This window comes from Culex pipiens, chromosome 1 (assembly GCF_016801865.2).
Source record: "Culex pipiens pallens isolate TS chromosome 1, TS_CPP_V2, whole genome shotgun sequence".
Taxonomy (NCBI): domain Eukaryota; kingdom Metazoa; phylum Arthropoda; class Insecta; order Diptera; family Culicidae; genus Culex; species Culex pipiens.
In genome coordinates this window covers 129,406,748-129,478,017 of record NC_068937.1, presented here as the reverse complement: position 1 = coordinate 129,478,017, position 71,270 = coordinate 129,406,748, and the positions used below count along the sequence as shown (strand labels likewise).

The window sequence follows — 71,270 nt, the reverse complement described above, 5'->3', positions numbered from 1 at the left end:
TGACGATTTCGTGGACGGCGTGAAATTCTGAAATTTTCTCAAATCGTTTTTTTAAATAACAATTAAAAAGCTTGAATATGTATGTTAAGTTGATATGAACCATTTGAAAAAATGTTCAGAGTTTTGATTTTTTTTAGAATCCAACTAAATTTAGTAATATTTTCATTCTCTGTATTAAAAATTTACCCGGTATTTCATTTGAAATTTCATTAGTTTTGAAAAAAAATAAAAGAAATAATTCTTTATTATTTATCTTTAGAATCACATTTTAAAAACATATAAATTTTTTTGGACTCGTTTAATTTTAACTATATGTGTTTATTTGGGTGGATGATTCTCGCGTAAGTTAAATAATATTACTTTCAGAACAAAAATTTCACTTAGAATAAAAATTTCGATTTTATTAAAAGTTATATTATTTTTACAAATTGATTTAAAATTTAGTTTTTGAAAAGTGAGCTAAAACATTTTGACTGGACAACATTGCTAAATCTTGCTTTGATATGAAATTCAACAAAATGTAAAATGATGTTACAGAAAACATTTTTGCTTTATGAGTCGAATATTATAAGAGCAGTTAAGCAAATGAGAATACGCGTGTCCTACATTTTGTTTCAAAATATATAAAGTAGAGCTGGGACTTTGAATGTATCCGGATATCCGGATATCCGTTCGGATATCCGCCACTCTCGGATATAACAGTTTTCAACGACTTTGTCAAATGTTTCGCTGTTTTTTCAGTCCTCAAATTATTTTTCCTTGAAAGGTCAACTCATCACTTTCATTTGCGTAAAAGATCGGTTAAAATGGCGTGGAGTAACGATTTTTTTGAAAATTTAGGTTTTTGCGGAATTTACGAAATTTGGAATTTTTCAGACTACCCTAGCACGGTGCAGGTCACCCTAATGGCCAAACAAAAAAAAATAAAGGTCTTATTATTTTGGCCAAGGAACCCCCAGAAAATTTTGAGCCCGTTTGGGGAACTTCTTTATCGGTTAATTCTTTTTTTTTTTAAATGGAATTGCTTTATGTTGAAATAAGACACTTTTTTACAAAAAAAAAGCAATCCACTTTAACGACCCCCGGGTCTTTTGTGGTCTTTGCTCATTTCTAGGCGTCCGAAAGTTATGTATGGTTAAGGCTACCAACTGTACGGATTTTTTCCTTACCGTACGGATTTTCGACCCTCTCCGCGGATTTTAACCCTTTCAGGCCTGAATTTTTCTGAGCTGTGTTAATCTACAATTTTGGTACCAGTAGTTCATTTTTTCCATGAGTAAACAGAAACAGGCAAAAAAAAGTTACATTTCATTATTGGACGTTCTGGGTCCTCCAAAGTGTCCTGGAATATAGATCTTGGAGTCTACCGCCGTAACAACACGATTCTACCAAGATTCCGATTATGGTTCATATTCAGTGATGTCCCTGGGACCCTTTGGCAACAATATGAGCTATGTGGATCACTTTTGGGATGTTCTGGGTCCTCCAAAGTGTCCTGGAATACAGATCTTGAAGTATACCTCCGTAACAACACGATTCTACCAAGTTTCCGATTATGGTTCATATTCAGTGATGTCCCTGGGACCCTTTGGCAACACTATGAGCTATGTGGATTACTTTTGGGATGTTCTGGGTCCTCCAAAGTGTCCTGGAATACAGATCTTGGAGTCTACCGCCGTAACAACACGATTCTACCAAGTTTCCGATTATGGTTCATATTCAGTGATGTCCCTGGGACCCTTTGGCAACACTATGAGCTATGTGGATCACTTTTGGGATGTTCTGGGTCCTCCAAAGTGTCCTAGAATACAGATCTTGGAGTCTACCGCCGTAACAACACGATTCTACCAAGTTTCCGATTATGGTTCATATTCAGTGATGTCCCTGGGACCCTTTGGCAACACTATGAGCTATGTGGATCACTTTTGGGATGTTCTGGGTCCTCCAAAGTGTCCTAGAATACAGATCTTGGAGTCTACCGCCGTAACAACACGATTCTACCAAGTTTCCGATTATGGTTCATATTCAGTGATGTCCCTGGGATTCATTGGAAACACTTTGAGCTATGTGGATCACTTTTGGGATGATCTGGGTCCTCCAAAGTGTCCTGGAATACAGTTCTTGGAGTCTAGTAATGCTAAAGGGTGCCAGCTCCTGGCGGGTTTCGCTTTGTAAGCGAAAGGATGGCTTGAATCCCATCTGGCGAGGCAAAAGGGGTAGGTGGCGGTCGAGGGAGGATTTTGACTGCAGCGTTAGTTGAATTTGTTCAAGTCATAAACCTCCCAAAACCCAACACATTCAATCTCTCAAACGATCTGTGGGCGGCTGAATCTGAGCATTGAAAAACTCTGTAGCAATACACGGAGAAATGCCTCAACTGCAACTTTCTACTCGCTAACATAGTCTCAGGCAAAATTCGAGCTGAAAATTGGGCTATATGATCGGTATCGAACTCTATATGGGTCAAAAATATACGAGGTTTCCCCTCAATCTCACTTATCTCCACGTCCGCGGATTGGTTTCTCGTGTTCGTCAAAGGGTCCCAGGGACATCACTGAATATGAACCATAATCGGAAACTTGGTAGAATCATGTTGTTACGGTGGGAAAATCCAAGATCTGTATTCCTGGACACTTTGGATGACCCAGAACATCCCAAAAGTGATCCACATAGCTCATAGTGTTGCCAAAAGGTTCCAGGGACATCACTGAATATGAACCATAATTGGAAACTTGGTAGAATCGTGTTGTTACGGCGGTAGACTCCAAGATCTGTATTCCAGGACACTTTGGAGGACCCAGAACATCCCAAAAGTGATCCACATAGCTCATAGTGTTTCCAGCGGGTCCCAGGGACATCACTGAATATGAACCATAATCGGAAACTTGGTAGAATCTTGTTGTTACGGCGATAGACTCCAAGATCTGTATTCCAGGACACTTTGGAGGACCCAGATCATCCCAAAAGTGATCCACACAGCTCAGAAGGTTGCCAAAAGGTTCCAGGGACATCACTGAATATGAACCATAACGGGAAACTTGGTAGAATCGTGTTGTTACGGCGGTAGACTCCAAGATCTGTATTCCAGGACACTTTGGAGGACCCAGAACATCCCAAAAGTGATCCACATAGCTCATAGTGTTGCCAAAGGATCCCAGGGACATCACTAAATATGAACCATAACCGGAAACTTGGTAGAATCGTGTTGTTACGGCGGTAGACTCCAAGATCTGTATTCCAGGACACTTTGGAGGACCCAGAACATCCCAAAAGTGATCCACATAGCTCATAGTGTTGCCAACGGGTCCCAGGGACATCACTGAATATGAACCATATTCGGAAATTTGGTAGAATCGTGTTGTTACGGCGGTAGACTCCAAGATCTGTATTCCAGGACACTTTGGAGGACCCAGAACATCCCAAAAGTAATCCACATAGCTCATAGTGTTGCCAAAGGGTCCCAGGGACATCACTGAATATGAACCATAATCGGAAACTTGGTAGAATCGTGTTGTTACGGCGGTAGACTCCAAGATCTGTATTCCAGGACACTTTGGAGGACCCAGATCATCCCAAAAGTGACCAACATAGCTCAGAGGGTTGCCAAAGGGTCCCAGGGACATCACTGAATATGCACCACAATCGGAAACTTGGTAGAATCGTGTTGTTACGGTGGTAGACTCCAAGATCTGTATTCCAGGACACTTTGGAGGACCTAGATCATCCCAAAAGAGATCCAAAGGGATCGAAGTGGTCCCAAATGGTCGTGAGGATGTGACTGGTAATGACTTAACTTTATTTGCCTTGAAAAACCATTGTAAACCTGAATTATCTTCAACATTTTCTGAAGTTTCCAAATTTCAGGTTTTCAGGATGTTCTAGGTCGTCAAAAAGGCCATTAACAACCACTCAAACATTTTTCCTAGGTAGAGAAACTCATAAATTACAACTTTGCTGAACAATGTTATATGTTTTGAGCACTGTGTGATTTTATACAACCGAATTTCGGTATGGGTCATATATGACCCATCAGGCCTGAAAGGGTTAAACAGGTCGGAATTTTTGTACGGAATTTTTCGCATAGTACGGATTTGTACGGAATTTTAACAACTTTTTAAAAAATCCATTGCTTTTTTGATTGGGTCAAAGCTTTTGCTAATTAGATATTTTTATTTAACTGTCAGTTTGGGGTTTTCCTCAGTTCAAACTTGATTGTCAATACACCCAAACCCCGATGGTTTGACACCAACTGTTGTCAAACGAACGGGGTCACTTTTTAGTTTGACACCCCTTTTACACACGGTTCACACACACTACCAAACGTTTGTTTTGATAGTGTGCGTGAGCGCCGTGTAAAAAGTGACAGTTCGTCACTTTTTAGTTTGACTTTGACCAACCAACGGGGTACAAACTAAAAAAGTGTCAAACGAAAAAGTGACCAACCACCGGGGGTTGAGCGTAATTGTTCTTTTCAAATTCCTTACTAAACATATTTATCAAATAAAAGATCAAAAGGCTTTCTAAATCTTGTGAAAACCTTGCGATGTGCTTGTATTTATAGGACCTTTCCAATAAAAACTCTAGAAAAAACTTGATATTTCGTAAACTTTTAAACGTTTAACAAAAATATGTCTAATTTCCAAATTCCAAAATTATCTAAATAATTCCTTGACATTTTTTGTTATACCATGGTGTCATGTCGGTAAAGTATACGGATTTTTGCTCAGAAAGAGTTGGTAGCCTTATGTATGGTGAGTAGGGTGCCCAGAATATGGGACTTTTTCTCAAAACCTCGCTCCACAAGCTGAATATTGTTCCTTGAGCTATTTTAGGACTCTAGGCCAAATATGAGCCAAATCGGTCATCATTTACCCATTGATACTCGCAGGTGAAGTTTGTATGGAAAAAATCGAAAAAATGTATGGAAAACCCAATTTTCTCACGGTTTGGTCTGCACGGCGGGCTACTTCTTTTCAAAGATTCCAAAAGTGAGATTCTCATTGGAAATTTAATGCTCTACAACTTTGTAGAACATACCAACGCTGTAAAACTCGATCCTGAAAAGTTATCAACGAGTTAAAAAAGTCATTTTTGTATGAAAATCATTTTTTTCTCCAGCTTTAGGCTCGGGTATCAATGGGTTAATCTCAACCAATTTCGCTCAAAATTTACACAGATGCTTAAAATAACCCAAAAAACCGTTTTCCGCTTGTGGAGCAGGGGGTCATTTTTTCATTGATGAGTCACCCAAAACCTTTTTTACGCAAATGGACCGACGTTTTACTTCCCCATCCGATAGATAGCCAGGAGGATAAGGCGGGAATCGAACCCGCGTCCCATAGCAACTTATGGATCGGCAGCCGAAGCCTCTAACTACCGCGCCACGAGGCTCTAGTCTATTTTACAAATAATTATCAGAATAATCAAACAGTTCACTAATGTAGCATAATACGTGATTTATGAAGCTATCAGAAGTAAAATAATCCATTTGATTCAAATCTCCCCTGCCCCCTCCCCTTTCTGAACTATTCTGTCCCTATTGATAATGCTCCAAACATCATCACTTGTACCAAAAAATGGGGAAAATAATGCTTCGGGGTCGTGCATAAACCACGTGGCCTTTTTTGGAGAAATTTTGACCCCCCCCTCCCCCTCATGGTTTTTCGTGGTTTCACGCCAAACCCCCCCCCCTACATGGCCACGTGGCTTTTTCCTCCCAGGTGAAAAATCTTTAAAAAAAACAAAATAAGTATAGATGTCTGCCTGTGTGGATCAATCGGACCGCGCACTGGACTCACAATCCAGAGGTCGCCGGTTCGAATCCCGGGGCGGACGCAAAAAATTCTAAGTGTAAATATAGGTATTCGGTGCCCTCTCCCCGTGCCCATACCTTCACACTTAGGAGACCCGGGAGGCGGAGTCTTGTCGCAAAAAGAACGATACACGCCTGTGGATCCGTTGACGAAACCGCAAGGTTTAAGAGGGCCACATTATAAGGTGTTACGTCGATTCCGTTCCGTATAGATTTCAAAAATGTTTATCCACAAATGATGTACCGTCAGTGGTGGTGACTTTTGGTCAAAAAACGATATTACTGTTGTTATTTTAATACAATAAAAACATTTCAAATTATTTCGAAATAAATTTTGTTGGGGAATGCTCCTGAATTTACCAACATTTTCCCAGAATATGGCTAGTATAATCACACCGTTCATAAATTCCAATCGTTTTAAAATTAACTCAAACTCACCCTTTAGAGAGGGTGACATTGGGTCAAACAGAAAACAACACCATTAAAACCAATTTAATAATATATAAAAAAACTGAAATTCACTTAAAAGTGTGAAAAAAGTATGATATCACAAAGTTTAAGGTAAATAATAACAGTGTAACAATTTATTGAAATGGTACAGAAAGTAAAAAATACTCTCAACAAAACAAGCAACTTAGTAAAACATATGTATTCAAAATTATGGAATTGCAGTGCAATTAATTGCATCCAGAATAAATGTGCTTTAAGAATTAAAGCTATTTTGATATATAAACAGCATTCATGATTTAATTTAAATGCGCTTTAAAATATTTTCTTAAAATCGAAATTAATTAAATAGAAAAGTTTTGTTTCAGGAAAAAAATAATTTCATTTTATTTTAAGGAAAATATCTAGTTATGAAAGCTCCTAGTTAATATTTATTTTATTCCAAACATTCAAGAAAATCCAAACTAAAGCAACTTTTCTTTTTAATTAAGCATGATTGATTCCAATGATTCAGTGTGTCCAAAAAAGTCGAGCTGTTTAATTTTTTCTCCATACAAGAATCAGAGACAGGGACAAACATTCAATATTACGACCTTTTGAAATGTTAGTATTATTTTTTTTGAAAATATTGATTTCGAAAAGATCGGAAAATTTCACGAAAGTTTTATTCATAAACATTGAAAATCGCACCATTAGTTGCTGAGATATCGACAGAAGAAAATTATGGGTTGTTTGAGTAGTAAACATCCATTTTTCTGTTTTAAAATCTTTGCATGGCAATATCTTAGCAACAAGGCAACAAAGAATTTTCTCAGCATTTCAAAAATATTTTTTTTAAATTAATAACTGCAACTAATTTTAAAAAAAGTTACCTAAAAATAGCTATAACTTGAAAACGGTGCACTTTATGAAAATTTTACTAATGTACTTTTAGATTGCAAATTCGATTTTACATCGAAAAATAAAATTGAAAAGTTGCGGTCAATACTTCGATTTTTTTTAATCAGTATTGATTCAAAAATTCATAACTCGAACAACGATTTTTTGCCCGTTCTGAAAATTTCTGAAATGTTGGCAAAATTTAAAAAAAATAAAAATAGTGTTTTTTGCAAATCATGTTTTAGTGACAAAAAGTGAAATTAAAAATCAGCAAAGTAAATTACCATTTACCATTTTTTTCAGTGTAGTCCTTATCCATACCTACAACTTTGCCGAAGACACCAAATCGATCAAAAATTTCTTAAAAAAGATACAGATTTTTTTAATTTTCATTGCTGCCAAATTTGTATGGAAAACTATATGGACAAACTAATGATGCAAAATGGCTTGGGCACCAAAAAAGGTTTCAGACGGATTAAAAAAAAATCAAAAAATTAAAATTTAAGAATAAAGACCGATTTTGTATAGAATTGCTCGAAAATCGATTTCGTGTCTTTGGAAAATTTGTAGACAACGCGCTAAAAATCATTCTTTTAGTCATGGACATCCAAATTGTTTAAGTCTTACTCTTACTTTAAATTGATTTTGCTATCGACTACGTGTTTTGATAAATTTAAAAAAGATTAAGCTAAAATTTATTTATTATTTTACATTTTTTTCAGTTGTTTAAATAGGCAATTATCTACGATTTAAGATTTTTGATCCAACTTTTGGTTGGAGATATTACCTCAAAATAAATACAAAAAAAAATAAGTTAATTTTTCAATCTTTTCAATATCTTTGAAATTATTAACACTGGGACGCCCAACGCATGTCCCACGGATGCCAAAGCCTCCCTAAAACGTTGGAACGGTAACTTCAACTCACAGGTTTTCGGGCTTGTCTCCGCGGATTTTCGGGCGATTTTTTTTATTAGAGCAAACAAAAGTTGGAACGACGTTTTTGATCGCATAAATTACAGATTTGATCATATCGAGTTCTGCAAAGTTCAAGGATCATCTAGACATCCTTATAATTCACTCAAAAAAATGGCCCGAGAACCAGCGAGTTGAAAGTACCGTTCCATCTTTTTTAATGAATTTTATTTATGTTGATCTTGACGGCATTGTATTGAAATTTATTTCACAAATTGATATTGGCATTTGAAAATTAAGTGACTCTTTAAAACTTAAATTATTTTAATGTGTCTATATATTTGAGTGGTTTTATCTCAAATATGAAGTTGAGGGTATAGTATATTTTCTCAGCTTAAAGAAAAACTAATATTTTAGGAAAGGGCACCTTTGGCCCCTATTTTTTTATCTTCAAATTAATTGAGAAACAAAAACAATGTTTGCTTGAAGCTCGTTTTTTTCTCTAAAAATCTAAAATGTTTGCCCATGTTTCTCTTTGGCTCAATAGATGGTCCCTATTAACATAAAAAAATACCTACAACTTTGACGATGGATAGTAAACGTGTATTTTATGAAATGTTATGTAATATAACAATCCGAATTGTGTAACCCATGAAAAAAGGAATATATTTTATATCAAAATATTCATCAAATTTTTTGGTGAATCTTAAAGTATGTATCGTTCGTTTTTTCGTTACTGGTTGTTTTTTAATGTTAGACGTTTCACTTGCAAATGAGGAAACTGAAATTTTGCGCGATAATCCTGAAATTGGGGTTTTTAGTTTCTTTGAACTTAAAAAAATATTGCATGAGAGAGGAGATACAAGATATCTTGAGTTTGTTTTAAGTTTCAAAAGGAAATCTTTCGATTAAGATTCTTCGATCACTTATAGGACCAGCTACGGTAATTAGCTAAGATCTGAGATTTTGATTTTTTTTTTCGCAGAGAATCATTTTTAGACACTTCATTTATAATACATATTTAGTTTTTTGCCTTGTTACGAAAATCTTATAAAATTGTCAGCAATATTTATTTTTTAAGTTGTTCCAAAATAGAACTATCGAAGACTACATCTACTTTCAATGCAAATTTGCAAGCACATTTTTAGCTACTTGATACCATCAACAAAAAAATGAAATTGTGTTTGCATTTTGGTTCGCATTTTTTAGGGTATATTAACTTTGGATACTGTCTCTTTATTTTTTAACAGCTTTTAAACTTTTGCAAAACGTAGTTACATGAGTATTAAAAAGTGTACATTCAATTACAGGCTCAAAGTATTGATATATACATAATTCAATATTGAATTGGAAAATATTATGACATTGAAATATAAGTAATAATTTTAAACACAATAATTGTATGGTTTTGAAGTGTAACAAAAATGTATGCATATAAGTAAATTCAAAGCGCGTATTTTTTGTTTTTTTTTTTTTAAGAAAAGATTTTTTTATAAAGGCCACGTGGTCAGCCGTCGACCCCCCCCCTCCCCCCCCCCCATGGCTTTTCATGTTTTTTTTCGGTCGGATTTCGGACCCCCTCCCCCCCCCTAAGGAGACCACGCGGTTTATGCACGACCCCTTCCTTCTTGCTGCATTACATGGAAAAATATCCGGATATCCTTAAATTTCGGATAGTTTCCATTTTTTCGGAGCTCCGGATACTATCCGGATAATTATCCGGATTTGGATATCCGGATATCCGGAGTCCGAAAATATCCGATCCGAAGTCCCAGCTCTAATATATAGAGCCCATCCATTAGAAGGATTTTCTTTGTGTCGCATTCAAATTTAGTGAAGTTTTTTTTAGTTTATTGAAGAATAATTTATAATGAAGCATAGAAAGTAGTTTCTGTGATTTTAACAAAGTATTTTTAGAGTTATTTTAACATTTTTTAAGTTCCGCGAAATTTGCGTGAAATTTGGTGTTTTGAAATTGAGGTCCCCGTGAAATTTGCAATTTTCGAGCGTGAAAAATCACTAAGCCTAGTGATCAGGGATCAAAATTACTACTTACTGCAAAGTTTCAAGGAAAACAAAGAGGGGGGTTGGCGTAGAATGACCCAAATTTATTTTAATATCCGATTGTGTTATTATCGTACATGTGTGTATTGCAATATTAGGGAAACGGGAGCTAAATTGCCGACGAAAGGCGTGATCCGACAAATCTCGTCCCGAAAAATGCCACCGGGACCGTCTAGGATCGAACCCAAGCCGAATGGGTGAGAGGCAACTCAGCTTACCCCTACACCACGGTCCCCGGCTAACCTATGGTCAAAGACAAACGTGTATGAAATTTTAACAGCTCTCTGAAAAATATACACTGAAAGAAAATACATAATATTTCAATTGTAATTTTAAGAGTTAACTTTTAGGCTAAAAATTCTTTAAAAATCCTTTTTGTGATGCGGTGTGCAGAATAAATGTAAAAGTCCCCATATTGACCGTTGTCCTAAGTACCTATTATCCTGTTATTCCAATCGAGCTCAATGCATCGCATACTCGTTATCACTGATAGATTTTTTAGGGTTAGCCGGTAGGTTATCATCAAATCATCATCATCATTATTTCGAATGAACCACCCACATTTAACAAGCCAAGAATGAATTTTGTTCTCTCTTTATCAATTTTCAACTCTCGCGATCGATGGAGAAGCAACACGCACACTCCACACACAACACTCCGCGAGAATCCCCTCAGCAAATAAAAAAAGAGAGTGAAGGCGGAGGAAGACAAAACAAAATAGAACCGAACTGATACGCTCCTGTACATGAACTTCTCAAAACAGTGTTATGGATGTTGTTCTTAGAGAAAATATAAAGCTGTTTTTGAGTTTAAATGATTTGTTTCTTTACTTTACCAATGCATTTGAAAAGTCCTAAAAATTATTAGCTTCAGCTCAATACTGCCCACGTTCGGAACTTCCACTAAAATTGAGGAAAAAAAGTGACAAAAAAGAGGTGGTCAAACCCGCACAATTTGCGCACAAAAAAGTTCACGAGGTTCATTTTTAACACTGCGAGAGTGTCAAAAAAGCAAAACTTCATACCGATTCCGCAGTCAATTGAAACAGGTCGTACAAGACTTATCGCGCCGTCGTCGTCGTCGAAGTACAAATCTCATCCTCCAGAGTGCAAAAAAGACATCAATATTCTCGTTTTTTCGACTGATAATCTTTATAACATTTCACAAGTGACGGGTCTTAAGTCAGCCGGGAGAGCCCGTTATCAGTGCTTAATACCTCTTCAGAGCTTCAGGCTTGGCCGTCGTCCTACATTACGAGCTTAGTTACTACACGGCCACGGCCATCATCGTCCGTCGGTCAAGTGAGAGTTGAAAGATTTGCAGTCTCAGCAGCCGGTGTCAGTTTCCTGAGGCAATTCGTCCAGTCCGGGCAGGCCAGCGCCTACTTTGTGGGAAAGTCCATAGCGAAGAAAAATTGGAGCAATCGCGGATTGCATAACCCTTTCAGGTTGAAGTTACAGTAGTACTATAGCAGTGACAACAAGTAGTTCCCGGTTCTCCAGGCACGGAAAGGTCGAATTCATTACTATTGTGACGTGTGTGTGTGTGCCATATACTTATATCCGAAAGCTGTGTTCACCCGTCGGAACCAAGTGTGTTCAACAACTGGAAATCGCGTGATAGAATTGTAAAGTGTGAAATTTAGCCAGCCCGATCCAATCTAGTTAGCAGTTCGATTTATAATAAAAATGACGTCTCTACCTCGTGTCAATCTGGACGAGCCCCGGTACGACCAGAGCTCATACCTGAACCGGGCGAAGCACTTTTTGATTGTTACCAACCCGCTCAATGCGTTCGCCACCGAGGAACAGCTGGACCGGGCCGCCCGGATCGTCAAAGACTATCGGTAAGCTTGATGTTGCTAAAGTATTCACTAATAATGGTTTTCCCATGAACATTTCAGAAGTTGTAAATATACTAACAACTTTTATTTCTTAGTTTAATTCGATTTTTTAACAATGTGCCTTAAAATGCTAAATATGTTCAGTTCTTATCCTTAGAATTTAGAATCTTTTGTAAACAAAACATTTTTCCTTGTTTCATTGAAATTTTTTTTAACGGTTTTATTTGCAAACTAAGAATTTTCTCAGCACGAATTTTCATTCGAGTTGATTTTGTTTTGAATTAAAAAGCTTACCAAACTTATGTTGACAATTTAACCCCATTGTTCGACGATTCCCGAACATGTAGTTTCATGCTTTTGACAGCTGTCAGACGTTGCAATTAACGAATTCGGATTTGCTTATTCGAGCGCAGTTCCATGCCATTTTGTAATGTTTAATTTATATCAACAAATGTTCAAGAAATGAAAAAGCTAAAAATTGTGTGGAAAATATTTTTAAAAAAGCAAAAATTTGTTTGGAGTTTGTAGAAAACATTACTCAAACTACCTCAGTGATGTATGCCCACTAGGCTCGTCGTTATATGAAAAATTAAAAAAAAAATGATCAAATCAAACCAGAACAAAGTTTTTTTTAAGTCTTTTGGTTTTCAAAACAACTCCCTAAAATTCGGGAGTGATTGGTTGCGTCCACACTTTGCGCATTGCATTTCAATTTTGAATGGAAATTAGTATGGAAAACCCATCTCTTTTACATTATGATTTTTATCATTTTTATTTTCCACTCATTTTTTTAAAACCAACACAAAAGCACTAAAATTGAGAAAAATCTCTAAAACTTTACTGAAGAAAGTATTATGCTATCTTGCTCCTGTCAAAAGATACAGCGTCCTCAAAACTGGGCTAAAACGTGCTTTTTGACAGGAGCAACGTGTATGTTTTGACAGAAGCAAGATAGCACAATACCTGGGTGCAGAATTAGGTTTTACGCCGTCGCGGCTAACCTCAATCGTGAATTTCTGTTTGACAGGTCGCGTGCACTGTTTACATAGACTTAGTCGCGTTCGAACGGAAAGTGCTGGGTATTTTTTTTATTCAAAATCGGCCGAAATTACAAAAAGTCAAGTGGTAAGTAAATTGTTAGTGAATTTATTTGCTAGATTTCAAGTTTTTTTTTTAAATTCATTGCAGGAAACCGAAGGCGAAGTGGGCGGCAAACTTGTCTACATGCTCGCTGAACCCGAACAAAAAGGAAGCCGTGCTGCTGACGGAGATGGTCAAGCAATGCCTTGTTCCGACGCTCTGCCTGGAATGACCGATCACCAAGGACATGCAAGTCCCAGAAAACTACCGCACCGTCTTCCGACCGCTTATGCTCCAGCTCCAGTTCCCGAGGACATGGTCAAATTCAATCTCGAGCGCTGCAACATCGCCCTCCTCCACCAGCAGAACACCGGCAGACTCTTCATCGTCCTGTTTGAGAAGAAAAAGAAGCTGCTCTCGGAGGTTTTCCGTTGTCGATTCTTGACGTGGGCCTGACGGAAAAGGACAGTTAGTCCTTGGTTCAAATTAGTACGAACTGGTAGTTCGGTTCAACAAACAACTGGTCTCCGGCACCTGGCAACGAGGGTGCTTCAATCTACAACTAGAGACGTGATCCTGGTTTCGAGTTTAATTGATGGACAGTGGAATTTTAAAATCCTGTTTGGCTTTTATTTTAATCAGACGTTATTATTTCTGACATATAAAATCAAACTTGTTTTTTAGTCAAAGAATTTATTTTTATCCTTAATAATCTAGCAGCTTCTTGACGACATGGTCCGCTAGACTGTAGTTGATTAGCATTCCAATGTGGTCCTTCGGGTCAATCCGAATTGCAGGAAGGGGTTGGCGTTGGCCAACTACTTCATCTCGCTCGTTATCCCGAAGCACCAGGTCAAAAAGTCGGGAATGCCAAGCACATAGGTGTCTGAACATTATTTTCTAACTCTTGAATATTTTTTTAATATTTTGAACAATCTTCAAATTTATTTCACTCAATTTGTCTTTTGCAACATACTTTAAATTTAAGCTTTCTTCTGATATTTTAATCTATTTCAGTGTGAAAAGGCTATTTGAGATTATTATTAATGTGATTACTGTTGCAAAAATATTTTTTATAGTTTTTGTCATACTAAAGGAATTCTGCCAACTTGAAATATTATAAAAAACAATTATAATTAACACAAGTTTTTGAATTTTATAAAACCCTGATATTTATACCAAAGAGCTACCATATATTTGATTAAAGGTAGTTAAAACTCAATAAATGTGCCAACAATCAGTTTTAATTATCGTTTCGGAAGATTTACATAGATATAGAATAGTTCATTGAAGAAAAATCAAAGTGTCACATATTCAGGGATTGGTTTAGTTTATTGTAAGTTTAAGTTAGTTTTAGGTTGGGTTATGTTTTCTTAAAAAATTTTTCCTCATTGTACCTAGTGTTAGAGAAATGATAAATCATATACTTTTTAGGTTATGAAAATGAACAGTGTTTAAATCACAAAAAGCTAACTAAAGCTGAAGGTGATCCACTTATTATGTAAATCAAATGTAATTATTATAAGAAAGATTCAATAAAGTATATTTAATTAAAAAAAAGTGAAAATCCCTAGGTTCTGGGTATATTTTAAAATTTGGTAAAATTTGGTAGCCCAACTCATTCCATATGCAATGACGATTTTTTTTTGGAAGAAATATTATTATTTTCGCCAGCCTGTAATGAATGGCCATAATTTACTTTTACACCCCAGCATCAAACTTTTATGAATAACTTGAATTTTTTTTAAAGATATTTGAATCCGCTTAAACGAAAAAAAATCGATTAAAATCCAAAAGTTTTTCGTTTAGAATGAATAAAATTAATAACTTTTACGTATTAAAAATATTATGAAAAATATTATAAAATTGCAATAAAATAAATTCAAAGAACATTGGACTAAGTTATTACAAATATGTTTAAAGGATTTGCGTCTTCAAACATTTCGCATCAAATTAGTGGTAAATTAGTCTTATCAAAATAGGTTTTTCAATGAAGCGAAAACTCTATAGATCAACCGACGACGATCAACATTGATTCAAAATATTAAATATCAAAATTCAAAAGATGGAAAAGGGAATCAGGTAAATTTTTTTAAAGCGAATTCCTTAACATATTTTGAAGTTTTTTGATAACTGAAATCATGACAAATCAATAAATTAAAAAAATCAATCCTTTTTCATAGCCAGTAAAAACAAAATCTTAATGTTTCTTTAAAAAAAAATCTGATTCATAATAATGAGAGCTTTCCCCTTTGTAATATTTTTTACGAATTTATTGAAGAAATAATTTGAAATCATTCTTTAGATAAAAAAAATTGTAACTATTTGAGCATCTGGAAAAGTCAGGAAAAAGTAGGGAATTTGAAAATGGGATTTCAGTGGTCACCCTGGGCCTGGGATCACCTCGTAGGAGCAATCAACGCCAACGTGGCAGTCGATCGTCGACTGCATGTAACTTTGGCCACTCTTGGTAATCACCACGGCAACCAGACGATCTCCGGTATCCGTGATTCCAGAACTGGCGAAGAATGGCTGTAGATTGAAGCACCCTCGCTGCCAGGTGCCGGAGACCAGTTGTTTGTTGAACCGAACTACCAGTTCGTACTAATTTGAACCAAGGACAAACTGTCCTTTTCCGTCAGGCCCACGTCAAGAATCGCCCACGAGGAGGATAATAGTTCCGCACCGCAAACGGATCCGCCGATACTCCGACACACATCTGCACGGTTCCAACTCCTTCCTCGCCCAGCTCTTCGATTTCCGGCGGCTTCTCCGGATTGTTTTTAAACAGCAGCTTGATCATGTCGTTCCTTGCGATACGCGTACTCCATTCTGCGCCGGTACATTCGTTAACAATCTGCGGCTTCGTTTTCGTTCGGGTTCAGCGAGCATGTAGACAACCCAAGTAACCATCCAGCACTAAAAGTAATCATAAATAGACTGTAAACCAGCATTCAACAGCTAATCTGCTGTAAAACAGCTAATGTGAGAGCAAATCAGCATTAAAACAACTGCTCTAGCATTAGCTGAAATGCAGCTGATTTCATGCAGCTGCTAGCAACACTGCTTCATTTTTTCCCATTTTACTGGCAACACAGTTGAGAAGTGAAAGAGAAAGAATGATGAAAATCAAAACAAAATATTTCTAGCTCGCTCATCCCTCTTCCAAACCAATCAGCAGAGCAAAAAACGGCTTTCGGTCGCAGTCAAAGTCGCAGTTAAGATTTGATATTTTTCCTGATAAAAAATATGTTCATGCTGTTTAATTGCGGTGTAGCTGAAATAAAGATAAGAACAATTTCTTCTGCTGGACAGATTTCTCGAAGGAAGTCAGTTTGGTATCCAACGCAAACGGCAATTGCCGATGTTTACTTATGGATTCCCCCGTGGGAATACGGTTCTTCATTGAGAAATGAGCGTGCTGTTCCGGGGTTGCAAACACATTAGAATAGGTCTAGACCGGAGCGGCCGGAGACCGTTGATAAATCTGTCTGAAACCGTCGTTTGGCTTTTTATTTATGATTAATTAGCTCGAAAAGAATTTGCACATTCCAGTACAAAATGCAACTTTTATAAGTTGTAAGTTTATATTCTACTGAAACTGCGCCCGGATGCCACCGCTTATTTAGGCGTGACGGCAAAGCTGCATGATTCAACTAAAGAAACACATCAACAACCCGTTCCTGGCATCAAGTCTCCAACACCAAGCATTTCGTCAAATAAATTGTCCCCTTCCCCTTCTCAGCAATTTCCTCCCATCAAGCTGTACCGGTAAAGAAGTAAACAAACCGAAAATAGAACTGGGGAAGGAGGACGAGAGCGAAAGAGATAACAACATTTTTGCATCTCATTTTTTATTTGACGTTTTGCAGGGCCGGATCAAGAACAGTAGGGGCCCAGCTCTAAAACAGAAATATAAAGTCCAAAATCAGCTGCAAACCAGCTGTAAAAGCGCATTTCATGCAATTTCCAAAACATTTCAGCTGTTATTGATTGCATGTAAAGCGCTCTTAGTGCTGAACAATTACTACTTTTAGTGCTGATTGGTTACTTGGGAAGTTTGCCGCCCACTTCGCCTTCGGTTTCCTGTAATGAATCAAAAAAAAAAACTTGAAATCTTGCAAATAAATTCACTAACAATTTACTTACCACTTGACTTTTGTTATTTCGGCCGATTTTGAATAAAGAAAAAACCCAGCACTTTCCGTTCGAACGCGACTAAGTCTATGTAAACAGTGCACGCGACCTGTCAAATGACGTCACGGTGTAAAACCTAATAGTTGTCCGCAAAGCGGCCTCAATTTAGAACTGTCAAAGCGGAACCAATTTACTGTATGAAAAATGATACCAAGAAGTGGCAAGTATTGTAATCGATCTATGATAAAAAAGTCGAGGGCGTCGAGCTTTTGATGTATTTGAAGTCAACAAATTTTTAGAAGAGGGTTGGAATCGAGATTGGCATAATTTGTCGCTAACATTTAAATAAGCGCTATGTCTCACGCAAAACCTATGTTTATGAGGTTTTTTGAAATGTTAGCGACGAATTATCAATAGCTATGAATGGCACCAGCTAAATAATATTGAATAAACTTACTCCGATATTATCACTGCGCTTCAAAGATACAAAATCAAGGAACTTCTATTCGGTTGCTCTTCAGATTCATAAAATTCCACCCACTTCTGACGCAATTGTTCGTCACGTGGAAAACAAAGATTGACTCTTTTGGCCGCTCATTATTTAGTCTACGAACAAAAAAAGCACAAAGCACTCAATTTTTAGCAAAAACTTCAAAATCAACAGATCTAAAATGTTTCAAAACAAGTCACTTCAGCTGCAAAAAATATGTCACGCTTGAGCTTGAACATAGCCTTCTACTTTGTTTATGTTTAAAGCTGTAGTGCAGTTGTATTAGTGAAGAGCAGTAGGGATCATTCGAAAATCACGTTACGCATTCTGTCTTTTCAGCACCCAGCACAATACTTTCTTCGGGAATGTTTTAGAGAATTTTCTCAATTTTAACGCTATTGTGCTGGTTTGAAAAATTTAGTAGAAAATCAAAATGATAAAAATAAAAATATTAAAAAGAGGGTTTTCCATACTAATTCCCATACAAAATTGAAATGCAATGCGCAAAGTGTGGACGCAACCAATCGTTCCCAAATTTTGGGGAGTTGGAGCTGTTTAGGAGGCTAAAAGCAACCGAAAAAACATGTTCTGAAAAATTGACCATCTCGAGCCATCCTAATGCCCACCTCAAAATGCAGCCCAAAAGCTTGCAAAAAACCCTATTGAAGCTAAAAAGTAGTCTGGTCTATATTTTGATTTGTTTTTGACTTTCCAAAATAACATAAAAAACTTTCTATATTTTGATCGCATGTAAAAAACTGTTAAGACAAAAACACAAGAAAAAGAAAGATTGGTTTTATTATGCCTTTCTCCTTCCCCAGCGCCGGCAAACCCGTCGAGGGCATCTCCTCCGTGGACGAACTGTGGGCCGCCAAGTACCTGTACGACAGCGCATTCCACCCGGACACCGGCGAGAAGATGCTGCTGGTTGGCCGCATGTCCGCCCAGGTCCCGATGAACATGACCATCACGGGGTGCATGATGACGTTCTACAAGTCTACACCCGCCGTCATCTTCTGGCAGTGGTTCAACCAGTCGTTCAACGCGGTGGTCAACTATACGAACCGTTCCGGAAGTTCACCGATCAGCCAGAAGCAGCTGCTGACGTCGTACTGTATGGCCACCGGTGGTGCGCTCGTGACGGCCCTCTCGCTGAATCGACTCGTGCGGGTGAGTTTCTTTTTTTTTTTTTGACGGCTTGCCATAATGGCGGATGCTATAAAATCGTGTTTTCGGGTTACTCACGCGAAAAAAAGTGCAAGTCATCCAAGTTCAAGCTCAAACCCATTAATTTGCACACAAATCACGCGGAATTTTCACTCTCCCTTTTGCATTTTCTCGTTGTTTTATATTTTTAGAATGCACCGCCACTTGTTGGCCGGCTGGTGCCGCTGGCAGCCGTGGCCGCGGCCAACTGTATCAACATTCCGTTGATGCGTATGCAGTAAGTATATCCACGATCCAACCATATGGAGTTTTCGAGTGGGGGCTCGTCCCATCCCAGAATTGGAGGAATTTACTACGCGCCATTTATGGTACATTTAGCTCGCAAAAGCAGTGCGACAAACATGTGACCTCGGCTGACGCGCGCTGCTGTCTTTTTTGTTGTTGTTTTTATCTCACACAGCTGATGTATTTTTGTCGTGCGTGGAAAATTTATCTTTTTTGCTGTTTTGTTTTTTTTTTTTTGTCAGGCCAGAGAGCACGTTAATCATTGGTGAAGTGCGACTTTTGTTACACCTCCAACGGCGCAAAAATAGATCGTTTATTAGGAGGTTTGAATTTGTTCGGAGAATTAGACGAATTTCAGTTCAGTGCCTATTATAGAAGAACTGTCAAGTTTAGTCGCCATTATGGCAAGTCTGACATGTCATGATTGTTCGAAATAAATAAAACGAAACAAATGTAGAATTATAAAATCCCACTCATTATCAGCATTAAACTTGGACTTTGATAACTCTGTTCATCACTCCTATAAACAATCCAAACAAAACTGCTCACTCCATCGACACACGGTTAGACACGGTATGAGATCGCTCTCTTATCAGTAAACAAAACACCAATAGTCGAAGGTCGGCCCCCATTCAGACTCAAGTTGAAGGTTAAGCGCGTGTCTATACGAGAGATCTCGTTACTCAACCATAATATTTCCGCAGAGAACTTCAGCAGGGCGTGACACTGATTGACGAGGATGGCAAGGAACTCGGCCAGTCGTGCCGCGCCGCCAAGGAGGGCATCGCCGCCGTCACGTTCAGCCGAATCATGATGGCCACTCCGGGCATGGGTAATTATGGCGCCCAATGTGACGTTTTAAACCTGCCATAATGACGCTCCTCTTTCAATCCTTCCCAGTTCTGACGCCGGTGCTGATGAACTCGCTCGAGAAGCGTGGCTTCCTGAAGCGTGTGCCGTGGTCAAACGCCCCGATCCAAACGCTGTTCTGTGGTTTCCTGTTGACCTTTGCGACGCCCCTGTGCTGTGCGCTGTTTAGCCAGAAGGCCTCGATCAGCGTGGACAGTCTGGAGGAGGAGGTGCGCGAAAAGATCCGCAAGGAGCGCCCCGAGCTGCAGGTCGTGTACTACAACAAGGGACTGTAAGCCTTCTAAATATCCACTCGTGTAGGGACAATAAAAGTCAGCTTACGAACATCCGTGGTAAGAAATTCAAGTGTGTCGAGTTTAAATCTTTATTTTTTATTTGTGTTAAACTGCATTTACTGTGTCATTGTTGTAAACTTCGACTTTGTTGCCCCGTCTTAATCCTCAACCGATTCAATTGAGAGACAACTCTATAAAGTAAATCGATTTCATTCCACGAGGCAGTTATCCAGAAATGCATGTTGGAGCGGTAGAAAAAAAATACGCGTTGTTGTCGTTAGGATTTAGCTTAGGAAGGGAAAATAGCTCAAATCGTTTGGATCAATAGTGCAAAAGGCGGTCTGTGTTTGTGTATTATCCGATAGATATTGTGTGCAAAACAAATGTTATATTACCTCTAGATGATGGAACCAGTGCAGATCAAATAAAGAAAATGAAATAAATGTGGTGTTTGAATTGAAAGAAATGGGGATAAAACATAAAATTTGTTTTGATTTAAATACAAAAACTATTGCAACATTGTTTGTTAACGTTACTATTAAAGTACCGCACCAAACTTAATAATTTTCAATGGGGACCTGTGGGACCCCAAATGGGGATGGAGATTTTAAAGTTTTTTGAAGGACATGGAAGTTTTTTTAATTTTGGTTAAAATAATAATTATTATTGCAGGCCAAGGGTGCATGATACTGATGATACTCGTCGGTTGACACCCAGGCGAGGAACATCCCGGAAGGAGCCCAACTACATCCGTAGTGCTGTTTGGACAAAACAGCATGGCTCTGGTTCCTTGCAAGAGTCCTATTTTCTTACCTCCACGTTGGCTTGGTTTAGTCATCATGATGACAAGGTGTAACCTAGCTGGTAGGTCGGCGTCGAGACGGCTAAAAGAAAGGGGCGCGTCAATGTGGGAAAGGGAAGTATTTTGTGATTGTAGACGGTATTGTTTTGATTCGCAGTATGTTGAGTCAACTGCTGTGGATGTACCTGAAACATCGCACAACGGGGTTTCTCTTCTCTTCATTTTCGGCTACCACCTATCTTCTGTTTATTTTGTTTCACTGATTTTCTAACGAGGCTTCTGTTTACTATCCTCCATTTGATTTCGATTTTACTCTTTTGATTCTCTTATTTCTCAACGCTTTTCCACTCTATTTTACCAATTGATGCTGCTGTAACAAACTGTCTACTTTCCCTTAATTTGGCAGCGATGTCAATTTTGTTTATCATGTGCCTTTTCTTTATTTATCTATTTTGATAATTTCTCATTTTCCCTGTAAATTGCCCTCAATACAATCTAAGCTTGTTCGTTACCTCAATTTATTAACTATTGTTAATTTCTTTATCTACTTCATAAATTACTATCTTTCTTTTACTATTGATTCTTTACATAGTATATTTCCTTCACTGCCCATTGTTTTGAAACTTCACTTTTTTCTTAAGCAAGTGAGGTTCGAGCCCTTACTCATTTTATGGAATGATTATAGGATTAACACAAATATTACTATTGTACTTTTGAAAAACTTTTTTAAAATGCTTAGGACCAAAATATTGTAACAAAACACCGCGACAAAAGAAACAGCAACAGATAAACACGCCCGCATAAAATTATATGATGATTTGCACTGTTAAAACCATGCAATTACAATACATATTATGATATTTATGGTAAGTTTATTGTTGACGTTTTCGAACTTTATTGGAATGACGATGAAGCTACTATAAAATTCATGGTTACAACTAATTGAAAGGTTTTGTTATTGGAAGTCTCATAAAATTATAACAAATAAGCTACCGTAAAGCGTATGGTTACAGAAAATTGCATGGTTTTTATATTGGTTTTCTCCTGATGTATTTTTAAAAAAAAATAGTAACAGTAAAAATTTACAATACTCAAACTTTTACAAACACAAAATAGGAAATTAGGATATGTTGATCAAGTGTTTTGTTTAATATTAAAATATTAAAATATTAAAATATTAAAATATTAAAATATTAAAATATTAAAATATTAAAATATTAAAATATTAAAATATTAAAATATTAAAATATTAAAATATTAAAATATTAAAATATTAAAATATTAAAATATTAAAATATTAAAATATTAAAATATTAAAATATTAAAATATTAAAATATTAAAATATTAAAATATTAAAATATTAAAATATTAAAATATTAAAATATTAAAATATTAAAATATTAAAATATTAAAATATTAAAATATTAAAATATTAAAATATTAAAATATTAAAATATTAAAATATTAAAATATTAAAATATTAAAATATTAAAATATTAAAATATTAAAATATTAAAATATTAAAATATTGAAATATAAAAATATTAAAATATTAAAATATTAAAATATTAAAATATTAAAATATTAAAATATTAAAATATTAAAATATTAAAATATTAAAATATTAAAATATTAAAATATTAAAATATTAACATAATAAAAAATTAAAATATTTAAATATTTAAATATTAAATTATTAAAATATTAAAATATTAAAATATTAAAACATTTAAACATTTAAACATTAAAACATTTAAACATTTAAACATTTAAACATTTAAACATTTAAACATTTAAACATTTAAACATTTAAACATTTAAACATTTAAACATTTAAACATTTAAACATTTAAACATTTAAACATTTAAACATTTAAACATTTAAACATTTAAACATTTAAACATTTAAACATTTAAACATTTAAACATTTAAACATTTAAACATTAAAACATTAAAACATTAAAACATTAAAACATTTAAAAATTTAAACATTTAAACATTTAAACATTTAAACATTTAAACATTTAAACATTTAAACATTAAAACATTAAAACATTAAAACATTAAAACATTAAAACATTTAAACATTTAAACATTTAAACATTTAAACATTTAAACATTTAAACATTTAAACATTTAAACATTTAAACATTTAAACATTTAAACATTTAAACATTTAAACATTTAAACATTTAAACATTTAAACATTTTTGCTGACTAAAAAAGATATTAAATAAATCTCGCTCACTTTTGCAAAAGGTACATAAGAAACCCATGGCGCAATGTTTGTTTTGAAAAATTAATCTAGAAATCAGGATCATAAATAAAACGAACGAACCATGACATTAAAACTTTGCAGCCGACGCTCATGAAACGAACGCACCATGATACCGAATCTGTGCAGCCGACGCTCATGAAACGAACGCACTATGATTGAGCGAGCTGTCAACTTTTTCAATCGCGCGCGTGTTCAATCCTGAATGTGTTGGCGCAGTTTGCGTGCGCGTGTGCTTGTAAAAAACAACTTCCGGCGTCAAATCCGCCGGGGGACCGAACCAGAACAGCTCCAGGATGGCAGAATTTTAATATTTGGGTAAGTATTTTCTTATTCTTGAGATTTGGGAGGGGCGGAATTCCACCCGCAGCAGCAGCAGACATTTTTCATGGCCTGCTTGCCTAAGTTAACTGCTTGTGTTTTTTTCTCATTTTTACAGGGACTTCTTCCAATTTACGGGATTCAACGCTACGGACGGAGGCGCTCGATTGGGAAAAGGAGGCCCAGCGCCAGCTGCGGACTTTCCCGGCCGCCGTCAAGGTGTAGCCTTCTAGACGGAGCACAACACGCAAGGTGCTGAACGCGTTCCCGCGGTGTTGGTTGGATAGTTCTGCCGAGTGATGAACTCAGGTGAGTAGTTGCTCTGTGGTTGTTTCTTGGAAAATTTTCTTCTGTCCAATGCATCAAGTGATTTGTTTGAAATTTCTCGGCATCCATCGCAAACGTCAAACTATACACATTTATTGCCGGATATTTTCCGGAAGAGATCCGGAAAAAAGAATTCGGCAACAACTTTGTACTGTTTTGACGTTTACGGAAATTGCCGAAAAGTTTGGTTATGTCAATGCTTCCAAAAACAGTTGGAGGAGGGCAGAGCTACGGCCCAGTTCAGATGGAACAGAATTCGTAACGAAAAATTAAAAGTGAGAATGTGCGCGATACGATTCGAATCGAAACTGATTGTGGGGGTGGCAATTAGCTTCGCAGCACCATCAAACTCTAGAAATATTTTCCGTGACCTGCTTGAAAATAAACCATTTTTTGTTGTTTCGGCTAACTATTTTTTTTCTTTTTCTCTTTTGCAGGGACTTTCTCGATCCTGTATTAGGTGTGAGCCAAGTAATGCTGCAGGGGAGTTTCAGTTCGGCCGCAATCATCCGAAGACAGAGGAACACCATCGCCCATGGGTCACTTGATCACCAATAGAACACTCCCAGCACAAACAGGTAAGCAGGAACAGGGGAAAACAAATCTCGAAGTATTTACAGTAACTGTTCAATTCCGCAGGCTGCTTGTTTGAATCACCGAATCGATCTGGCGTTTGCTGGTGGTGCGCTACTACAGATGCAGAAGGAGTGCGAAAAGGGTAGAAGGAGTTCGTGTGAAGATTCAGCATGCAAAAGGTCAAAATCAACCGTGAGCGAACGTGGCATCTTCAGCGACGGTGGAAGGATTGCCGTGGCGGAGGAAAATTTAAGAAACCATGATTTGTCACACACACACACACACACACACACACACACACACACACACATACACATACAAACGTACACAGCTTTCTGGGCCAGCAAAAAAAGTACAGTATAATTTAGTGAAGAGAAAAAAATAAATAAAATGAAAATACAATGGAACATACTGTAGTTATTATTTATTTCACTGTCCGAATATAGTTTTTACAGTACCATTTAGTAGGGAAAAAACCATGAAGAACTGAAGATTGACCGTGCAATCCATTGTAATGCTTGCTGTTTTTATTATTAATGTATGATGTTTTCTATAGTCAGGACGAGTTTTTGGATGAAAAATGCAACATTAGATTAACAGTAAAATGCGTCGTATTTGGAAAAAAAATGTATGGAAAAATTTCGAAATTTTTATGGTACCGGTGCATAACAACCCCCCTTTTTTATGGTAAAATCCCAAAATACGACGCAAATTATCTTAAAAAACGATGCTGTCTACTGTTAAAACACTGCCAAAATGACAATATATTTTATTGTTTTGTAACGTTAAAATTTACTGTAAGTTCATCAGAAATCTTTATGCGGGCGACTCAACAATAGGGAAGATTTCAGGAGAAAACAATACACAGTAAATAACAATTAGTTTTTGAACTCAAACTAAAAATAAAACAGTTTTTGCTTTAATGAAAGTTGTTAGGCACACTATAGATGGTTAGGCGCTTATACTTACATCAAACCCTACGTAATGTACCACCCCCGGCCGAGTTAAAATGCGTAACCGGAAAAGAAGGTGTGCATGCCTGGCACGAACACTCAAAGCGTGTTCTAGCGTGTTGCTCGTACTGACTCAGAGCAAGGGTGAGATGTAGGTGTAAGGGCAGTGCGTGTTCGCCGAGAACCTGGTGCATAAAATCGGTCAAGGCCCGTTCTTACACTGAAAATTGCGAATTGCGAATAATAATAATAATTATTATCAATAATAGTAATTAATGATAATATAATGGAGCACTTCCATTCGAGCAGTTTTTACTTTTTTCTACAATGTATTTCTTATGGAGCGAACTGTCAAAAACTGCTCGACTGCGGGTACTCCATTTATAATAATAACTAATAATAATCATTTTGGATAAAATCAAACAACTTGATTGAAAAATGTTGACAAAAATAAAACATATCGTTTTAGCACAGATTGTTGATTTAAAAAAAAAAAACATCGTCTCCACAGGAAAATTCAAAATTGAGCTGCACACTAGCGCTATATGAGGTCCTGTTGCGGAAACCTCATCGTTTCAATAAACTACCATAAGAGTGTATTGCCCGTTTCTCTCAAAATAAACGCCGCGCGGGGATTTGACAGCGCGAATTTGTCGAAAGTGCGGCGCGTCGTTTCGAGACTGATATGCCGCGTGTCTTTTTCGGGAATACGCGCAATACCCTCCCCCGCTTATCCGATTAGGCGTGTGCAAAAGAAAAATGACGTTTGTTTTTTGGTTATGTAATGAAATGTTCGAGGTTAAGTTTTTTGAATCAGACAAATTATCGGGGAAAATGTTGCCAAAGTTCGACGCGATGGCGTCAGAGAATGCAAATTAAACAGTTGCTGCACCAGAAACATTGCATTATGCTTTCCTCTTTCGTACGGCGTTCCGCAGAAGATTCCACTCCTCGATTCGGACCAGACATGAACCATAATTTGTACTGGGCGACAAAGGCAGGCCAAAGGGAGCGTTCTTTTATTACGTAACGCAAAATTTGGGATTTTTGACCCCCCTCCCCCCCCTTTGTAACAAATCGTAACAGATGAGCCATCCCCCCTACCCCCCCTGTAACGCGTAACGCAAGGTCTTTTTGCAAATTTTTATGAGTGCTTATATGAAAATTTTCCGTTACGTAACAGAATTTTTCAGCACACCCCCCCTCCCCAAATTTTCGTAACATTTCGTAACAGACACCGACACCCCCTCCCCCCCCTAACTGCGTTACGTAATAAAAGAACGCTCCCAAAAGGGCTTGGCTGAACTGGACAAGTACAGGAAAAGCTAGGGAAGAATACTTTGGTTTTGGGTTTTATTTAAATGGAGTGGCGAAATTAACGGGATTCTCAATAGGAATATTTTGCTTTCGCAGTTGGTCATGCAAAAAACAACAACAATGCTGAGCAAAGGCTTTTCGGAACAGTTTCCGCTAACTAGATGGGCCACGTTCACGCTGTTCGATCCGGTCATGGAACGGTCCAAGATTTCAGAAGGTAAAGCTGCCCGCATAAAAATGTATGATGATTTGCACTGTTAAAACCATCCAATTACAATACATATTATAATATTCATAGTAAGTTTATTGTTGACTTTTTCGAACTTTACTGGAATGGCGATGAAGCTACTATACAATTCATGGTTACAGCTAATTGGAAGGTTTTGTTATTGGAAATGTTATAAATGGAAACAATAAAACTATCGTAAAATTAATGAATACAGCAAATATTATGGTTTTTGTATTGGAAATCTCAAAATGCATTTTTTCCAACACGCAGAAAAATAAGACATATTTGAATCAACAAAACGTTTTGTTGATTTGAAAATCATAATTTTTGTTGATTCAACGCTAAACGTCAAAGCAGCTTTTTCAAAACAACAAAAGACTTTTGTGGAATTGAGATAATCAAGGTTTGTTTCAACGTAAAATCGGCGTTGATTATATTCAACAAAAAATTTGTTGATTCAAACCTCGTACAGGCTGATTCTACAAAACTTTTTTCTGCGTGAATTTTTTGTTACATTACGTTCATTAGAATGTTATAGTTGCGTAGTGTGAACTTTTTTTTAACGATTTTTTTAAATAATTTGAATCATGTAATAAAAGTATTTAAAACGAGTTATTTTTTAAATACAAAACTTCACAAACGATTTTGTGGAAAGCTTAAATCAAATCAAATCGAATTATTTTAAAAACTTAAGCATTAAAACATTAATTATTAAACTGTCCCCACACAAAAAATATTAATTTATTAATATATTGATATATTAATATATTAATATATAAATATATTAATATATTAATATATTAATATATAAATATAATAATATATTAATATATTAAAATATTGAAATATTAAAATATTAAAAAATAAAAATTTTAAAATATTAAAATATTGAAAATATTAAAATATTAAAATATTAAAATATTAAAATATTAAAATATTAAAATATTAAAATATTAAAATATTAAAATATTAAAATATTAAAATATTAAAATATTAAAATATTAAAATATTAAAATATTAAAATATTAAAATATTAAAATATTAAAATATTAAAATATTAAAATATTAAAATATTAAAATATTAAAATATTAAAATATTAAAATATTAAAATATTAAAATATTAAAATATTAAAATATTAAAATATTAAAATATTAAAATATTAAAATATTAAAATATTAAAATATTAAAATATTAAAATATTAAAATATTAAAATATTAAAATATTAAAATATTAAAATATTAAAATATTAAAATATTAAAATATTAAAATATTAAAATATTAAAATATTAAAATATTAAAATATTAAAATATTAAAATATTAAAATATTAAAATATTAAAATATTAAAATATTAAAATATTAAAATATTAAAATATTAAAATATTAAAATATTAAAATATTAAAATATTAAAATATTAAAATATTAAAATATTAAAATATTAAAATATTAAAATATTAAAATATTAAAATATTAAAATATTAAAATATTAAAATATTAAAATATTAAAATATTAAAATATTAAAATATTAAAATATTAAAATATTAAAATATTAAAATATTAAAATATTAAAATATTAAAATATTAAAATATTAAAATATTAAAATATTAAAATATTAAAATATTAAAATATTAAAATATTAAAATATTAAAATATTAAAATATTAAAATATTAAAATATTAAAATATTAAAATATTAAAATATTAAAATATTAAAATATTAAAATATTAAAATATTAAAATATTAAAATATTAAAATATTAAAATATTAAAATATTAAAATATTAAAATATTAAAATATTAAAATATTAAAATATTAAAATATTAAAATATTAAAATATTAAAATATTAAAATATTAAAATATTAAAATATTAAAATATTAAAATATTAAAATATTAAAATATTAAAATATTAAAATATTAAAATATTAAAATATTAAAATATTAAAATATTAAAATATTAAAATATTAAAATATTAAAATATTAAAATATTAAAATATTAAAATATTAAAATATTAAAATATTAAAATATTAAAATATTAAAATATTAAAATATTAAAATATTAAAATATTAAAATATTAAAATATTAAAATATTAAAATATTAAAATATTAAAATATTAAAATATTAAAATATTAAAATATTAAAATATTAAAATATTAAAATATTAAAATATTAAAATATTAAAATATTAAAATATTAAAATATTAAAATATTAAAATATTAAAATATTAAAATATTAAAATATTAAAATATTAAAATATTAAAATATTAAAATATTAAAATATTAAAATATTAAAATATTAAAATATTAAAATATTAAAATATTAAAATATTACAATATTACAATATTACAATATTACAATATTACAATATTACAATATTACAATATTACAATATTACAATATTACAATATTACAATATTACAATATTACAATATTACAATATTAGAATATTAAAATATTAAAATATTAAAATATTAAAATATTAAAATATAAAAATATTAAAATATAAAATTATATTTTTTATTTGATAATTTGAATATTTCAACTTTTAAATATTCAAATATTTAAATATTAATAGTTCAACATTTAAACATTTAAACATTTAAAAATTTAAACATTTCAACATTTAAACATTTAAACAATTTAACATTTAAACATTTAAACATTTAAACATTTAAACATTTAAACATTTAAACATTTAAACATTTAAACATTTAAACATTTAAACATTTAAACATTTAAACATTTAAACATTTAAACATTTAAACATTTAAACATTTAAACATTTAAACATTTAAACATTTAAACATTTAAACATTTAAACATTTAAACATTTAAACATTTAAAAATTTAAACATTTAAAAATTTAAAAATTTAAACATTTAAACATTTAAACATTTAAACATTTAAACATTTAAACATTTAAACATTTAAACATTTAAACATTTAAACATTTAAACATTTAAACATTTAAACATTTAAACATTTAAACATTTAAACATTTAAACATTTAAACATTTAAACATTTAAACATTTAAACATTTAAACATTTAAACATTTAAACATTTAAACATTTAAACATTTAAACATTTAAACATTTAAACATTTAAACATTTAAACATTTAAACATTTAAACATTTAAACATTTAAACATTTAAACATTTAAACATTTAAACATTTAAACATTTAAACATTTAAACATTTAAACATTTAAACATTTAAACATTTAAACATTTAAACATTTAAACATTTAAACATTTAAACATTTAAACATTTAAACATTTAAACATTTAAACATTTAAACATTTAAACATTTAAACATTTAAACATTTAAACATTTAAACATTTAAACATTTAAACATTTAAACATTTAAACATTTAAACATTTAAACATTTAAACATTTAAACATTTAAACATTTAAACATTTAAACATTTAAACATTTAAACATTTAAACATTTAAACATTTGAACATTTAAACATTTAAACACTGAAACATTTAAACATTTGAAAAATTTATTTGAACATTTTTTTTAAATTAAGAATCACAAAACAGACGCACTATTATTAATACACTGAACTTGTGCGACGCTCCTAAAACGAACGCACCATGACACTGAGCCAGTGCAACCTACACTCACGAAATGAACGCACCATAGTTGAGCGAGCTGTCATTATTTTTCAATCGCGCGTGTTCGCTCCTGATCGTGTCTCGTGTTGTTTGAAGCGAAATGTTCGGGTAACATCCAGCGTTGCCACATGTACAGATTTATCTGTCATGGTACAGATTTTCAGCAAAGATCTGAGTACAGAATCTGTACGTACAGATGACAGATATTTGGGTCACCGTACTGATTTGTACAGATTTTCAGATAAAACAGATTCTTACTCAAAATGATATTATTGAATAGTTAACTGCCCACCATTGAAAAAACGGCTAATATCCACTTTTGGCAAAAACGAGATAATAGCACCAGGTGGTAGAGGATGTTCCAACGCATCTTCTGGAACTTGAATTTCACTGAAATAGTGTTTAGACTTGGCTGCCGATGCGAAAAACCAAACGGCTAATATGCCACTCTTATGGAAAATTGCCTTGACAGAGATTTTGTGACAAACACTAAAACGCGTTTTTCTCGGAATACTTGATTTGGCATAATAGCCGAATTTTCAATTATGGGCAGTTAAGTTATTGCAATTATCTCAACATTTAAGAACTTTTCATTGATTAAATCTAGTTTAACTTTTGAAACGTTAAGTAATCATATTTTTTAACTATCTTAGATCCATTTATGCTAGAATATTTTGAACTAGGAGTCTCTCTTAATACTAACCCCCATTACGCCGCGGGTAATTGGCTCCTTCCCACTAACATTTACACACAAGATCCTCTGTAGTTTTAGGTTTTTCTTAGGTTTAAGAAAACTGCATTTACAATAGCAGACTCATTGCTAACCAGGTTTCAGTACCGACAAGGACCTAATAAAAATAATTTATAGCAAAAAGCAAAGTAATATACTTTAACGACCCCCGGGTCTTTTGTGGTCTCTGTTGCAAGTTTCTGCTCATTTCTAGGCGTCCGAAGGTTATGTGTGGTGAGTCACCCAAAACCTCTTTTACGCAAATGGATTGACGTTTTACTTCCCCATCCGATAGAAGGCGGGGTCAGGCGAATCTCGTCTCGAAAAATGCCACCGGGTCCGTCTGGGATTGAACCCAGGCCATACTGGGATTCAGAGGCTACCACGCTAACCACTAAACCACCGGACCCGGCTATATAGCATTTCGTTCTAATAAAGTTATAACATAATTTCCAGAATTTCCCATTCTTCTCAAAAATTATTTTGAAATGAAGGAGAACACAGGTAAAATAAAATCTAAAATACTTCAAAAATTTAATAAAAGTTGTACTGAATCATACAGAAAATAATGAGTCATAAAGTTTATTGTATTTTTTATTAATTTGAATATATTTTTAAATTATATTAACGCCTTGTAGTTGCCTGAATATTAAACAAATTAATCCTCGTTTTTCAAAACATTATTATTTGTTTCTTGAAAGGTAACGCCATCATGTCACATTAAACTATTTAATAAATGGAATCTGGTCAAAGTAAATTTTATTGAAAGTTTTCTATAAATTATGTTTTGTACCGTCAACTGGGTCAATCGGGACTGCAGTCTGTATGAATATGGATTACAGTCTAACTTAAATTAATAAATTCCTAAATTCTGAAATTCTGAAATTCTTAAATTCTTAAATTCTTAAATTCTTAAATTCTTAAATTCTTAAATTCTTAAATTCTTAAATTCTTAAATTCTTAAATTCTTAAATTCTTAAATTCTTAAATTCTTAAATTCTTAAATTCTTAAATTCTTAAATTCTTAAATTCTTAAATTCTTAAATTCTTAAATTCTTAAATTCTTAAATTCTTAAATTCTTAAATTCTTAAATTCTTAAATTCTTAAATTCTTAAATTCTTAAATTCTTAAATTCTTAAATTCTTAAATTCTTAAATTCTTAAATTCTTAAATTCTTAAATTCTTAAATTCTTAAATTCTTAAATTCTTAAATTCTTAATTTACTAAATTCTTTGATATTTTTTAAATTTTACATCTGGGTATGATTTTAAATTCTAGATTTTTATTTAGAATTTTAAATTTTTTGGATTATAATTTTTTATTTGAAGGATTTTGAATATATGAATTATTAAATTATATTATTTTAATTTTATTAATTTTTAATTATTAGAATTTTTTAACTTTGAATTTGTTATTTTTAATTTTTTTGTTTACATATTTCTTTTTATTTTTTTGATCTTAGATTTGTTTTATTTTTAATATTTGTATTTTTAAATCTGTGTGTTTACTTCTTTTCAAGCAAAATACAAAATCCTTCCTTTTAATTTCAAGATTCTGCTTTTTGAGATTCGGCATCATAAGGCAATTCGGAATTTTCAATATTATAATATCGATTACAAAGTTATTGATACATTTATAACTTTCAGTTGCAATAAAATAAACAAATTCTTAGTATTTAAGTTTTTTCACTAGAACATTTTGCAAACAAACATCGCGCGAAGAAACGTCTTTCCTTGGCCGTTTCTTGGGTGTTTTTTATATGTTCCTTCCGAGCTGCATATCAGCATTTAGTGTTGTCATAAGATTGTTCAAAATGCATGTTAAAAAAAAGTTTTTTACAAAAAATATACCGTACAGATATTGGTACAGATATTCGCCATGCTTGGTGCAGATAAGACAGATTTTTGGACCCTCTGATACAGACGAGCATGTGGTAACACTGGTAACATCGTGTGTAATCGGTTGGTCAGTTCTGCCGGGTGGAAGAATCGGAATGGTTCCGGATTCCGTGTTGCGCAGTGAACAACTACATTTTCAGGTAAGTAATTGAAAGGTGGTGTAATTTTGCGAATCCCATTTCGCAGCAGCAGGAGTTTTTTCTTTACCAAGTTTTTTTGTTTCTTTTCTTTTACAGGTACTTCTTCCACGGTGGCCCGGAATGTGTGCCTGGCGCCAGCTGCACACATTCCGGGCCACCGTGACGTGCTGGATGGATTGTGTGGACGCGTTGGCAAGGAGTGAACGCGTTGTTGGCTGGGAGAGATCCACCGGAAGACGAATCCGGTACGGCTCCGGAATGGTGAGGAGGAGCTCAGAAACTATGAGTGAGTATTGGGGTGAGAAGTAAATGGTGTGAACTCTGAGATCGTTCTTTTATTACCTAACGCAGCTGGGGAGGGGGCGTCGAAATCTTTGTTAAAACAAGCAAAACAATGTAAAAGGGCCGAAGCCGAAGTGTAAACAACGAATCTATCCTGCTCACGTCAGTTGATGTTTACATTAGGAATGAGCAGGATAGACTCTTTGTTTACACTTCGGCTTCGGTCCTATTTACAATGTTTTACCAGAAAAGGTGGTTAAAATCCCAAATTTTGTGTAAGGTAATAAAAGAACGCACTCTTTCTTTTGTTTATCTATGGGGTTAACAGAGGTACGGCTTGAGCTGTTGTTTATGTTTTGTGCAAATTAGAAATAACTGCACTTTGAGTCTTTGACGTTCAATTTTCTCAAAGGTACACGGAAAGTGGATTCATCGCCAAAACGCGATAATTTTTTCTAAAAGCGCTATTTCTCAGCCTGCATAAAAATTACCTGGAATCGCTTTTTTTTCGATGGTTTGAAAGCTGCCCATTTTTTTCCGAACCAGTAAAAAAAACAAACCACCCACTTTAACAAGCCCCAGGTCTTTTGTGATCCCTATTGCAAGTTTCTGCTCGAACCTTGGAGTCTAAAGGCTTAAATGGGGAGAGCAACCAAGACCGGGACCGATGTTTTACTTCCCCATCTGATGAAAAGTATGAGCAAATGAGACTCGAACCCATGATCATCCGCTTACAAAGCGAACATCATAATCATTCGGCATAGTAAAAAATCACTGTTTGGGGAATCAGTTTCGCTACAATCAGCGGTTTTTTCGCTGGATCAGAAAGAGCTGATTTATTCTAGTTTCGGTAGACAAGGTTTCTGCTTAACCAGCGGTAGTTTGGATTGTGTCAGAGTTTTTTGTGTGTAGATTTCGCAACGAAAAAATGAAAACCAGAACTGGAAACCTTGACAAATCGTCACTTGTGTGTAATTTTGTGACACGTCCTATCTTTTTACAGCAGACGTGTCACACGATAGCATACAAGCGACGAACCAATAATACAATAAATATCTGGAGAGTTGGATCATTTGAACAAATATAAAATTGATATTTCTAAACGAGTGAAACTATGTTGTAAAAGCTTTCCAAGCGTTTTGTGTTTGTTTATTTGCACTTTCCCCATTTAAGCTACGGTTTTCGTTGTAATTGTCAACTTTTTTTATGATCCAGCATTATTTCAATCATGCTGAGTTCCGTCAATCAACTCTGAGATGAGAATGATATCTGTCATTTCTGCAGTTACCCCTTATAGCATAAAATATGGCTAGATTTTCTGCTGTAAGATATTTTTGCTGTTAATTAGCTAAAACAAACCAGTAGAACTAAGTTGCTGGCTTTAATTTTGCTCAGCTGCTGGTTTCAGCGAAAATTTTCGCTGGTTGAGCAAAATTTTTGGCAAATATCAGCAAAATAAATCCACGAATATCTCTGTCCATTTATCGATGGATCCCTGTTCCGGAAAAAGTTCAACAGTCAAAAATTTTGTTTAAAAAACAACTGCAAATTTATTTTTTAATTAATTTTAAATTGAAAATAAACTGGGGTATTAAAAATATAAAACAAAATTTAAGAAAATTGTAGGCTGACCAAAATAAGCAAAAAAAACAACAACAAATTCCAAAGAAATAAAAATAGTTAAGTTATTTTTTATTTGTTCCAATAACAAGAAACAGCTTATTAAATAAAAATTGAACCGAATCCTTAACATGACAAACACATGAGAATTTTTTCATTGTCTAATTTAGTGTTATTCTCTTCCACAGGAGGGTTGCGTTTTACGATTACGCGAATGTCCATCCTAAATGTGCAGCAGTAGATCCGGTACCAGCTACGGACATTCCGATCAACGTCAAACAGGAACTGTTTGCTGGGCGGATTGAAGCGGAATAACGAAAGAAAATGAAGCAGAAAGAATGTTTAAACTGAAGTGAAATTTAAACAAATTACAAGCAAAATAACAATAGCATTTACTTTATTTAGGATACATTTAACTGTAAGAATATATATTTACAATATAATTTAGTAAGTAATAAAAAATAAATAGTATGAAAAAACCATAAAACCTACTGTCGTTATTATTTATTTCAATGTACGAATATAGTTTAAACAGTAATATTTAGTATGGAAAAAACTATGAAGAACTGTTAATTGACTGTGCAATGCATTGTAATGCTTGCTGTTTTTATTATTCATGTATGATGTATTCTATAGTCAGGACGAGTTTTTGGATGAAAAATGCAACATTAGATTAACAGTAAAATGCGTCGTATTTGGAAAAAAAATGTATGGAAAAATTTCGAAATTTTTATGGTACCGGTGCATAACAACCCCCCTTTTTTATGGTAAAATCCCAAAATACGACACAAATTATCTTAAAAAACGATGCTGTCTACTGTTAAAACACTGTCAAAATGACAATATATTTTATCGTTTTGTAACGTTAAAATTTACTGTAAGTTCATCAGAAATCTTTATGCGGGTGGAGCAATGTGGATTCAAACATCTCCCAAAATAACCGTTATTTTTGTTTATCAAAAACTTCTTTATCATTTCACAGCAAATTTAAATCGAATTTGATCGAAAAGATGTTTTATGTAATTTTTCTTATGTTTTTCACAAAACCTTGCGCTTTCTTTCTGCTGCAACAGCAATCAAGCGGCAAAAACAAAAATATCCCGCGCTCACACACACAACCAATCAATAGAGTTATCTACGTGCGCATGTATTGCGTGTACGTACACGAAAAAAGTGAGGTTAAAATTTGTACCAGCCAGCAAAACAAATGGTGTGCTAGTGTGCGTGAGCACGGGCTTAGATAACTCTATAGAGTTATCTACGTGCGCATGTATTGCGTGTACGTACACGAAAAAGATTGAGGTTAAATTTTGTACCCGCAAGCAAAACAAATGGGGTGCTGGTGTGCGTGAGCTCGGGCTTAGATAACTCTATAGAGTTATCTAAGCCCGCTCTCACGCACACTAGCACACCATTTGATTTGCTGGTCGGTACAAAATTTAACCTCACTTTTTTCTTGTATGTACACGCAATACATGCACACGTAGATAACTCAATCGAGAAATTAAAAGTGAGAGTGTGTGCGTGCAACATGGAGTTAAACTTTTCGAAGTGCCATAGAGCTATCTAAGCCCGATCTCACGCACACTAGCACACCATTTGTTTTGCTGGCTGGTACAAAATTTAACCTCACTTTTTTTCGTGTACGTACACGCAATACATGCGCACGTAGATAACTCTATGGTAATCTTCACAGCTACTTCACAGAAATTTTAACTCCATGTTGCACACACTCTCACTTTTAATTTCTCGATTCAAGAAACGTCAAAGTGTACGGTGGCGACATCATTCTCGATTGTGTCTCGTTGCGGTACTATGGCATCCATGTTGTTTGCTTGTTTGAATTTGAATCGACCGTTTTCGTTGGCGATGGAATAGAAAAGAGTTTCACGTCTGTTTGTCTGTGGTAAAAACTTACCGCGTCCTGTATACAATAAAAGTCCCCATTTGCAAGACACTCAAAAGCACATGAACACTGCAGTGTCGAAACCGAAATAAAGCGAATGCGGAACACATCGTATTACAGCAGATAATAGTATTTTACTATCTTCAAAACAATCGAAATCGAACACAATCCCATATAAGCGAAATAATAAAAATGAACACTGCGCGCTTGTATACCTACGTGGAGCACAACTTTTTGTAAACAATAGGTCTATTCCCGTACTTGCAGAATTGCAGAATTTCTGCAGCTTCTGCAGAATTCTGCAGCCAGCATAAGTCACTTTTTTGCAGCACGTTCCCGTACTTTTCAGCTCGCTCTCTTCATCTCTCTCTTTTGCAGAAGTTCTGCAAGGAGAGAAGCGGCAAAAATTTTGCCTGGGTAGCGCGTTCCAGTACTTTTTCTGCAACATTGTACACAGTTGAGTGGATTTACTCAAACTGGGTATTATTTTTTTAATCATTTCAAAATATTTTTAAAAAAATAGTTGACAAAAAAAGTAATTGAAAGAAGTTTACCTCTAGAACTGGGACATTATAGTTTTATGCAGCACAACGTTTTATTTAAAAAATCAAGGATGTATTATTTATTAAGTAACTAGAAATCAATTATGCTTAGGTACAAATCATATATTGGAAACAACTTAAAAGTTTTACATTAGGTAAACAATTTTACAAATGAGAGTGGCAGGTACGTTTAATAAATAAGATAAAAAAGACAAACAAAGGTTTTATATAGAAGCTACCATAAATACATGTTTAATAGCAGAATGTTTGAAAGATTATTCAGGATAACATAAATAAATTATGACTGGATGTCACATGAAAGAACAACAGTGACGCAGTAAAATTGACAAATAAAAAAATGAACGAAAACTCCAAAAATTTGATACACATAAATTAAGCAATCTGGTAATTAAGAAATCCATAATTAAAAATATTTAAAAATCTAATATTTCCACATCAAGAAACATTAAAAAAAGTAAAATCAGATATTTGAGAAATTTAAAAATTCAAATCATTATATCAGAAAAATAAAAAAAAAACAATAAATCACAAATTCAAAACTTACAAAATCAAATAATTAAAAACTAAATATTTCAAAATGTTCAAAAAAAAATCTTTATTTGAAAAAAATCAAAATAAAAAAGGTTGAAAAAAATCGAAATAAAATAACAAAAGTTTTTTTTTAAATTTATGAGTTCAGAACACAACAAATTGAAAAGCTACAGTTAAAAATAATAAGATAGAAACTTAAAGAAATTATTATTTCAAATAAAAGTAGAATTTAAGAATTTAAGAATTTAAGAATTTAAGAATTCAAGAATTTAAGAATTAAAAAATTAAGAATTTAAGAATTTAAAAATTTAAGAATTTAGAAATTTAAGAATTTAAGAATTTTAATTCAGGCAAATTAATTTTTTTTTGTTCATATAAGAATACAAATTGGTAGCACCGTTAAAGGTATAAATAATTATTTGCCAATTAAATTTACCTGTTATTTAACACATATATTTAGTATATTTCGAGGTATATTCGAAAACAATTGAAGATCAAAAATTATTCCTAAACAAATATCTATTTGAAATTATGAAACTCAAAAGAAATGTGTCTTTTAAAAGTTTTAAAAAACAATTTTTTATAGTACAATTTTTGTTGGGGTACTAGCCGTGCTGTAATACTATGGCTTAAGTTATCAATTTTTTTATCAGGTAAAAATATTAACACTGAAAAAAATCGCTATATCATTTACATAAATGAACTAAGCCTGAAATCGTTAACATAAAAAAATCATTTATAATTACAACTTATAATTAAATGCTTAATTTCACCCAACTTGCAGATTTTATGTAAGCGTGTAGTCAACATCCACCACACCAAATTGCAGTAACTTTTCAACAAGAAAGAGAAGAGAGAGCTTGCAGAAAAGTACGGGAACGGTTTTGCTGCAACTTCTACCTCTCTCACTGCAGAAGTTCTGCCTGAGAGAAAAGTTACTTTTGTTGCAGAAAAGTACGGGAACGCTCTGCTGCCGTTTTTGTGCAGAATTGCAGAATTCTGCAGTACGGGAATAGACCTAATGACATTTCGCGCGAAAAGTACTACGTTCATTGGACAGTGCTTAAGTTTGGGTAAAATTGTCAACATCATTCACCACAAAATGATCCACCCTACTGCGAAACATTTCACATCCTTCAGAGCTAAAATATTTGGCTCAAATTTCCGTTCGACCTGCTGCGACTCAACCCACTGCCCGCTGCCAAAACTTGACAAAAATTGAAGCCTGCCCGCGTTCGCAGCCCCATCAGGTTTGCATCTTCTTCCAGCAGCAGCGAGTTTTTTTTTTTGGGTTCCAAGAGGAAAATTATTGGCCACTTCTTTCCGCAATCCGGACCCGATCAAACAGACCAGGAAGAGGACGACGACGACGACGGATTTGTCCGACGATGGCGAATGTTGAGCGTGAGTAACTTTTTGTCTGTTTCTTTGGGTGGAAGCAAAAAATGTTTTGGTTTTCTTCCTTTACTTGCCATCAGGGGACAACAACATGATGAACGAAGAGCAGGAATCGTCCCAGTCGAACAGTTCGAACGGTTCCGGAGCGACTCCGCAGCAGAACCAGTCCAGCTTTCAGCTCAAGTCGAGTATTCTGCGGCAGCCTGCTACGTTCGGTTCCGGAGCGGGTGCTGGGGGAGGATTGTTTGGCAGTGGTTCGTCGGCGTCGTCGGTGACGGCCGCAGCCGGGGGAGGTTTCAATCTGAAGCCCAGTGTGTTGAAGCCGTCGCACTTTGGCGGGTCGGCCTTCCAGAACAACAGCAGCGGCAGCAACAGTTTCGGCTCGAATCCATTCCTGAAAACGCAGCAAAGCGAGGAGGATCCGGAATCGGAAGCTTCGGCCCAGCAGGCGCCGGAAACGTCGTCGGATGGGACGGCCAAAAACGATAAGGATGAAGGCGGTTCGGATCCGTTGACCGCGTTGAACCGCTCGACGCTGCCCAAGTCGAATCTGTTTGCGAACGTGAAATCCATCAGCGAAAACAAGGGCTTCGTGTTTGGCCAGAATGTCCACGAGCGGGTCACCGGCGGTGAAAACATTGACGTGTCCGCCACTCCGACGGCCGGGCTATCCTTTTCTAGTACGGTGGCCACGACGACGACCACCACCAACAACAGCAACGATTCGTCCTCCTCCAACTCGACGACGCCGGCCTCGACAGCTGCCTCCGCTGCAGCAGGTTCCACCGGAAACAACGGCGAGAAGCCGGAATCGACCGGCGGTAACGCTGAGGAAAGCCTGGAAGAAGCGGCCCGTCGGTACGAGGAAAGCCGAGGCGCCCTCAAGCGAAAGTTCGACGAAGTCGAAACAATCACCGGCGAAGAGGACGAACGGAACGTGGCCGAGCTGAACTGCAAGCTGTTTGCGTTCGCCAAAAGCAACTGGGAGGAGCGCGGCCACGGTACGCTTCGCCTCAACGACTCGGATGGCAGCAAAGAGTCGCGGGTGGTGTTCCGGCAGGCCGGCAACCTGCGAGTCTTGATCAATACCAAGGTAAGGAGCGATCATGGTCGTATTTACGTTAACTAACCTCTGCCTTCCGTTTGCAGGTTTGGTCCGGAATGACTGCCGACCAGTCCAGCCAGAAGAGCCTGCGCCTCACCGCCATGGACAACAACGGCCAGGTTAAAGTGTTCCTTGTGATGGTAAGCTAAACCGCTTTATCAATGCCAAAAACGTCTCGAAACGACCTCCACTTTCGTTTCTTCCTTCCAGTCCCGTCCGGATGTGATCGGCAAGCTGCACAAAGAGCTCACCAAGCGCATCGAGACGGCGAAGGAGTTGGCCGCGGTCGCCGGCGAAGACCACGACGACGACGACAGCAAAGAGAACAACGACGAAAACGTGAGCGCCGCTGCGGCGGTCAAACCCAGCGAAGACGACGAGCACGCCACGCCGCCCGTTGTGGTCGTGGTGGGAGATGGTGCCGGCGACGACGAACCGCCCAGCGCCAAGAAACGGCTCAGCGCGGCTGCTTCGCCCTAAATCGCACCGAATTACGATATCTCTTTCAACAAACAACAAATTGCTGACAAGTCGAGTTATTCCAAAAGTTCTACCAATCATGCATTCGAGCAGAAATTTACGCGAGAATTTGTCAAACTAAACACAACACACAAATCCGCACACACACACACACACATTTACTATGAATTTAGAACAACACAACAAGAATAATAAAACATCAAAAATAAAACATTAAAAAAAGTGCGAACTATTCTTCCCAAAAAAAAAAAATTAAAATCGTCGTCTTATCAAAAGAAAAAAAAAACTTTATCACCATCAAAATTCACTTGGCTCCGTTAGTTTTTTTATGTGTAGGCAACGTCTAGGTGTTTATAAAATTTAGAAATCAAACATTACGTTGAAAAATTACAAGCGGCAGAGAGAAAGCGCGTAAAGTCGACTGAACTAAAGCAATTAATGTGCGTGTGTCGGGCAAAAAATAAAATGAGAGGATGACGGCAGGAAGAAAGAAAAGCGCTGTACTCAAAATCTCTTCAAAATGTGTAATGGAAAATGATAAAGGAACAAAAAAATAATAAAATGATTCAATCAGTCACGGTTTGTTTCTTCTAAAGTGACCAAATGGCCTTCTTATCGTTCGCAAAAATCACACTGCTGTAAAGTTCACTTAAAGAATTAATTTGAATTCTGAAAAGCTCAACTTTTCAGCACTTGTGTCGAAATTTCCAGCGAACACCAACTCCCTCACACGTGTTTTCGATATTGCGGATATGCTTCAATTTGTAATCTGCGTCGTTTCAACAAAATCTGCGCTCCGAACGATTTTTTAGTGCGCTATTCGTTTCGCTGAAAGCTTTTTTTAGTTTCAGCTGACTTCAACAATACATTGCTTGTAAACATTAGGTCTATTCCCGTACTTGCAGAATTGCAGAATTTCTGCAGGATCTGCAGAATTCTGCAGCCAGCATAAGTCACTTTTTTGCAGCACGTTCCCGTACTTTTCAGCTCGCTCTCTTCATCTCTCTCTTTTGCAGAAGTTCTGCAAGGAGAGAAGCGGCAAAACTTTTGCCTGGGTAGCGCGTTCCAGTACTTTTTCTGCAATATTGTACACAGTTGAGTGGAATTACACAAATTGGGTATTAAAGTCAAATTAAAGTTTTTTAATTATTCCAAAATATTTAAAAAAATGTTTGCCAAAAAAGTAATTGAAACAACACGCCTCTAGGAAAGGGAAATTATTTGTTTATGCAGCACAACATTTTATTAAAAAAAAATCAAGGATGTATTATTTATTAAGTAACTAGAAATTAATTATGCTTAGGTAGAAATTATATATTAGAAACAACTCAAAACTTTTACCATAGGTAATTTTACAAATGAGAGTGGCAGGTACGTTTAATAAATATGATATAAAAAAAGACAAGCAAAGGTTTAATATAGAAGGGACCAAAACGCATGTTTTAATAGCAGAATGTTTAAAAGATTATTGAGGATAACATAAATAAATTATGACTGGATGTCACATGAGAGAACAACGGTGACGCAGCGAAATTGGCAAATTAAAAAAAAAATGAATCACAAACTCAAAAATTTTAAAACACATAAATTAAGAAATCTGGAAATTAAGAAATCCATAATTAAAAATATAAAAAACTAATATTTTCAAATTGAGAAACTTAAAAAAACACAAATCAGATATTTGAGAATTTTAAAAATGCAAATAATTACATCAAAAAAATAAAAAAAAAAAATAATAAATAACAAATTCAAAATTTAAAAATACAAAATATTAATAACTAAATATTTCAAAATGTTTAAAATTTCAAAAAAATCTTAATTTTAAAATTTCAAAATAAATATAATAAAGTTCGAAATAAAATCAAAATAAAAAACAAATGTTTGAATATTTATGAGTGCAGAACACCAAAAATTCAAAAGCTATAATTAAAAATAATAAGATAGAAAATTAAAGAAATTATAACTTCAAAAATAAGTAAAATAATAAAATTCTGTCAATCAAAAATTTTAAAGCAAAAATATAAATAAAATAGAAACAGTCACACCTTACATCGGATGAGGAAGTAAAATGTCGGTCCCGGCCTTGGTTGTTAGGCCGTTAAGTCATTCCAGGTGTAGGAGTTGTCTCCATGCCATAAGTACAAACAACACACCAAACCAAGCCTACTCCGGTGGAATCGCTGGCGGCGGTTGGACTCGCAATCCAAAGGTCGTCAGTTCAAACACTGGGGTGGAAGGTTCCTTGGAGTAAAAAGAGGTTTGGGTGTTCTCCCCATTCAAGCCTTCGGACTCCTAGGTTCGAGCAGAAACTTGCAATAGAGACCACAAAAGACCCGGGGGTCGTTAATGTGGATGGTTTGTTTTTTGCTGTAGAAACAGTCAGAATTTCCAACCTCTAAATCGTCTAAATTTGTGTTTCTAACCTAAAATATGACTCCAAAAAATGTGTATTTTTTATAATTCAAGATGGCGAAGAAATTAAGAATTTAATAATTTTAGAATTTAGAAATTTTAGAATTAAAAAATTAAAGAATTTCAGAGTATCAGAATTTCTGAATTTTAATTTCGACAAAATTACATCATTTTTTTGGTTCATATAAGAATACAAATTGGTAGCGCCGTTAAAGGTACAATTTATGATTTGCCAATTAAATTTACCTATTATTTTAACACACATATTGAGTATCTTCAAAATCAATTTATGATCAAAAGTAATTCCTAAACTGATATTTATTTGAAATTATTAAACTCAAAGGAAATGTGTATTTAAAAGTTTTAAAAAACTATTTGTTTTTTAAGTACATTTTTTGTTGGGGTACTAACCATGCTGTAACACTATGGCTTACAAGATGGCTTAAGTTTTATCAGGTAAAACTATTAACACTAAAAAAATCGCTTTATCATTTACATGAATGAACTAAGCCTGAAATCATTAACATAAAAAAAAATCGTTCTCAATAAATCCAGACAAAAAAAAACAACCCCAAAATCATTTATTATTACAAATAATAAAAAAAGGTTGATTTCACCCAACTTGCAAATTTTACGTAATCGTGTACTCAACATCCATCACACCAAATAGACAAATCCAGCGAAAGCTCAACGCTGCTTTTTGATGGTGAGAGATTTGACAGCTCCCATAATAAATGTCTCGATTTTCATACTTTTTGTTAATTATCTTTTAAAATAAAATACTTAACATATGAAAACTATATATTTTTGGTGCCCAAAATTCCTGCTGAATCGAATGGTGTACTTATCTCGATTGCAAATTTTTTGAGCAGTTTTCATTTTAATAATATTCTAGACACATTTTGTGCACCTAATCAATCAATACTTTTATCATAAATAATCATTTTATTGCTTAAAATTGAGTTTTCCTGAGCTCCCATATTCAAATACATGGAAGCTGTCATTTCTAACACCATTGGCCACCTAGCGGCCATTTCAAACTGGATTCATCTATTGCAGTAACTTTTCAACAAGAAAGAGAAGAGAGAGCTTGCAGAAAAGTACGGGAACGGTTTTGCTGCAACTTCTACCTCTCTCATTGCAGAAGTTCTGCCTGAGAGAAAAGTTACTTTTGTTGCAGAAAAGTACGGGAACGCTTTGCTGCCGTTTTTGTGCAGAATTGCAGAATTCTGCAGTACGGGAATAGACCTATTGGCGCGAAGCGAGCGAAGAGAGGTGAGAGAGAAAATCGCTTGACAGATTGTTCGTTAGAAGCAAAAAAAAAAACAAAGCAATCCACACCTTAACGACCCCCGGGTCGCTTGTGGTCTTTGTTGCAAGTTTCTGCTCATTTTTAGGCGTTCGAAGATTTTGTGTGGTGAATATTACGATCGTAATTTGTCGATAGTAGATTGAGATCATTCGATCGTAATTTCACGATCTACCATTGACAATTTACGACTAACGATCGAGAAAATCTCGATACATGTATTAAAAAATTCAAGTATTCAAAAATTTCAAAGATTTCAAAAATTTCTAAAATTTGAAAAATTACAATAATTTTAAAAATTTCAAAAAATTGAAAAAAAATAGTGATTTTAAATATTTTAATAATTTCATATATTTACAAAATTTCCAAAGATTCTAAAAATTAAAAAAAAACTAAAAAAAATTCAAAAATTTCTAAAATTTTAAAAATTACAAAAATTTATAAAATTACAAAAATTTAAAAATTTCAAAAATTTCAAAAAATTAAAAAATTTCAAAAATTTTAAAAAATTAAAAAAAAATCAATAATTTTAAATAGGTTTTTTTTCCAAATTATTGATTGATTGATTGTTTTATTTGACAGAAAAAGCCAGCAAAGTGCTGACTGAAAAAACTGTTTCTTTTCAATGTGAAATACAAATTAAGTAGATTACATGTCAAAATTAAATAAAAATGTAACGACAAAGTTGATGCGGCTGGCTCCAGAACTCCATCGGCGTAGACCTTTTAAGGAGTTCGGTTTCTGGCGATTAGCGGCTGAAAATAAATAAAAGAAAACTACCAAGATAAATGTGTTCAAGATGGATACAAATACAAACGAGGGAATGAATCGGAGAATTAACTAACAAAATAATTAAGCGAAAATATTAACGGACTTTAGAAGTTTTTCTATGATGTCAGGTCGGGACAAACACTGCTTTAGTTGATTTTTGAAGATATTTAAGGATGAACTTTTACCAAATCTATTGTTAAAATAATTATAAAGCTGAGCTCCATTGAAATTTATACTGCGCTCACCAGGTACTGTGGTTACGTTAGGACGATTCAACAGATCGTGATATCTTGTACCATATTGATGGTTAGAACGAACAAATTTAGTATTACTATGGGTTTTATTATTTAAGCAAAGGTAAATGAAACTACAAACTTGAAACACATATATTCCCCTGACAGGTAAAATATTATTCTTTACATACAAATCGACTGTGTGACTACGAATAGGAAGATTTAAGATGATTTTTAGGATTCTATTTTGAGCTACTTGAAGTTTATTGATAAGAAGACCACATGCATTACCCCATTATAATTATAATCGTGGATAGGCCCTTTGGTTTATCAAACCGATTTTTTGTAAGTGTGCGTGTTGCCGACGCACGCCGCAATTCGAGTTGTCCAAATTTCAACCAATCAGAGTGTGGGTCCAAAATAGGTTCAGCGATGTCTCCAAAATACATTCAATAAGTCCAAAAAGCATCCAAAAAATGTTTTACTTGAAATGCTGATTACAATGGAATGGTTAAATTATTTAAAATTTTCAATAGTACACTTTGTTAAGCATAAATTAAGGCACAAAACAATCCTGAAACGAGCCAAATTAGTTAGACCGTTCCTGAGAACTATGCGAAATATGTTGACGCTTTGCATAGTAGGTCCAAAATAGGGCCATATACCCTATTTTAATAATTTCAAAAATTTCAAAGATTCCAAAAATTTCTAAAATTTGAAAAATTACAAAAATTTTAAAAATTTCAAAAAATTGAAAAATTTTAGTGATTTTAAATATTTTAATAATAAAACAATAACAAAAATTCCAAAGATTTTTAAAAATTTCAAAAATTTAAAATAAAACTAAAAAAAAATCAAAAATTTCTAAAATTTTAAAAATTACAAAAATTTAAAAAATAACAAAAATTTTAAAAATTTCAAAATTTTTAAAATTTTTAAAAATTTCAAAAAATTAAAAAATTTCAAAAAATTAAAAAAATAAATAATTTTAAATATTTTAATAATTTCAAAAAATTTAAAAATTTCAAATATTTTAATAATTTCAAAAATTTCAAAGATTTTAAACATTTCAAAAATTTCAAAAAAAATTAAAAAATTTCTAAAATTTCTAAAATTTTAAAAATTACAAAAACTTAAATTTTTTTTTTAATTAAAAAAATTTCAATAATTTCAAATATTTTAATAATTTCAAAAATTAAAAAAATTAAAAATTTCAAATTTATTTTTTTTTTAATTTAAAAGATTCCAAAATTTCATAAATTTCAAAAAAATTAAAAATTTCAAAAAATTTAAAAATTTCAAAAAATTCAAAAAAAACATTCAAAATTTTTAAAAATTTCCAATATTTCAAATATCTCAAAAATTTAAAATTACTGAAATTTTTAAAAACTTCAATTTCTTTGAAATTTTTAAAAACTTCAAATTTTTTGAAATTTTTATAAACTTCAATTTTTTTGAAATTTTTAAATTCTTTGAAATGTTTGAAATACTTAAAAAAAAATAAATTTTTGAATTTTTTGAAATTTTTAAAATTTTTGAAGCTCTTGAAATTTTTAAAAGTTTTAAAATTTTTTAAATTATTGATTTTTTTAATTGTTTGAAATTAAAAAGAAATTCGTTTAGATTTTTTTATTTTTGTTATTTTTTCACATTAAAAAAAAATAACTTAGATTTTATTTAAATAAAAAAAAAACCAAAAACGGTTACGATCGAGATTTCACAACAGTAAAATTACGATCGTAATTTCTCGATGGTAAGTCGTAATCTTACTATCGAGAAATCTCGATCGTAAGTCGAGAAATTACGATCGAATGCAATAATCACCACGTGTGATTTTCTTTCATTCAATTATAAAGCCGTCCGTTACGTCAAACTTATTTATTTATGTTACACCCAATCATGTAATGCATGTCTAATAACTAAATATTACTTCATTCCATTTAATTAAAAAAAAAGACTCCTCTTAATCTCTCCGCTTCTTACGGTCCTTGTCGCGATTGCTGCTGCTGCTTCCGCTGCCCCCGGCCATGGCGTCCTCCTTGCGCTTCGGCGCCTTCTTGGCCATGTTCAAGAACTGGTCCAGACCGAACGGATCCTCCTCCTTCTCGAACTGCACCGGTCCCTGGCGTGCGGCCTGCGCCGACCGATCCGTACCGCTAAATTCCTTGTCCGGCACGAAGCGCTGCGTGCTGATGATCTGGTCCAGGTCGGCCCCGTACGCGTCATTGTCGGCGCCCTTGGTGGGCCGATACAGATGCGTGCCGAGTGTTCCGGCTTCGCGCCACGGTTTGTCGTACACGTTGTACGCCTCGTCATCGCCGTAGCCCGAGTCCATGCCCTTGGAAGTGTTGAACAGACGCTGGTCGAACTGGGCTTCACCGGCCAGGTTGCTCTTGGCCGGCATTCCAAGTGCGATTTGCTCGGATATGTCACGCTCGCGTTCACGCTGCAGCTTGGATCGCTTGTCAGGGGCGGCGCGGGCCAGGTTGCGATCGCGTGCACGCTCCCGGTGACGTTCGGCACGAATTTCTTCACGCTCGCGGAACTCGGCCGACGTTGAGCTGCCTTCTCCGCTGGGACCGGCTTGAGCCATTTCGTTCGGATGACGAATTCCGGCACGTTCCTCACGGGCCCGTTGAGCCATCTGCCGCAGCATGTCTTCCTTCTTTTCCTTCTCTTTCTGGGCCAGCTTCTTCTCCAGCTGGGCACGGGCCTCGACAGCTTCACGTGCCTTCCGGTCAGCAATGTACAACGCTTCGGCCATTTTGGCGAACTTTTCGTTGATGTGCACCTGCTGCAGTCCGCGACCATCGGCGGCCAAACGCTTATCCAGTGGGATGGTGTAACCTTTGGCGTTCTTCCAGTTTGAAATGCACGGCGGAACCTTCCACTCTTTCTGCTCCTTCACGGTAACCTTGCGCGTCGGCGAGTGAAGAACCGGTGCCGGCGGAGACGGTGGCCCCCGGGGAATCTTCTTGTTGATGCGGAATCGCGGTGGTTCCATCGGATCGACCTGTGCCTCGACCATCCGAATGACGCGCTGCTTGGCCCCGGAATTGAACGCATCGCCCTGCTGCGACGGAGTGTACCGGATGTACTGCGCCGGACCTTGCTTCTCGGCAGCCCGCACTGGCATCGCCGACACAATCTTCTGATTGGTCAGCTTCTCCAGCGCCCGGCGAGTGTTTTCCGTAATTTCATCAAGCGCTTCCTGGTCCGGCATCTGCAGCTCTTCCGCATCCTCGGACAAAACCTCCGCCGGAAGCAGCTGGTTTATGTTGGAGTACACAATCTTGTCCTTGGCGTGGCCCTGCCGGGCTATCGCATCGTACTTCACCTTCCCACTCTGGTCCAGCTGGACGGCCAAAGCATTCGACTTCTTGTTGGCATTCCCCGGAGCTCCCAACCCTGCGGAACGCACAAAAAAACAATCAAAACAAACCCCACACGACAAAATAAAATCCTCCTCCCAACTCACCCAGCGGGTACTGCGCGACGTGAATCTCCGGAAAGGCACCCCCGTCACCAAAGTCGGCCTCCGTCCGGGGGACCCAGCCCTTGCGCTGGCCATACGGAGGCGATGCGATCTTCGCACTTACGAGCGCACCCAAATTCGAGCCCGAGCTGGAGGACGCAGCCTTGTGGCGACGCTCGTCTTCGCGGTCCCATATCGGGTTGGACGGCGCTGGCAATATACTGGACAGGGACATGGCGGCGGCGGCGACTATCTCACGCGATCATTCGGGACTGCGAAAAGCTGGATTCTAGGATCCGGGACGTTTACGTTTTGTGACTGAAGAAAAGAAAATGTCGACTTTTGTGATTTCACTTGACGCACAAGAATGAGGTCGAATGAGAATGACAGCTGGGAGGGATTGGCAAAAAGGTCGAATGCAATCGATGCCCAACATGAACCGAGCTGAGGTGAAATATATCAATGTAGGTTTTCATACACGCTTAATTATTTATCTTAGCGTATTGCTTATTGCGAGATTCTCCTTCGCTTCGACTGACAGGAGGTCTAAGTCGCCGAACTACCGCGGTCTGAAAATCAGCAAGTTGAACTGAAATAATTCCACGTTGATTTGTCAACTTGGTTTGTTTTCAACATTCTCCAAAAAGTCAGCTGAAAACTCGACAACTGAAAACTTGACAACAGTGGGTAAACATGGGCGCTAATATTTTCAAAAAAGTTACCTAAAAATGGCTATAACTTTTTTTAGATAAAATATATCTTTATAAAACATTCTTGTAATAATTACATTTCATTTACATTCCAAGGGCATCTGAAGCGGGGTGCACATCAAATTTGCACTCGGCTTATGAATACCAAGATCAAATTTGCCACCTTGAAAAAAATCCGTCTTCCCCACCGCTAGGGTAGCAAATTTGCCACCGAAACAAGCCCACAGCGGGGGGCAAATATGGTTTTTTTTTTCGTTTTTTTGCTCTTGTTTACCTACAAAGTCGATAATTATGCCTTGATTCATGCCTAGAAATGCTTAAAGTTTACAATCTCATTGAAAATTTCAAAGAATTTCATTTTTCGAAAATGTCGAAAGTTCAACAATTTCAAGCAAAACATTGTAAAACGTCCAATCTCAGTTTTTAAAACATTGAGAAAAACAAGGATGAAATCTGCGGTTAGTTTTTCAAATCCTATTTCGAACTTTTTTAGCTAATTGTGAAGATTATTGAAATAAAATGCGTGAAATTAGTGTTACTATACTTCCCTATATTAATTTTTTTGCAAACATTTGATTATTCCTAGAAAATCAATGTTAAAATCTCATAGGCCTCAAAAAACAGTTAGCAGCATGCGGGATCGATTAGGCCCTTTACGTGTTAGCACCTTTGTAAACATAGAGCTATCTAAGCCCGCGCTCACGCACACTTGCACACCATTTGTTTTGCTGGTCGGTACAAAATTTAACCTCAATCTTTTTCGTGTACGTATACGCAATACATGCGCACGTAGATAACTCTATTGGCTAGTTTCATTTTCCATTTTGGTCCCATGCCAAACGGCTGAACACGTTCGAAAGGTGAACGCCCGGAATTAGAGAGCCTATATGGAGAGGCGAAATGTCACTCTCAGGGTTCCAATCGAACTGTCAAATCGGAGTTCCAATCGAGCAACAAGGTTATGTAAGAACAAGGTCGGAATCAATTTAAAATCATTTTGGCAACAAAACGAGACTTATAATAATCAAAAGTATTGTAAAACTGTTGTTGATAATAATCTGATAGTTTTTGTTATGTTTGTGCTTGTTCGGTACAAGAAAAGTGCCAGCACCAAAGAAAAACTACAAGTTTTTCAACCTTAAATTTGAATGACTTTGAGTGTTTGAAATTTCTCCCAGAACATTTCATTTCCCTATGTAGGTCCCTACCCGGAATGTAAAAATCACGCAGTGGTACCAACATTACGAAAAAAGTGCGCCATGGCATGACAGCCACATTTTTTTCTAATGTTGATGCTACTACACGGTTACTGAAAATCGCACTTTTGGGAGTTCAGAAATCGCACTTTTGACAGTTCGCTTAAACGAACTGAAAAAAGTGTGATTTTGCGAACTCGAAAAATGGTAAAAATCGCCAAAAACCGAGTTCAGTTAAGCGAACTCTCGAAAGTGCGATTTTGGACTTAGCGAAATTTTTGAAATTTGTTGAAACGTTTCGTCTTTATTGTTAGTTTGTTTTTGCGCTCCGGAGCTTCGGGTTGATTTTCGGGTAAGTAAAACGGACGGATTTTTCATGGCGAAAAGGACGGATTAATGGACAAGAGTGCAAGAGGAATCCGTTCGCCGGTGGACGGATTGCCTTCCAATGTTTGCGAAAAGGTTCCGGCCACCGGTGGACGGATTACGGCACAAGGTTTTGCAAGAGAAATCCGTCCGCCGGTGGACGAATTACGGCACAAGGTTTTGCAAGAGGAATCCGTCCGCCGGTGGACGGATTGCCTTCCAATGTTTGCGAAAAGGTTCCGGCCACCGGTGGACGGATTACGGCACAAGGTTTTGCAAGAGAAATCCGTCCGCCGGTGGACGGATAACGCACAAGGTTTTGCAAGAGGAATCCGTCTGACGGTGGACGGATTGCCTTCCAATGTTTGCGAAAAGGTTCCGGCCACCGGTGAACGGATTACGGCACAAGGTTTTGCAAGAGAAATCCGTCCGCCGGTGGACGGATAACGCACAAGGTTTTGCAAGAGGAATCCGTCCGACGGTGGACGGATTGCTTTCCAATGTTTGCGAAAAGGTTCCGGCCACCGGTGAACGGATTACGGCACAAGGTTTTGCAAGAGAAATCCGTCCGCCGGTGGACGGATCACTGGACAAGAACGCAAGAGGAATCCAACCGCCGGTGGACGGATTACTGGACAAGGACGCAAAAGGAATCCGTCCACCGTTAGACGGAGTGCCTTCCAATGTTGGCGAAAAGGTTCGGTCCACCGGTGGACGGATTACTAGACAAGAACGCAAGAGGAATCCGTCTACCAGTGGACGGATTACTGGACAAGGACGCAAGAGAAATCCGTCTACCGGTGGACGGATTACTGGACAAGAACGCAAAAGGAATCCGTCCGCCGGTGGACGGAATTATTTAATGATTTTTTTTTCAAAACAAGTTTAATAATTATTTTATTCTAGTTTCAGGCCGTCTCGTGATCGCTCGACCAAGATGTGCAAAAGAGGTGAACGTCGCCGGTTGAATCTTCCCGTATTTTCGTATCGATACCATCACCATCCGCAAGAACTCGAGGTCAACCGCTTTTGAACCGGTATGACCTAGGTTACGATCAGTTATGTGCTGTACTAATTATTATGCAACTAACTTTATTATTTAGGCCGGCTCTAGAGATTCCGAGTCACTCCGAAACAGAGGATATCAGCAAGCGCGGCAGCACAGGGCACGGATTGGCCTACCTCGAACCGGAATTCCACGCTCCATGATTCGGTACTCGCCAAACTCGTTGGTCTCGCTGGTGAAAGCTTCTCGTAGCAGCAGTACTAGCGGCTCGTACGGACATCTGTCGGATAGTGCGCTGGGACCGGCGCTTTTTGCCGGGTCTACCCGGACATCATCTGCCTACAGCCAGCATGTTCCCGCTTCACCATCCGCCTCAGCTGGGACATTTTTTGGCCAAGTCGCAGGTAAAAAGCTTCTTCAGCTTGTTCTTCAGTGGATTTCCCGATCAGCACGAACTAACATCGAACTTTCTATTTCCAGCAAATCAACGAACTCTCTAGCAATAAGCAGGAATAGACAACCTCCGTGTCCAACCAGTGACACGACAAGAGGCGGACAGCACAAGCAATGCTCTGCAGAAGACATCCCGCGTTATACGTGAACCAGCCCCGCACGTCCTAATGCACAAGACAAGTCCTTCGAACGGGTCGGCCATGGTCACCTTAAATCATCAGCTAAACCCAATGTCAGGTTCTAACCTCGCTTCCTTTTTGTAGTTTGAAGTTTGCTGCAAAGCATACTCCCAGCTTAAGAACCTCAAAACCCATCTGCGATCACACACCGGCGAAAAGCCGTACACCGGCGAGTATCCGGGTTGTAGCAAGGCGTTCAACAACGTGTCCGATCATGCAAAACACCAGAACCGCACCTAAAGCATTGCGGTAAGACTAGTTTTAACAAGCTGTGCCTGTGCTGTGGCCTCACGCTAACCGTTGCATTACTTTCAGAATCACTACCCGGAGGACATGCAGAGTGGCAAGACAACGAGCATGAGCAGTCGGAGCCAGAGCTGAAAATGTCAGGGGTCCTGACGCGAAAATCGGCGACGCATACACGATTTTTTCAGATCCATTCACTGAACCGCAAACCCGTGACATAAACAAACCCGACTCAGTCGTGAGTGCCGTAGCTCACTGAGCAGCTGCAATGCGAGGCAGTAGTCGACCAACGCTCATTCGACGTTGCACGCACACACATAAAGAAACAAGTTTTTACACAAAAAGCTGGTATATATGCTTGGAAATGTAATTTTGAATATAAGATATGGTTATTTTAAGTGTTTTGCACAGTCTAGAACCATTCAATTGTTTAAAAATAGTCAAAATAGTATTTAGAGAGGATTTTACGAGTCAGTCATACGACACGAATTGAGTGAGTGTAGCTCATTTTTTCACGTCTCTCATTCTCCAGCAGCCGACCGGCACGAGTCAGGCGTCAGTGGTTGAACGGACACAGTAGGCTTACAGTCACATGCTAGCAGTGAACTGACATTTTGGTTTGCTTCATGTGTACGCTGGGTTGGAAACATTTTGCAGGCCTGGTCGGAGCATCAAGTTGGAGTCGGACGCACACTCGCCGGGTCAACCGCCGATCAGTAGTCCGATGTCGATCTCGGCGCTTACTGCTAGGCTGATGGACGATTGCGACGGTGGCAGCATGCAGCTGGGCAGTCTCGAAGTTGATCCGGCTTGGCCGTACGCGGACGAGGATTTGGAGGTGAGTTTGATAGTTGACCTAGTGACGTATTGAGCTTGTCTTACTTATGGTCTCTTTAATTCCAAGTCGCCGATCTGCCATTTGTCCTGCGGGAAATTGTTGACCTCGGTGGTCCGGCCACAGCGACAGCTGGTGCTCGCCTACCGGAAGTACTCGGAATCGGTTCAAGAACCAAGGCACGACTCCGTCATCGCCCCTCGCCAAGGACAACTGCCAGACGACGGATGGGAGTTTTACGACGTCTGCCGCTGTCGTGAAACACCAACACGATGATGTCGAACGCGTACCTGAACCCGGATCAGCTACGGCGCGATACTTCAACATGCGCTCGGCGGATATCAGCTGGCGGAGAAGCCAAGCATCGCTACGGAGCTCGATCTGGCCGATGCGCCCTTGCAGCTACTACAACTCGTCGTTTGACGATCCGATCCCACCGGGAAGTTCGCAGCGGTCCAGATCAATGTCTACGGCAATGGATGGAAGCCAGTCAGCAAGTTCCACCCCAACCAGTCGTGTTTGACGAGCTCGAAGAGGGTGAGATTGATTGAAATAAGTTGGACGTGACGATTTCCAGCAGCAGTCGCCTGACAAAACTGCTTCCTCGCCCCAGTTTCCTCCTCGAAGGAAGTAATCGGTACATCGGTGAACATCACCTTGGCGGCCGGGACAACCTCCAGCAGCAACGCTTGGTCCTTCTCCTGTTCATTCAGGTCACGGTAACAGAAAAGGTCGGATCTGCAGATGAATAATATATAAATATATTGTACTTCACGAAACATGCTTTTATGAATAAAAATAAAAAAATTCGCTGTTTATTTATTTTCAATTTCAATTTATTTCGGATTCCAAAAGAAAAAGCTAAAGCGCCCAAAGATAGGCAACCTACAAAGCCTCTAAAGCCAGTGAAATATTTCGCCATGCTCGAACTCGGCAGTTCATGAAAATCATGATTTCGCCAGTTCGACCCACTTTACCAAAAAAAGTGTTATCCGAGTTGAACTCCAAAAATCATGATAATTACCATTTTTTTGGTTCTTTTTGGTAAGCGTGTAAGCGATTTTGACATTTCAGACGTTCACCATTTGAACGCCATCTTCGCTTAAAATCCTGGATAATTCTAGAATTTAAAATTATGTTTATCAAACTGGTAGATTTTTTGTTGTTTTAATTTGTAGAAGACTCTTCTAGACTCTTTTGACATTTTCTTTTTTTTTGTTCTAGTTTTAGAAAAAATCGTTTTATTTATTTATTGATTTTAGTTTTCTTTTGATTAGGCCATGTAAATAATTGCAAATATTGAGTATATCCCTCTCACACCTCCATCGGATTAAGCGGGATACACTAAATGTTTACATTTGATAACCGCGGTGTGGTTGACTTCGGGTGCAAAATTGATTTGCTTCGATGTTTGCCACCAGCGCTGGAGATGCACTTATATATGAGCAATTCTCGCTGAAACCGTCCCACTAGATGCACATGTTCTCAAATCGTTACGGCAATGTTCTCATTCGATTCAGCGCACCAAAAAACCATTAAAACAACCTTCGAACCAATGAAAATGTCAGCCGTTAGCCACCTGTAAATAAAAACTTGTATTGAACTATGGATTTTTTCGAAAAAATGCCCTAATTTGGAGAAATGATATCTCCCAAAATACATTACCAAACATCAAAAAGTTATATATCGTTGGAAAGGTAATCGCGAGGGCTTTCTATCGCACTTTGAAAAACATTTCAAAAATTATTTTTTCAAGGGTAATTTTAAGGGTTTTTGAGAAACTTACTCTTAATTTTGAATTTTGACCGTGTTCGCAACCACTTATCATTACGCAACCATTTTCATTCGAAAGATTGGAAGATTTTGCATAAAATCAACTTGAGAAAAGTAGTGTAATGAAATAGTTTTCGTATAGTTATTAACGGATGAAAGAAATTAGTAAAATTTCAGTTAAAAATAACCAAAGCTCAGACTTCAGAAATGAACCTAATTTACAGTCAAAACAAAGCAGGATTGTTTTTGAGCCGAATGTACAGTCATCTGAGGCAAATCTGGACATATAGGATGAATAGGGACAGCTATATCAACTATACTTTCACTCATCAGATCATATTTTTAAATTGATTATGTAAAAACATACATAAACAAACAAGTTTCTAAATTTTATGCAATTAAGTACTCTGAAAACTAATGTCCTTACTTAGACTGTAGTCTCGATTCGCCACATTTTACTGAAGTAATATTTTATGTACAGAATTTGTTTTGGGAAGGTCTGCTTTATTTGTATAACCTCAATCGTGCACAAAAAAGTGCAAATTTCAAATCAATATTTTTTGATCAAGTTAAAATTTTATGGAGCTGTTGATACCATAAAAACAAGCAAAAAACTCGATTTTCGTCCAAATCGGACTAGATCCTTTTATTTGACACCACCCCAAAGTTTCACTTTTCTGCAAACAATTTTAAAAACCTTCATTGACAAACTGCGATATCTCTGAAACCGCAAGCCGTACAATGTCGAGTCAGAACTCACTAGAATGATAATTAGACGTGGAATTAATAAGTGTAGTCTGTTTTTCAATTAAAACTTTTTTCAATGTTTTTATGTTGCACAAATGAAAATTTTAAATTTGGTTTTTATATTGAGAGTAATTAAAAATTAAACTTAAATGAATCCCAATTTTTTTACATAGAATAGAGAAGACGCACCTAGTGACAATCATTTTGTCACCGATTACCATAAAATATTTTTGATTCGTTGTATATACCAAATGGTACCCTTATCACTTGCTTTCAAAACGTAGTACTAGAATTCACCTCAAATTGCTTTTATGTCGAGAACCAGGCAATTACCCTAAAAAATAAGTGCGTAGCTTTGCCCCGTGTGTAGGGTAAAGGGATTTTTAACTTTTTTTTTTGTTTTAATTTTAGTTATTTTTTCATTCAGTTTTCAATTGGGGGCAGTTTTTAATCTCAAATTAAGGTAAATTTATCGTAAATTGACTTGTGTCTTATGAAAGGGCGTAGTCCAATTTGGACGAAAATCGAGTTTTTTTTTCTTGTTTTTATGGTATCAACAGCCCCATACAATTTTAACTTGATCAAAAAATATTGATTTGAAATTTGCACTTTTTTGTGCACGATTGAGGTTATACAAATAAAGCAGATCTTCCCAAAACAAATTCTGTACATAAAATATTACTTCAGTGAAATGTGGCGAATCGAGACTACAGTCTAAGTAAGGACATAAGTTTTCAGAGTACTTAATTGCATAAAATTTAGAAACTTGTTTGTTTATGTATGTTTTTACATAATCAATTTAAAAATATGATCTGATGAGTGAAAGTATAGTTGATATAGCTGTCCCTATTCATCCTATATGTCCAGATTTGCCTCAGATGACTGTACATTCGGCTCAAAAACAATCCTGCTTTGTTTTGACTGTAAATTAGGTTCATTTCTGAAGTCTGAGCTTTGGTTATTTTTAACTGAAATTTTACTAATTTCTTTCATCCGTTAATAACTATACGAAAACTATTTCATTACACTACTTTTCTCAAGTTGATTTTATGCAAAATCTTCCAATCTTTCGAATGAAAATGGTTGCGTAATGATAAGTGGTTGCGAACACGGTCAAAATTCAAAATTAAGAGTAAGTTTCTCAAAAACCCTTAAAATTACCCTTGAAAAAATAATTTTTGAAATGTTTTTCAAAGTGCGATAGAAAGCCCTCGCGATTACCTTTCCAACGATATATAACTTTTTGATGTTTGGTAATGTATTTTGGGAGATATCATTTCTCCAAATTAGGGCATTTTTTCGAAAAAATCCATAGTTCAATACAAGTTTTTATTTACAGGTGGCTAACGGCTGACATTTTCATTGGTTCGAAGGTTGTTTTAATGGTTTTTTGGTGCGCTGAATCGAATGAGAACATTGCCGTAACGATTTGAGAACATGTGCATCTAGTGGGACGGTTTCAGCGAGAATTGCTCATATAGGTTTTTTTTGAACCTGTTAACACTTGTTTGGTTCTTGAGGGACGCACGTCTGACTCGCTGCTCTGCTAATCGCAGCCTAAGCCGAGGCCTAAGCTATAACTTAAAAACGGTGCACTTTATTAAAACTTCACTAAAGTACTTTTTGATTGCAAATTGGATTTCACATCGAAAAATGAAGATTGATTGAAGATTGATTATTTCGATTTTTTTGAAAAAAGCAGTATTGATTCAAAAATGCATAACTCGGTCCAAGATTTTTTTCACATTCTGCGAATTTCTATCATTTTTTTAGTGTACTCTTTATCCACACCTACAACTTTTACAAAGACACCAAATCGATCAAAAAATTTCTTCAAAAGATACAGATTTTTTTAATTTTCATATGTCATTTTTGTATGGACAGCTGCCAAATTTATATGAAAAATTATTCAATTCAATTCAATAGTGTTTTTATTAGAATTTAACTGTTCTGCTCCAGGATGTTACATTTGCAATTCAGAGATTTGGAGAACCTTTCAACTGAGATCAATTCATAAGCCTTTGCAGGGAGGATACATATTTCTACGTTTAGATTTTGCTAACTGGGTGTTCTTTTAGGGAAAATATTTTTTGAGAAAAAACCCTAGATCTATGTTTGGCTTAAAAACTAATATCACAGTTGTTGGCGGAGGAGTGCTTCGATGAGCGGATTCGTTGACATCCCACACGAAGTCCTGAAGGTTCTCGTTGCCCTTTCGATGCTTGCGTCAACGGTGTCGACGCCGGCCAGCTTGTGTAGATCGTCGGTCGGGTACCACGGGTCCAGGTTGTGCACCATCTTGAGCAGCTTATTCTGCTTCACCTGGAGTCGCTTACGGTGCGATTTGGCGCAGTTGCCCCAGACCGCAGCAGCGTAGGTCAGCATTGGACGGATGATGCACTTGACCACCAGCGACTTGTTCTTGATGCTCAGCTTCGACCGCCGATTCAGCAGGGAGTAGAGCGCTTTGGTGGACCGATCCACCTTCCCGATGATGTAGTTCACGTGCTTGTCGTACTTTAGCTTCTTGTCATGCACCACTCCCAGGTACGTGACTTCGTCGTCCCACGTTGCAGGCTGGCCGTTGACGCTGATCGATCTGCGGGGAAGGTGCCGAGCAGCACGCCTCCTGGTGAAGAAGATGGACTGGGTTTTCCCAGCGTTCAGCTTGATGCGCCACTTCCGCTGAAACTCCTCGAGGTTGTTCTGTGCCGCTTGTAGGTGGGTGACGACGATCTTCGGGTCCTTGTCCGATGCCAAGTATGCAGTGTCATCCGCAAAGAATGCGTACGACACTCCATCGATCATCGGCACGTCGGAGGTGAGGATGTTGTAGAGAGTCGGGCTCAGCACTGATCCTTGGGGCACGCCGAAGGGGATGTTGTGGACGGAAGAACGCTCGCCATTCACCGTCACCGTAAACGAACGATTTGTCAGGAACGACTCGACGATCTTGACCAGGAATGGCTGGAGGTTCGAGCGGAAGAGCTTGTAGACCACGGCGTCCTGCCACACGGAGTCGTAGGCTTTTTCGACGTCGAGAAGGATCATGCCGGTTGACTTCCCCGCCAGGAAACCGCGCTTCACCATCTCCGAGATACGGGCGAGTTGGTGCACCGTTGAGTGCCCCGGCTTGAAGCCGAACTGCTCGTGTGGAATGAGTTGCTCCGTCTCCAGGTGACGGTTTATCCGGACGAGGATCACCCGTTCCAGGAGTTTGCTCAGGCTGCTCAAAAGGCTGATCGGGCGGTAGTTACCTGGATTGGTTATGTCCTTGTTCGCCTTTGGGATGGCGATCACGTTCGCGTGTTTCCAGCCGGCCGGAAAGTAGCCCAAGGCCAGGCAAGCGTTGAAGATTTTGGTCAGGACGACCAACCCTTTTCTTGGCAGCTGCTTGAGGCACGTATTCCGGATTCCGTCTTGCCCAGGAGACTTCCGGTTTTTGAGCGTGCGGATGATCGCCTTGACCTCTTTCGGCTTGACAAGGGCGGCCGGAGGCACGGGAGGAGTTGTCGCTCGGATGTGGCCAAGCGCGTTCTCCACAGCAGCCGATGTTTCGGGATCACCTGGTTGCTCGTTGTTGTGGGCAGCGGCGAATGCACTAGCGAGCGCTTCGGCTTTCGCTGAAGGGCTCGCTACGAGGTCTCCGTTGACGTTCAGCGGGGGACTGTACTTGACCGTGTTCCGGAGGTTGCGGGTAAGCTTCCAGAACTTGTTGCTGCCGTTGTCCAGCGTCCTTAGTAAGGAGCCGAAGTTTTTGTAGCGGTGTTCGGCGCTTTTGGTGCTGATGACGTTGTTCAGGTGGGTCACCACCGCTCCGATGAGCGGGTCACGTCTTCGGATGAACTGCCTACGCCGTACGTTCCTCAGCCGGATTAGCAGCTTCAGCTCGTCGGGAATGTCTTTCTTCTGAGGTAGGATCCTACGCGAAGGGACAGCGGATTCCTCAGCAGCTTTCAGGATGGCGGTGAACTTGTCGATGGCGTCGTCGATTTTCTCCGAGCGATCCAAATCGTTGATCCAGCTTGCGTTAAGGTCGACCTCCCGCTCGATCGAGCGAGCAAATGTACTCCAGTTCGCTCTGTCGAAGCATCGGACGAGTCTTCCAGCCGGGGCGACTGGAACGTCAGCGTCGATCTTAAAAGTGACCGGCAGATGGTCCGACGACAGTTCGACGTGCGTTATCGGCTTCGACATCTGCACCAGGTTGTTTGAGATGACCAGGTCCAGCGTGGAAGGCCTCCCTCGTCCAGCGGGGCAGCGGGTGGGAGTATCCGGAGCGTGTATGTAGATGTCCTTGGACTCGTACTCTTGGTGCAAGATTTGTCCTGCTTTGTTGGCCCTGGCACAGTTCCACATCCTATGTCGCGCGTTCAGGTCACCCACCAGGAAGACTGACCCATCGATGCTGCTGAGCTGCCGTATTTCGCGTCGGAATTGACAAAGCGTTGCCCTGCGGGTCGAGCCAGGGTAGTAAACAGCAACGATGTTCACTGGTGCGGGATCCACATTGATCGTGACCCCAACGGACTCGATTGCCCGGGTCGAAGTTTCGAGCTTGGAGTACTTTATCCCGTTACGCACCAGAAGTGCAACTCCTCCCCCTCGAGCAGCATCCGGTGAGTTACGGTCCGCGCGAACAATGGTGTAGCTTTCGTGGTACACCGAGTTGTTGAGCTGCAGCCAGGTCTCCGTGATTGCAGCGATGTCGATTTCGTGAGCTTCGAGGAAGTGGAAAAATTCCACAACCTTGTTGCGGATGGAACGGCAGTTCCAATTCATCACCTTCAGCGAGCTAAGGTTGGCCATTATAAACAAACTTGATAATGAGCTCGCTGAGGGCGAGGAATTGCATGGCCTTCGACTGGCAATTCGAAAGCCTAGTGAAGAGTTCACTGGCTAGGCACATGAACTCCTCGACGGTGAACAGGGTTGACGACTCGGGCTGGCCCTGCACTGCTTGCGAGTACGAGACCCCAGGATTCGCGATGCTGCCGAGCAGCTGGCTCAAGTCGCCACCTTGTGGCCTGGGGGCAGGCGCAGGAACTGCAGACACCTTCGGAAGGTTGCTTCTGCTGGCGGGACTCGTTTTCTTCTTTGCCTTCAAGTCCTGCAGGTACTTGAGGCGGGTGGGGCAACCCTTGTAGTTCGCTGTGTGATTTTGGCTGCAGTTAGCACAACGGATTTGTGAGCGGTCGTCGTTGACCACGACGTCGGCTCGCGCGGGGAGTGCGCATGCGGTCGTCTGGTGGCGCTCACCACACTTCACGCACTTGGCCTCCAGATGGCAGTTTCTCATCCCGTGGCCGTACTGCTGGCACCGGAAACACTGGACGACGTCCGACTTCTTCTTGGAGTAGTGCCTCCAACGGACGATCACGTTGAACAGCGCCTTGATTTGTTGCAGCTCCTGAAGTTTCACGGTTCCCTTCTCAAACTGCAGCAGGTATAGCGCGTAATCACCGTGCTTCGATTTCCCCATCTGACGCACACTTGTGGGACGCAGAAACACATCTTCGAGTTCCCGCCTAACTTCTTCTACCGGAAACACTGGCAATCCGGAAAGGACGATTTTCACCGGGGTTTCATCACTGGTCCCGTGGGTGTAGAACTGGACATTTGCCTGCTTCAAAGTACTCACCACAGAAGTAAAGTGGGATTTAGTCGACACCCTGATCTGGATGTACCCTTTGTTTACCCGCAGGTGATAATCGTCGGCGCCCAGCTGGGTTGTTGACATCAGTCGATTAAGCGCTGGGACACTGGAACCGTGGACGAAAATCGGCGGACAGCGTATTTTTGCGGGAGCAGGAGGCGGATTTTTCACATTACTACCAGCAGCATCACCACCAGCAGCACCATCACCAACGGCAAAAGTTCCACCACCGCCGCCATTGTTTACGTTTTCTGCCTCATCGCCGGAGATGTCGAAGTCGAGCATCTCGAACTGATTCGCCGTCGGGAATCCTCCGGAAGACCTCCCGGGTTGGGTCAGTGGCCGATGTTCGTTGAGCTGGTCCGAAATCGATGAGATACCGCCGGTGGAGTTTCTTCGGCGGCGTCTCGAAGACGGCGGCGTCACCACCTTTTCTTTCTGCTGTTTGCGGGCCTTCTTGTAGTCCACCCGCTGCACGATCTGCGATGCACTATCCCGGCCGGAATCGCCTTCGCCGGGCAGCGGCGGCGGCTTGGGCTGCTTTCGTTTCCCCAGGGTGCTGGGTAACACACCGGGAGCACTAATAAATTAACTTTCGCGAGAGCTACAATTCGACGACGATGTTTACGCGCCGACGGTGACAGCTCGAGTGCTATGAAAAATTATATGGACAAACTAATGATGCAAAATGGCTTCTTTGGGCAAACCGAATTAAAAAAAAAATTTCAGCCTGATTAAAAACTACATAAAAAAATGAATGACCGAAATTTCAGAGAATTGCTCTCGAGTAATCTTGGCCATTTTTCTGATTTTTCTAACGGGGTTCAAAATTCATGTGAAATATTTCGTCCATCCGATGGAAAAGAGATTACAAAATGTCAACAGCTCCCCGTCCGTGCGCGACCTGTGTATGTGTCAAAATCGTCAAAATAGTGGAAGAAAATTTTAGCTAGTTTTCCGGAATTTTTGTTAATTTTGTTTTACGCGTTCCGTGAACCGCAGCCGTGGAACCGCCGCCCCGTCGACAACGTCATTTGCGAGAGCACACGGGTATCGAGTACGGGAACAGCAATCGCTGCAGCGCGCCCTTCCGGGAGAGTGAGGTGACACACAAAGAGGGAAGAAAAGATGACCAGCCAAAACTCGTCGTCAGCTAATTAAAGGCAGCAGCAGCGAATCTTCGGAACGGCGGCCATGAACAGCAGTAGCGACGCGGCCGGTTCGTCGACCTTTTGGCGGAACAATTCGGCAGCGCGACTTCCGGGTCGGCCCACGATGGCTACGCGGATGGCCTCCGGGGGAAACGGGGGAGCTGGAGCTGGAGGTGGCGCGGGGGGTGGAAGTTCGTTCCAGGACTACCAGGAATCGGTGAGCGACGCGTGGGATCTGGGGGACGACGAGTTTTGTATCATTTCGGGGGGAGTGTCGGTGGAGGCCGCGCGGATATCGAAGAAGGTGTCTCAGTCGGCGGCGTTGAACGTCATCAAGACACACAAGAATCACAAGAATGTGAGGGTCGGAACGGCGGCGGCGGTGGCGACGACGACGACGACCATGGTCGAGAGCATGGACGGAATGAAGATTAGCAGTCGGACCGGAGTGGACAGTGACAACGACGGGAATGTGGTTCAGCGAAGGGAGCAGCAGCAGAATCATGACGGAATGAACAATGTCAGCGATCATCGGCTGCGCCAACGGTTTCACGCTTACCCGGGCCGTCCACAGCCGTTGAAACTGTCCTCGAATGTGGCCTCGAAGGACGTCGAGTGCGAGTCCAAGTACGAAAAGTTTACCAATATCTTGGAGGCGCCGCTGTTGAATCTGATCGCCTTGAAGGAAATCAGCTGGTCGGGCGTTCCGCGCCGAATGCGTGCCGTCACGTGGCGTCTGCTGGCCGGTTACCTGCCGACGAGCCTAGAACGGCGAAACACTCTGCTGGAGCGAAAGCGAGTCGATTACCGGAAGCTCGTGCAGCAGTACTTCCACGTTGACGCCCGGGACGAAACGCAGCAGGACACGTACCGCCAGATTCACATCGACGTGCCGCGGATGAACCCGCACGTGGCGCTGTTCCAGCAGAAACTGGTCCAGGAGATGTTCGAGCGAATTTTGTTCATTTGGGCGATTCGCCACCCCGCGTCCGGCTACGTCCAGGGCATCAACGACCTGGTGACGCCGTTTTTTATCGTGTTTCTACAGGAATCCGTCGGAGCTGGTAAGTTTCTGTTGATTGATGTTGAACCTAGATTAGTTACAAACTCTGCAATTCCAGACAAGGATCTGGAACAGTGCCAACTGGGTGACCTGTCCGAGGAGCAGCGCGACATCATCGAGGCGGACTCGTTCTGGTGTCTGTCCAAGTTCCTCGACTGCATCCAGGACAACTACATCTTCGCTCAGCTCGGCATCCAGGAGAAGGTGAACCAGCTGAAGGACCTAATTCAGCGAATCGACGGTAAAGCTGACCATCAAATAAAAACTCTCAAAGCACTAACCGACCTTCTGAAACCCCGCAGGAACCCTCCACCGGCACCTGCAGGCCCACGGCGTCGACTATCTGCAGTTTTCGTTCCGCTGGATGAACAACCTGCTGACGCGCGAGCTGCCGCTGTACTGCACGATCCGCCTCTGGGACACGTACCTGGCCGAGTCGGACGGCTTCGCGGTGTTCCAGCTGTACGTGTGCGCCGCCTTTCTGCTGCACTGGCGCGACCAGCTGCTGCAGGAGCGGGACTTTCAGGTGGGTTATCACTTTCTTTCGTGTTTCAAGGAACACGGTCAAGAAAAGTTGCGCATTCTTTTCGTGACTCCCTCAAGAAAAGATGACAGTGCGTGCTTGTTAAAAAAAAACAATAATTGAATTCAAAAATTAAATTGGACACTGTAATTTCAATGTTAAAAAAATAATGAAATTAAATTTTCAAAATAACCTATCCGTCATGGGTTTCCTGTGTAGATAGGACCTTTTGACAATTTAATCTAGATTTTAGAAAATTCAAAACTCTAACGTTCTAAAAGTCTGAAGCTTGAAAATTTCGAAATTTAATTTAATAATTTACAAAACCTTTCATTCTCATATTCTTAAGATCTTAAATTCTTTAAATCTCAAATTCCTAAATTCATTGAGTTTTGAATTCTGAATTTTTACCTTTTTTTTTACATTTAATATCGTATTTAAGTGGAGCGTTTTTTTGCAGATCAGGGATTGATACCTAAGAGCATGCAACGGCACTGACCTTGTTGCGTGCTCTTCGGTTGACATCCAAGTAGGGACCATCCATAAACCACGTGGACACATTTTTTTGGAATCTCAAACCCCCCCCCCCCCCTTCGTGGACAATTGTTCATACAAAAAAAATCTTTTTTGTATGGATTGTGGACAATCGCTTACCCCCCCCCCCCCTTAAATTGTCCACGTGGTTTATGGATGGTCCCGTAAGGAATATTCAGGAAGGAGCGCAACTAACTACATCCGTAGTTCGGTTAGATCATCCGAATTATCTTGATTCTTACCTCCACGTTGGCTTGGTTTTCATGATGACCTAGCTGGTGGCCTGTGGAAACGGCTCGTAAACCTTTGACCACCGCGGGTCGGAGTCGAGACGGGTGAAAGAAAGAAGCGCGCCAATGTGGGACAGGGAAGTAATTTGTGATTGTAGACGGTATTGTTTTGATTCGCAATATGTTGAGTCAACTGCTGTGGATGTACCTGAAACATCACAAAACGGGGTTTTTATTCTTTCCATTTCAGCTCCCACCTATCTTCTGTTTATTTTGTTTCACTGATTTTCTAACACGACTTCCATTTGATTTCGATTTTACCTTTTTGATTCTCTTATCGCTCAACGCTTTTCCACTGTATTTTACCAATTGATGCTCTGCCCATGATCGCATAAATGTCCCATATGCATTTTCATCGTTTTTGAGTTAATAATGCAGGTTGGTTCAAAATCCTGTGCTCTATCAGAAAAGCCTATAACATCCAGTACTTTGTTCTGGAAATCAGGAGGAAATCTAGTTTTTTAACGAAAACTTAACACGTAGCCTTATGTGTGGGACAAACTTCAAATGCGTTTTTCTCAGCTTGATGTTTTTGCATATGGGACATTTATGCGAACATGGGCAGTTTATAAATGACTATCTTTCTTTTACTATTGATCCTTGAAATAGTATATTTTCTTCACTGTCAATTGCTTTTCATCATCACCCTTTTCTTCAAACAAGTTAGGTTCGAGCCCTTACTCAGTTTATAGAATGGTTAAAGGATTAACACAAAAATTACTACTGTACTTTTATAACATGCTTAGGTCAAAAAATTGTAACAAAACACCGCGACAAAAGAAATAGCAACAAATAAACACGACTCAACGCTAGGATCTTGGTGATTATTGCATTCGATCGTAATTTCTCGACTCATAATATTACGATCGTAATTTGACGATAGTAGACTGAGATCATTCGATCGTAATTTCTCGATCTACCATTGACACATTACGACTGACGATCGAGAAAATCTCGATATGTGTTTTAAAAAATTCAAATATTCAAAAAAAAAAAACTTGAAATTTCCAAAATTTTAAAAATTTCAAAAATTTCAAAAATTATAGAATTTTTAAAAATTTCAAAAAATTTCAAAAATTTTAAAAATTTTAAAAATTTCAAAAAAATTCAAAAATATCTAAAATTTCAAACATTTCAAAAATTTTATAGATTTAAAAAATTTCAAAAAATTTCAAAAATTTCAAACATTTCAAAAATTAAAAAAAAAAAACGTTGCTTAATCCACCCTTAGGTGGTTGTTGCCTTCCTCACATTTAGAGGGTAATGCTATCCAAAATAGATACACAAGGGCGGACCTTTTTTTTTTTTGAGCCTTGATACCACTGCGACCAATTAGAGGAATATTGTGGTGTGACCCTTTTTTATAGCAAATCAGGTTAACCCAACATCATGGAACGATGAGAGGCAGCTCCTGTTTACTGCGTGTTGTCCCAGTTAGGTACGACTTGTTTTATAAAGTCTATCCCCTACTAGGACGGAATATATTGATATTGGAGGGCTGTAAGATTCTTTCGGAAAAAATGAAATTCTACTTTGGATCAGGACACCGCAATTGCAAAGCAGGTGCTCTGATGTTTCTTTTTCAATATTACAAAATCTACAAATTGCGTTTGAGATTTTCCTCATATGGAATAAGTGATATTTACATGGGCAGTGACCAGTTAATAAACCAGCGATCACCCTTAAATTCTTTTTGTCTAGTTTTAGTAATTCTCGAGAAAGTTTCTCTTTTGGAAAGATAAATCTTTTTGCCTGTCTAAAAGAATCGGTGGAATTCCAAATAGATTGTATTGTTGATATATCCCACCGTTTAAGCTCCATTTTTAGAGAACAGTCTGGAACACCAAAGAAAGTTTCTGGGCCAATGAAGTCGGCATCAGATCCTTTCCTTGCCAGGCTGTCCGCTATTTCGTTTCCTAGAATTCCACAATGCCCAGGAACCCAGTAAAGATTAACCGCGTTATTTTGGGATAATTGCCTTATAAGGCTAGTATGGCTAGTAAGACTAGTATGGGAAGGAATCTATTTACTATAGTAAATAGATTCCTTCCCATACTAGTCTTGACTGGCAGGTATACCCTTTCAGAGCATTCAGTGCTGCCAAGCTGTCAGAAAAGATACAAATATTAGCAAATCTATAATTCCTTTTAAAGCAAATGTGCAAACATTCAATTATTGCATAAACTTCGGCTTGGAAAACTGTTGGATATTGTCCCATTGAAACAAATGTTTCAATTCCTGGGCCAAAAACTCCTGCTCCCGTCTTGTTGTTCATTTTGGAACCGTCCGTGTAGAACACAACAGAGCCTGGACGAAGATTAGGCCCACCATTATCCCACTCGTAGCGACTTTTAGCGTCCACTGTGAATGGAATGTCATAGTTTGTCTTGGTCGGCATCCAGTCTACTATTAAGTTTAACGCCGGATACAGAGTAATGTATTTAAGGACCTCTAAGTGCCCAGTCAATTCTTTATCCTGAATTCTTGTGGATCGATTCATTAATAAAGCACTTTTAAATGCTTCTAATTCTACAAATTTGTGAAGAGGAAGTAAATTTAACAAGGAATTTAATGCGGCAGATGAAGTGCTTTGCATAGCTCCTGTTATTGAAATGGTGGCTAATCTTTGCAGTTTAGCTAGTTTATCTTGTGATTTTTTTTCCTTAACTTTTGGCCACCAGACAAGTGAGGCGTACGTAATTCTTGGTCTTACTATACATGTATATATCCAATATATCATTTTAGGGCGAAGGCCCCATTTTTCCCCAAAAGTTTTTTTACACACCCATAGAGCATTAATTCCTTTGTTTAATACATTATTCAAATGAGTATTCCAGTTAAGTTTCCTATCCAAAGTAATACCAAAGGGCGGACCTTTGCAGTGTTCTATCCACTTGATTCATATTTCATATTTTATAATTATTCATACCATCAGATTGGGTAGTCAAATCTTCATAATTCAGGGCACTTACGTGCTTATAACTTTTGATAGGGTTGTCAGATCTTCAAACTTTTGAATTCGTTGGAAAGGTCTTTCGAATACCTTTCTAAAAATGCATGGGTTTCTTACAAAAACCACCCTTTTTATAATCATCCGGACTTTTGTTAGAATCGTTTTTTTTAGCATAACTTTTGAAGTACTTAACTAAACTTTATAATTTTCAATAGCGACTTATGGGACCCCAAGACGGATCGAATGAGACCAATACGGTCCAAATCGGTTCAGCCAGTGCCGAGATAATCCAGTGCAAATTTTTTTGATCAACATCCCACCACACACACACACACACACACAGACATTTGTTCAGAATGTGATTCTGAGTCGATAAGTATACATGAAGGTGGGTCTAGGAGGGCAAATTAAGAATTTCGTTTTTCGAGTGATTTTATAGCCTTTCCTCAGTAAGGTAAGGAAGGCAAAAATATAAAAAATTTAAAAAACTTAAAAAAAAAATCAAAAATTTCAGAAAATTTAAAAATTTAAAAAATTAAAATTTCAGAAAAAGAAATTTGCTTAGATTTTTAATTTAGTAATTTTAAATTTTTTTTAAATTTTTTAAAAATTTTGAAATTTCTAAAAATTTTAATTTTTTTTTTAAATTTTTGAAATTCTGAATTTTTAATAATTTCAAAAATTTAATTTTTTTTATTTAAAAAATTTTAAAAAAATTTGATTTTTTGAATTTTAAAAAATCTAAATTTTTTGAAATTTTGAATTTTTTTGAATTTTTGAAACTTTTAAATTTTTTGAATTTTTAAATTTTTTTGAATTTTTTGAAATTTTTGAATTTTTTGAAATTTTTGAATTTTTTGAAATTTTTGAATTTTTTGAAATTTTAGGAATTTTTGAAACTTTAGAAATTTTAGAAATTTTGTTAAATTTTTGAAATTTTTGAAATTTCTTAAATTTTGAAAAATTTTGAAATTTTGAAAATTTTTGAAACTTTTAAAATTTTTAAATTTTTTGAAACTTTTAAAATTTTTAAGTTTTTTTAAGTTTTAGAAATTTTAGAAATTTCTTAAATTTTTTTAAATTTTTGAAGCTTTTGAAATTTTTGAAACTTTTGAAATTTTAGAAATTTCTGAAATTTTCAAATTTTTTAAAATTTTTGAAACTTTTAAATTTTTTAAAAAAATTTAAGTTTTAGAAATTTTAGTAATTTTTTAATTTTTTTTTAATTTTTGAAACTTTTGAAATTTTCAAAACTTTTAAAACTTTTGAAATTTTAGAAATTTTGTTAAATTTTTGAGATCGGTCAAGGCCCGTTCTTACACTGAAAATTGCGAACAACCTTGGTCTTTTGCTCGATTGCACAGTGGTCCGAACCCGAAATCTAGCGTGGCAAAATTGATAGCGACCATACGTTAAGATTTATAGCTTTGGTGTCTTCGGGACTAATGATCCGGGTCAATAGGGCCCTCTTTTGGTATGGTGGATATTAGGGTGGTCCAAATTTTAGGGTGGTTCAGAATTTTTATTTTGGCGGGATGACGAGATAGCGCTTCGGTCTTCAGAAAAGTTGTAGAGAACACCATTTTGAGCAACTTTGCTCAAGAGCACAAAGCTCTATCTTCAAACGGGAAGTTTCTAGAGCCATTTTTGTAATTTAGGTTGAAGTGTTTATGGAAAAATGAGTTTTTTGGATTTATCAACGCAGGCTTGTGTCGTAGCGAGTTGGTGTCTTGTAGACATTTGTAGAGCTTATCAAAACACACATTTATCTTCCCAGAGAGCAAAAATCGGACCTTTAAAACGAAAGTTATAGCCAAAATACGACGAAAAAGACGCCATTTTGAAATGTGAATAACTCGAAAAGGTGGTAGAGTTTGACCTCGCTCTTAGAAGCATCTGAAAGTACACATTTTAGAGTACATTTGCTGAAAATATCTCGGGGGTCTTTTTTGTTTAACTTATTTAATCTCAATTTGAAAATGAGCATTTTTAATCGTTTTTTGCCCAGAACTTTTGATAGAATTGACCAAAAT

General features: G+C 37.0%; 6 protein-coding genes and 1 long non-coding RNA gene across 7 annotated transcripts in view; 6 read left to right on the top strand and 1 right to left on the bottom strand.

The window, feature by feature from the left end:
* Window positions 1–11,157: 11,157 nt before the first annotated feature.
* LOC120424257 (sideroflexin-1-3) lies at window positions 11,158–20,706 on the top strand. The gene is made up of 5 exons (XM_039588320.2): window positions 11,158–11,962; window positions 18,488–18,836; window positions 19,025–19,110; window positions 19,823–19,950; window positions 20,019–20,706. The coding sequence occupies exons 1-5, from the start codon at window positions 11,805–11,807 to the stop codon at window positions 20,261–20,263; spliced, it is 966 nt and encodes a 321-aa protein (XP_039444254.1). The 5' UTR covers window positions 11,158–11,804; the 3' UTR covers window positions 20,264–20,706.
* Window positions 20,707–23,274: 2,568 nt separating this feature from the next.
* LOC120424255 (uncharacterized) lies at window positions 23,275–25,415 on the top strand. The gene is made up of 4 exons (XR_005606354.2): window positions 23,275–23,660; window positions 23,782–23,972; window positions 24,428–24,568; window positions 24,630–25,415. It is a non-coding gene; the product is annotated as an uncharacterized LOC120424255 (long non-coding RNA).
* Window positions 25,416–39,589: 14,174 nt separating this feature from the next.
* LOC120424264 (ran-binding protein 3) lies at window positions 39,590–41,868 on the top strand. Its single transcript, XM_039588326.2, has 4 exons — window positions 39,590–39,777; window positions 39,852–40,864; window positions 40,921–41,016; window positions 41,087–41,868. Exons 1-4 carry the CDS (start codon window positions 39,762–39,764, stop codon window positions 41,354–41,356), a joined length of 1,395 nt encoding a protein of 464 aa, XP_039444260.1. The 5' UTR covers window positions 39,590–39,761; the 3' UTR covers window positions 41,357–41,868.
* Window positions 41,869–47,944: 6,076 nt separating this feature from the next.
* Window positions 47,945–49,885, bottom strand: LOC120424262 (puff-specific protein Bx42). The gene is made up of 2 exons (XM_039588324.2): window positions 49,560–49,885; window positions 47,945–49,489 (listed from the first exon to the last, which is right to left on the bottom strand). The coding sequence occupies exons 1-2, from the start codon at window positions 49,789–49,791 to the stop codon at window positions 48,045–48,047; spliced, it is 1,677 nt and encodes a 558-aa protein (XP_039444258.1). The 5' UTR covers window positions 49,792–49,885; the 3' UTR covers window positions 47,945–48,044.
* Window positions 49,886–53,033: 3,148 nt separating this feature from the next.
* LOC120424272 (zinc finger protein GLI3-like) lies at window positions 53,034–53,706 on the top strand. Its single transcript, XM_039588333.1, has 3 exons — window positions 53,034–53,238; window positions 53,372–53,490; window positions 53,551–53,706. The coding sequence occupies exons 1-3, from the start codon at window positions 53,034–53,036 to the stop codon at window positions 53,704–53,706; spliced, it is 480 nt and encodes a 159-aa protein (XP_039444267.1).
* A 130-nt stretch (window positions 53,707–53,836) lies between these two features.
* On the top strand, window positions 53,837–55,596 carry LOC120424273 (uncharacterized). The gene is made up of 2 exons (XM_039588334.2): window positions 53,837–54,550; window positions 54,617–55,596. Exons 1-2 carry the CDS (start codon window positions 54,437–54,439, stop codon window positions 54,821–54,823), a joined length of 321 nt encoding a protein of 106 aa, XP_039444268.2. The 5' UTR covers window positions 53,837–54,436; the 3' UTR covers window positions 54,824–55,596.
* Window positions 55,597–63,637: 8,041 nt separating this feature from the next.
* The window catches only part of LOC120424239 (TBC1 domain family member 22B), an 8,893-nt gene continuing 1,260 nt past the window's right edge, over window positions 63,638–71,270 (top strand). Inside the window, exons 1-3 of the mRNA XM_039588303.2 lie at window positions 63,638–64,938; window positions 64,996–65,178; window positions 65,240–65,463. Coding sequence (XP_039444237.1) covers window positions 63,918–64,938; window positions 64,996–65,178; window positions 65,240–65,463 — 1,428 coding nt within the window. The 5' untranslated portion in view covers window positions 63,638–63,917. The remainder of the gene's footprint in view (window positions 64,939–64,995; window positions 65,179–65,239; window positions 65,464–71,270) is intronic.

What these genes read in the sequence shown, in the direction of transcription:
- LOC120424257 (XM_039588320.2), top strand. Translation starts at nt 11,805, where the DNA reads ATGACGTCTCTACCTCGTGTCAATCTGGACGAGCCCCGGTACGACCAG. An exon ending in CGGATCGTCAAAGACTATCG is followed by an intron (nt 11,963 to 18,487) that starts GTAAGCTTGATG and finishes CTCCTTCCCCAG; the next exon opens with CGCCGGCAAACCCGTCGAGG. An exon ending in GATGGCCACTCCGGGCATGG is followed by an intron (nt 19,951 to 20,018) that starts GTAATTATGGCG and finishes AATCCTTCCCAG; the next exon opens with TTCTGACGCCGGTGCTGATG.
- LOC120424264 (XM_039588326.2), top strand. An exon ending in GAGTCTTGATCAATACCAAG is followed by an intron (nt 40,865 to 40,920) that starts GTAAGGAGCGAT and finishes TTCCGTTTGCAG; the next exon opens with GTTTGGTCCGGAATGACTGC. An exon ending in TTAAAGTGTTCCTTGTGATG is followed by an intron (nt 41,017 to 41,086) that starts GTAAGCTAAACC and finishes TCTTCCTTCCAG; the next exon opens with TCCCGTCCGGATGTGATCGG.
- LOC120424262 (XM_039588324.2), bottom strand. Translation starts at nt 49,791, where the DNA reads ATGTCCCTGTCCAGTATATTGCCAGCGCCGTCCAACCCGATATGGGAC. An exon ending in CGTCGCGCAGTACCCGCTGG is followed by an intron (nt 49,490 to 49,559) that starts GTGAGTTGGGAG and finishes TGCGTTCCGCAG; the next exon opens with GGTTGGGAGCTCCGGGGAAT.
- LOC120424272 (XM_039588333.1), top strand. Translation starts at nt 53,034, where the DNA reads ATGATTCGGTACTCGCCAAACTCGTTGGTCTCGCTGGTGAAAGCTTCT. An exon ending in ATTTTTTGGCCAAGTCGCAG is followed by an intron (nt 53,239 to 53,371) that starts GTAAAAAGCTTC and finishes GTGTCCAACCAG; the next exon opens with TGACACGACAAGAGGCGGAC. An exon ending in CTTCGAACGGGTCGGCCATG is followed by an intron (nt 53,491 to 53,550) that starts GTCACCTTAAAT and finishes TCCTTTTTGTAG; the next exon opens with TTTGAAGTTTGCTGCAAAGC.
- LOC120424273 (XM_039588334.2), top strand. Translation starts at nt 54,437, where the DNA reads ATGTCGATCTCGGCGCTTACTGCTAGGCTGATGGACGATTGCGACGGT. An exon ending in ACGCGGACGAGGATTTGGAG is followed by an intron (nt 54,551 to 54,616) that starts GTGAGTTTGATA and finishes TTTAATTCCAAG; the next exon opens with TCGCCGATCTGCCATTTGTC.